Raw genomic sequence first — 72089 nt, 5'->3', positions numbered from 1 at the left:
TATCCTGTTGCTATTACCTAACCTCTCTGTATGTCAATTTTCTCATCTGCAAAATGTACAAAAAAGTGACTACCTCATATGTTGATATAATTACATGAATTAATAGTGAGTGAGTACCTTAAACATGACCTGGAACATTGTAGGGATTTTATTATTATTATTCACATTGTTCTAAGATTTGTAAAGTTATGAGTCATGGGACTTTGTCTTGGAGGTGTCAGGGTAAAAAAATAAAGCAATAGAACATAATTTCAAATTACTCAGTCTTATTACTATTATTTCACAAATCTTGCGAAGGGGATAAAAGTCTATGCAATACTTCTTAAGATAGTTTCCTTTCCCCTTCACCTTTGTTGTCCATGTGCTGTTCACACTCTAGCTGTTTCATCTCTTCTCTCTTAAAGATCTTCTCTAATGACATTGGTTAACAAGTCTTTGTGCAAATCTCAACTTCTCAATAAAGTTAATTCCTTACAACTGTGTATAAATGTATAATAAGTCCCCCATAACCAACCATGCCTATACTCTTCATCAATCTTATCATTTTATCATGGAAACTTTCAACTTCTAACAAACTACACAATTTACTTATTTATCATGTCTATTATCTGTCTTCTTCTGCTAGAATAAAAGCTCCATAATGGTATAGATCTTTGTTTTATTCACTGAAGTGTCCAAAACACCTAGATAATGTCATGCCTATAGTGCATACTCAGTAGGAATAAGTATTTCCTCTATTATAACATGTGCAGGTTAAGAATTTTCTTTCACCTCCAGGAATACAGAGACAATCTCTTACTCTAAATAAATATTTCTCATGCTCCTCCTACCCCTTAGGACCTATTCTCTACTATATACTCTTTGCTTACAAAAGCAAATACTATCTGCTTACAAAAGCCTCAGTGCTGTTTGATAGAAACCTAGTGTGGAAACGGTGACGATGACTGGATGGGAAGTCAGTTTTCAAGGAGCTTGGAGAAAAGAATTTGTGAAAATGCCATAGCAATAATTACTTGTTTCCTTTTCATAGTCTCCATAGTTGTTTTTGATATACTGGTAATTCTTTTCAGCTAGAAATAAGTTATTCAAAGAGATCTCAATAAAGTACTTGCCATCTAAGAATGTTATATTAGGATGCCAAGCAAATGGAACAAATTGTATAACAAAGCAACTGAATTGTCTTCCAATATATTTTATGATGCCCCCACTGTCATACTAATTAACTTTTAAGCACTTAAACTGAAATTTATATTGACTTTCTCAGTTTATTCTCAACCAAATTTTTAAGCTTCATGTCTCCCTGATCCCTTAAAAATATTCTAAACACACAGCAAGTTGAAGAACAAGAAATTGGCCTTTAATATTATTAATACTGATATATTTGACACAGTTGCATATATTTGACTCTGATAGTGTAAAACTCTTGAGGAAGTCTTGAGGAAGCAACGCTGCACTTCTGCAGTTATACATGTGTCTGATGTAAACAAGGAGAATTTGTGTAAAAAACCTTAACACAAACCCTTTTTTACTTGTGGGAAGCCAAGGGCTAAAGATATTCATGTCAATCTAATATACAAATGGTTATTTGATGAACTACTTAAAAATGCTGAGGATTACATAGAAAAGTCATTCACTGTAGGAAAAAATTGTTTAGGATAAAATTTTAGTCTTTCCATTCCCTGATGTTTTAATATTTGTCATTGTAGACTGTGAATTACACATAAACTGTGAAGTCCCAACAGCCAAAAAGTGAGTAGTACCATTTCCTACTCACTAAAATTCCTTTGGGACCAATTCCTAAAAATGTGTGACAGTAAATGTATAAAATGACTTATATTCTTTATCTTTTTAAGATATTTGTATTCTCAACTCTGACAAAATGAAAAAAGTACAACTTCAATTTAGAGTATAAAGAAAATCAAAAATTGCTGGAAGGCCCACAAATGATTAAGCTTTTACTCTAAAGAATTTACTAGAAAAATGGAAACATTATATACTGGGAAAGACTTTCCCGCAGAGCTGGGTTAATGGGTTCAGATAAGCCCGTGGCCTAAGTAGGTTCTTCACTACATAGCTTTTTCCTTCAAGGACTCCTCCAGGTGTGTCTGCTGTGACAGCAGTTTTAGGAGTTTAACAACACAGTGCCTTTTGATCTCATTTCAACTGCTGTGATTAAACAGACACACATCACTTGCTGTGCCACGGTGAAAGAAGCTTGTGGTTCACCTTTGCTGAATTAGTACCCACTGAGCACTGCAAATATTTAAAATGTCAATCCATTTGATAATGTCAGGGAGGCCTGCAAATACCACAAAATGGCACGAAGGAAGCATTCAACACAGACAAAAAACGAAACGAAACAAAACAAAACAAAACAAAACACTTAACATCTCTCTCCTTCAAGATAAAATGAGAGTTAAATGGAAATAGTAAACCTCTGATGAAGTTACTAAGGTGGGCAATGTAATAGCTCCAAGTGAGACATGGGCTTGTAACTTACTGTTTTGTATGTTCTTGATCTTAAACCCAGTACTATTTTTGGAGAATTAATTTATATTGACATAAGATTAGGGAGTTCTTACCACAAAATTCAATTGATGTCATCCTTAGACAATCTGTGAATACCTGCCCCAAGAGCTCAGCTCTAAATGGAAACTTCAAGTCTCAAGTGACATCTTTACTTCATCATCAAATATTTAATTCTAAAACCACAGAGGACATCATTCTGGTGTAGAGTTTGGAAATATCAGCAAAACCACAGACTACCCAGTAACCTCGTGATCTTTTCATAAACTCCTGCTACTAAAGTCAAGCTCAAAATGCAACTATCCTTTTGATGTAATTTAGTTTGGTTAGATTATAACTGTTGATACACAATAAATAGGATCTCAAACATTTTTGGTTTCTTCTACTTATATTTGTATTCATTAGAGTAAAAGGCTAAATTGCCCTTCAAAAATACCCAACTTATTTCTCAGTGAGGGAACATTGAGAAGTAAGTATCCAAAGTCATTGGAAGCTCTGATCCATGGGATATTTAGGGTCCAGGAGGGCAGGTCTGACATATTCACAGAGGAATTCCAAGACCTTTTGGTTTGCTGTCATTCTTGCCTGTGGAAAAAAGGAAAGAGCCCTAGATTTCCTCTTAAAATGTAGGAGAGGTGAGGTGGCTCATGTCTGTAAACCCAGCACTATGGGAGACCAAGTTGGGAGGATTGCTTGAGCCCAGGAGTTTGAGAACAGTCTGTGCAACATACTGAGAACTCATTTCTTCAAAAAAATTTTTAAAAAATGAGGTGGGAGGATTGCATCCAGCAGGTTGAGGCTGCAATGAGCCATGATTGCTCTACTGCACTCCTACCTGGGTGACAGAACAAGACAAAAAAAAAAAAAGGAAGAAGAAGAAGAAAGAGAAAGAAACAGAGAGAGAAAGAAAGAAAGAAAGAAGAGAATAGTGTAGCGAAAGTTGCAAATATCTCTCTTGCATTCTACTGATGTGAGCTTAGTCACATGGCCACAATTGGCCACCAGTTTGAGAGTTATAGTCTAGTGTCTAAGAAGAATGCAAGAAAATTAATTTCTCCCCATGGAATGTTTGTTCATCTATGTGTTGTAGTGTGAGTCCATTCTTGCCATTACGCGTGGGAAAGGATGACATTTTGAGTTGAATATGGTAAAAGAGATAAAGAATATATAAGCACAGGAGTCAAGAATATTCAAATATTGATAAACATAAAATTCACATATAAAAAGTTAAAGAAATATTGGTACATTTGTGTCAGCATCCTAAGTCACAAATTTTTCCTATTGAATACAGTTTTGTTGTATTTTCCTTTGCTTTAAGAAAATAAGTGGAGGAGCCAAGATGGTCTAATAGGAACAGCTCTGGTCTACAGCTCCCAGCATAAGCGACGCAGAAGACGGGTGATTTCTACATTTCCATCTGAGGTACCGGGTTCATCTCACTAGGGAGTGCCAGACAGTGGGCGCAGGTCAGTGGGTGCGTGCACCGTGTGCGAGCCGAAGCAGGGCAAGGCATTGCCTCACTTGGGAAGCGCAACAGGTCAGGGAGTTCCCTTTCTGAGTCAAAGAAAGGGGCCAGGGACAGCACCTGGAAAATTGGGTCACTCCCACCCGAATACTGCGCTTTTCCGACAGGCTTAAAAAACGGTGCACCACGAGATTATATCCCACACGTGGCTCGGAGGGTCCTACGCCCACCGAGTCTCACTGATTGCTAGCACAGCAGTCTGAGATCAAACTGCAAGGCAGCAGCGAGGCTGCGGGAGAGGCGCCCGCCATTGCCCAAGCTTGATTAGGTAAACAAAGCAGCCGGGAAGCTCGAACTGGGTGGAGCCCACCACAGCTCAAGGAGGCCTGCCTGCCTCTGTAGGCTCCACCTCTGGGGGCAGGGCACAGACAAACAAAAAGACAGCAGTAACCTCTGCAGACTTAAATGTCCCAGTCTGACAGCTTTGAAGAGAGCAGTGATACTCCCAGCACGCAGCTGGAGATCTGAGAACAGGCAGACTGCCTCCTCAGGTGGGTCCCTGACCCCTGACCCCTGGGCAGCCTAACTGGGAGGCACCCACCAGCAGGAGCACACTGACACCTCACACGGCAGGGTATTCCAACAGACCTGCAGCTGAGAGTCCTCTCTGTTAGAAGGAAAACTAACAAACAGAAGGGACATCCACACCAAACACCCATCTGTACATCACCATCATCAAAGACCAAAAGTAGATAAAACCACAAAGATGGGGAAAAAACAGAACAGAAAAACTGGAAACTCTAAAAAGCAGAGCGCCTCTCCTCCTCCAAAGGAACGCAGTTCCTCACCAGCAACGGAACAAAGCTGGATGGAGAATGACTTTGACGAGCTGAGAGAAGAAGGCTTCAGACGATCAAATTACTCTGAGCTACGAGAGGACATTCAAACCAAAGGCAAAGAAGTTGAAAACTTTGAAAAAAATTTAGAAGAATGTATAACTAAAATGACCAATATAGAGAAGTGCTTAAAGGAGCTGATGGAGCTGAAAACCAAGGCTTGAGAACTACGTGAAGAATGCCGAAGCCTCAGGAGCCGATGCGATCAACTGGAAGAAACGGTATCAGCAATGGAAGATGAAATGAATGAAATGAAGCGAGAAGGGAAGTTTAGAGAAAAAAGAATAAAAAGAAATGAGCAAAGCCTCCAAGAAATATGGGACTATGTGAAAAGACCAAATCTACGTCTGATTGGTGTACCTGAAAGTGATGGGGAGAATGGAATCAAGTTGGAAAATACTCTGCAGGATATTATCCAGGAGAACGTCCCCAGTCTAGCAAGGCAGGCCAATGTTCAGATTCAGGAAATACAGTGAACGCCACAAAGATACTCCTCCAGAAGAGCAACTCCAAGACACATAATTGTCAGATTCACCAAAGTTGAAATGAAGGAAAAAATGTTAAGGACAGCCAGAGAGAAAGGTCGGGTTACCCGCAAAGGAAAGCCCATCAGACTAACAGCGGATCTCTCGGCAGAAACCCTACAAGACAGAAGAGAGTGGGGGCCAATATTCAACATTCTTAAAGAAAAGAATTTTCAACCCAGAATTTCATATCCAGCCAAACTAAGCTTCATAAGTGAAGGAGAAATAAAATCCTTTACAGATAAGCAAATGCTGAGAGATTTTGTCACCACCAGGCCTGCCTTACAAGAGCTCCTGAAGGAAGCACTAAACATGGAAACGAAAAACTGGTACCAGCCACTGCAAAAACATGCCAAAATGTAAAGACCATCGAGACTAGGAAGAAACTGCATCAACTAATGAGCAAAATAACCAGCTAACATCATAATGACAGGATCAAATTAACACACAACAATATTAACTTTAAATGTAAATGGACTAAATGCGCCAATTAAAAGACACAGACTGGCAAACTGGATAAAGAGTCAAGACCCATCAGTGTGCTGTATTCAGGAAACCCATCTCACGTGCAGAGACACACATAGGCTCAAAATAAAAGGATGGAGGAAGATCTACCAAGCCAATGAAAACAAAAAAAGGCAGGGGTTGCAATCCTAGTCTCTGATAAAACAGACTTTAAACCAACAAAGATCAAAAGAGACAAAGAAGGCCATTACATAATGGTAAAGGGATCAATTCAACAAGAAGAGCTAACTATCCTAAATATATGCACCCAATACAGGAGCACCAAGATTCATAAAGCAAGTCCTGAGTGACCTACAAAGAGACTTAGACTCCCACACATTAATAATGGGAGACTTTAACACTCCACTGTCAACATTAGACAGATCAACGAGACAGAAAGTCAACAAGGATACCCAGGAATTGAACTCAGCTCTGCACCAAGCAGACCTAACAGACATCTACAGAACTCTCCACCCCAAATCAACAGAATATACATTTTTTTCAGCACCACACCACACCTATTCCAAAATTGTCCACATACTGGGAAGTAAAGCTCTCCTCAGCAGATGTAAAAGAACAGAAATTATAACAAACTATCTCTCAGACCACAGTGCAATCAAACTAGAACTCAGGATTAAGAATCTCACTCAAAACCACTCAACTACATGGAAACTGAACAACCTGCTCCTGAATGACTACTGGGTACATAACGAAATGAAGGCAGAAATAAAGATGTTCTTTGAAACCAACGAGAGCAAAGACACAACATACCAGAATCTCTGGGACACATTCAAAGCAGTGTGTAGAGGGAAATTTATAGCAGTAAATGCCCACAAGAGAAAGCAGGAAAGATCCAAAATTGACACCCTAACATCACAATTAAAAGAACTAGAAAAGCAAGAGCAAACACATTCAAAAGCTAGCAGAAGGCAAGAAATAACTAAAATCCGAGCAGAACTGAAGGAAATAGAGACACAAAAAACCCTTCAAAAAATTAATGAATCCAGGATCTGGTTTTTTGAAAGGATCAACAAAATCAATAGACTGCTAGCAAGACGAATAAAGAAAAAAAGAGAGAAGAATCAAATAGATGCAATAAAAAATGATAAAGGGGATATCACCACCGATCCCACAGAAATACAAACTACCATCAGAGAATACTACAAACACCTCTACGCAAATAAACTAGAAAATCTAGAAGAAATGGATCAATTCCTTGACACATACACTCTCCCAAGACTAAACCAGGAAGAAGTTGAATCTCTGAATAGACCAATAACAGGATCTGAAATTGTGGCAATAATCAATAGCTTACCAACCAAAAAGAGTCCAGGACCAGATGGATTCACAGCTGAATTCTACCAGAGATACAAGGAGGAACTGGTACCATTCCTTCTGAAACTATTCCAATCAATAGAAAAAGAGGGAATCCTCCCTAACTCATTTTATGAGGCCAGCATCATTCTGATACCTAAGCCGGGCAGAGACACAACCAAAAAAGAGAATTTTAGACCAATATCCTTGATGAACATTGATCCAAAAATCCTCAATAAAATACTGGCAAACCAAATCCAGCAGCACATCAAAAAGCTTATCCACCATGACCAAGTGGGCTTCATCCCTGGGATGCAAGGCTGGTTCAATATATGCAAATCAATAAATGTAATCCAGCATATAAACAGAGCCAAAGACAAAAACCACATGATTATCTCAATAGATGAAGAAAAAGCCTTTGACAAAATTCAACAACCCTTCATGCTAAAAATTCTCAATAAATTAGGTATTGATGGGACGTATTTCAAAATAATAAGAGCTATCTATGACAAACCCACAGCCAATATCATACTGAATGGGCAAAAACTGGAAGCATTCCCTTTGAAAACTGGCACAAGACAGGGATGCCCTCTCTCACCACTCCTATTCAACATAGTGTTGGAAGTTCTGGCCAGGGCAATTAGGCAGGAGAAGGAAATAAAGGGTATTCAATTAGGAAAAGAGGAAGTCAAATTGTCCCTGTTTGCAGATGACATGAATGTATATCTAGAAAACCCCATTGTCTCAGCCCAAAATCTCCTTAATCTCATAAGCAACTTCAGCAAAGTCTCAGGATACAAAATCAATGTGCAACAATTACAAGCATTCTTATACACCAATAACAGACAAACAGCCAAATCATGAGTGAACTCCCATTCACAATTGCTTCAAAGAGAATAAAATACCTAGGAATCCAACTTACAAGGGATGTGAAGGACCTCTTCAAGGAGAACTACAAACCACTGCTCAAGGAAATAAAAGAGGATACAAACAAATGGAAGAACATTCCATGCTCATGTGTAGGAAGAATCAATATCGTGAAAATGGCCATACTGCCCAAGGTAATTTACAGATTCAATGCCATCCCCAACAAGCTACCAATGACTTTCTTCACAGAATTGGAAAAAACTATTTTAAAGTTCATATGGAACCAAAAAAGAGCCCGCATTGCCAAGTCAATCCTAAGCCAAAAGAACAAAGCTTGAGGCATCACACTACCTGACTTCAAATTATACTACAAGGCTACAGTAACCAAAACAGCATGGTACTGGTACCAAAACAGAGATATAGATCAATGGAACAGAACAGAGCCCTCAGAAATAACGCCACATATCTACAACTATCTGATCTTTGACAAACCTGAGAAAAACAAGCAATGGGAAAAGGATTCCCTATTTAATAAATGGTGCTGGGAAAACTGGCTAGCCGTATGTAGAAAGCTGAAACTGGATCCCTTCTTTACACCTTATACAAAAATCAATTCAAGATGGATTAAAGACTTAAACTTTCGACCTAAAACCATAAAAATCCTAGAAGAAAACCTAGGCATTACCATTCAGGACACAGGCATGGGCAAGGACTTCATGTCTAAAACACCAAAAGCAATGGCAACAAAAGACAAAATTCACAAATGGGATCCTATTAAACTAAAGAGCTTCTACACAGCAAAAGAAACTACCATCAGAGTGAACAGGCAACCTATAAAATGGGAGAAAATTTTCACAACCTACTCATCTGACAAAGGGCTAATATCCAGAATCTACAATGAACTCAAACAAATTTACAAGAAAAAAACAAACAACCCCATCAAAAAGTAGGCGAAGGACATGAACCGACACTTCTCAAAAGAAGACATTTATGCAGCCAAAAAACACATGAAAAAACGCTCATCATCACTGGCCATCAGAGAAATGCAAATCAAAACCACAATGAGATACCATCTCACACCAGTTAGAATGGCAATCATTAAAAAGTCAGGAAACAACAGGTGCTGGAGAGGATGTGGAGAAATAGGAACACTTTTGCACTGTTGGTGGGACTGTAAACTAGTTCAACCATTGTGGAAGTCAGTGTGGCGATTCCTCAGGGATCTAGAACTGGAAATACCATTTGACCCAGCCATCCCATTACTGGGTATATACCCAAAGGACTATAAATCATGCTGCTATAAAGACACCTGCACACATATGTTTATTGCAGCATTATTCACAATAGCAAAGACTTGGAACCAACCCAAATGTCCAACAATGATAGAATGGATTAAGAAAATGTGGCACATATACACCATGGAATACTATGCAGCCATAAAAAATGATGAGTTCATGTCCTTTGTAGGGACATGGATGAAATTGGAAATCATCATTGTCAGTAAACTATCGCAAGAACAAAAAACCAAACACCGCATATTCTCACTCATAGGTGGGAATTGAACAATGAGATCACATGGACACAGGAAGGGGAAGATCACACTCTGGGGACTGTTGTGGGGTGGGGGGAGGAGGGATGGATAGCATCGGGAGATATACCTAATGCTAGATGACGAGTTAGTGGGTTCAGCACACCCGCATGGCACATGTATACATATGTAACTAACCTGCACAATGTGCACATGTACCCTAAAACTTAAAGTATAATAAAAACAAAACAAAACAAAACAAAATCTTATGCTTTTTAAAGAAAAAAAATAAAAGAAAATAAGTAACTTTTATTTTTGTCATTAGATGCCTCCAAGTTTCAAATGTAAGGAAGTTTATAAGATGGAATCAAACTTAATAATTTAAAATAGAGTTAATACTTCTACTGAGCACAAGTTTAAACATTATAGGAAACGATGCTTGAAAGTAAACGTTTATGAACAGCACTGTATTTCCATTATTTGTTTTATTTTATTAATTTATTTTCTGAGTTTTAGGTCCCACCCTTAACAGCACTTCAGTCTATTTATTTAAATTGATGCATAATAGATATGATGAGAATGCGCTCATCTTGGAAAATGAATAGTTTGGAACTGGAATTTTATGCCTGATTGAAAATTTTCAAGCCTAATTTCACTCTGGAACTAATCTTTCTATGAAACACGTTCTATCCTCAACTAGTGTTTGCATGCCTTCAATAATTGTAGATGATTATCGCCTTTCCTTTAAACCACCTCTGACCCATGCTCTTAAAATATAATTTCATTTTGAAAAGAATAATTTAATTTGATAAATATACCACAGATTAAAATGTAGAGATGAAGATTAATGATGTTCAAACCAAGCTATATCAGCGTCTATACAGAATGCTATTTAAGATGCAATGATGAGCTAGCTCATCATTATTATTCTTCCCACATGAATCAATCCCTGTATCTCATTAATCATTTTCACCATCTTTCTTGAAAGTTTCCCCACTTTGTCTTCATCACACACCATTTTTTAAATACATTACACCTAAATGATACTTGTTTCAGATATAGCCTGAGCAATATGAAGTAGTGATACTCTACTCTATCACTTTTAGAGTTGGTAATTGTTCTTAATTTTAACTTGAATTAATTTTATGTTAGTAATTATAATGAAGATAGCATCTCAGTTTCAGAATTTTTATTTTCCATGGTATAATACACACAATTCATTTATTTATGTCATTATGCAGTGAATATTTCTTGAGTGCCAAGTGCTAGGCACTATACTAAGTACTGGAGTTTTCATGATGAGCACAAGGAAATACAAGAGCAGGTCTCATAAAGTTTATAGTTTAGTAGGAAAAACATTAATGGAAGAATCAAATATTTAAATTAGAAACTTCAGATGTGCCACTTTGAAGGGGAGTTGCTAAGTACTTTCCAAACTTACGATAAAGAAAACTGATCTAGTTAGTGAGAAAAGAAAGGCCCTCTCCAAAGATGATTAGCTAAGCTACGATCCAAGGAACTGATGGAAGTAACATAAAAGCAGAGGTTGGGAAAGCTGTAAGAGGTAACAGTCTGTGTCAGAAAGGAACATAAGCTCATTCTGGAAACTAGACATAAGCCAGACTTACCAAAATATGGAAAGGAAAGAAACAAGTTGTGAATTAAAATTAGAGAGGTAGGAAGATGCTTACAAAAAGTCATATCAGATATGTGGCTTTTTATATTACACTTTTAGAATTCTTTTAAGCATGTGGATAACATGACCAGCTTTAAGTTTTGAGAAAACACTGTCAACCCTATAGAGATCCACAATCCTAAATGTGGAAATCCCAAAAAACAAAATTTCTGAAGTCTAAAATCCCCAAAATCACAATTCTAAAAGATAAAAATCCTGAAAATATAATTACAAAAATAATAATTTTCACAGACGTATGTTTGCAAGCATAAACACCTAGCTATACTAACAAAAACCACATCAATATAACAGTTATGAGCAGAGAAATTCTCTTCAAAAAGAAATATGTCCAAAGGAAAAGTATATAAACACATATCACTATGGTTGATCATTGTGTGCATAGGTTTATGACTATGGTCATCTGAAATACTGTGATAAACAACTTAAGCCTTTTGACAAAATTGATCAAAAACCACAACAGCTCACCATCATATATGCAGTTACCCGAAGAGACAAACCTCTAAGAAATTTTGTCTTTCACAAATGCAGTTGTACAAAAATGGCATCTTTCCATTTACTAAGGAAGTTTCAACATTTTTTACAACATACACAATGCTTACACACAAAGTCAAGTTGTGATAATCCACTTTCGTAGAGTCACAAAAAAACACACGAAAAGAATTACAACTCTAAAAGTACTGGAAATGATGGAAAGATAAAATATGTAGCATAGTGAATTGTGTAAAATAATGCTGACTTTTTAAAATAGTGGGTGAAAACTATAAAAAGAAAAGAGAAAGAAAAAACCCACAAAATTTCCCCAAAAACAGAAAAGAAAATTTGATACACACACAAAAAAAAGGGTATTGCAGGGAATCCCCAGAATTAGTCCATATGGGCTGGCCAATTTTCACAATCATTAACTATATTTTGAAGTCTTTCATAACATTGATAGCTGCTTTTTTTTTTCTTTTAAGCCATGGCTTTCCTTGGAGAATACATTCACATACATTTTCTGTGCAGTGTTGCTCTTTTTAAAATTATTCTGTATTTCTATATACACTGACATGAACATTTCCTAATAAACTTTCCAATCTTCTGTGCCATGCTTGTATGTTGCTTTGGGAAATCTGTTCTTCATGCACTGAAACACCAAGCACATATTTGGTGTAAACAATACTGGTGATCAAGCAGTAACACTGGTGCATAGATGTCTTCTTATCCTATTGTGCAAATAATTATTTGCAAGCTAGTCAGTAATTTGCTGACTTTTTTCAGGCAAATGTGACTTTAATTCATTAAAAGCTATTGGAATTTCATCAAAAGGGAAGAATACTAATTAATTCAGACAAATGCCATATTTTTAAACTGAAGTTTTTGTCATTGTTGCATTGTGTGGCAAATCCAGGCATCTAGATTTTTTGCCAAATGCAAATAAAGGCAACAACAAGGTAATAGTCTAACCTGTCATGTTGCAACAAACATGATGTAACTATCCTGCTTACAACTGAAAACGTACTAATCCCTTTCTCAGAATTCAACTTCCAGAATTTTGAAATATAGGATTTTAACTGTTTGGGATTGTGATTTTTGGGATATTTTACATTAGGAATTTTAAATATTAGGGATTTTGCTCCTTTGGGATTTCGACATTCCAGATTATGATCAGCACTGGGAGATCCAAGGGTGGCCTGAGATGATCTAGAAAGTTAAATTAGGAGACTATTTCTCTGCTTTATACAATAAATTTTTATAATTTAGGCTACAGTTATGGTAGTGGAGAGATAGAGGAGCAGGTTCACTCTAGAGCTTCTTACTTGTTATGAGGTAAAATCAGTAAGACTTTATATAATGCATATGGGTAGAAAGGGACAGAGCAGTATTAAAGTTAGCCCTATGATTTCTGGCTTGTATAACAAAATAGATGTTGCTACTGTTGTCTGCAATGGAATGGTGCTGAGAACCAAGATGTGGGAGAAACGTAAGATTCAGTTTTGAAAAGTTTGATTTGCATTTCTTTTAAGATAGATATACAGTAGAACTCCAAATTAGGTAGTTGGATAAATAGGTCTGATGCTCAGAGGAGAGGTATAAGCTGAAGATAAAAAGTTGTGAGCCCCCTGAAAAAAGGTGAAAATTTAAGCCATACACAGAAGTACACTTATCTAGGTATAACAGATAAAATAAAAAGTGAGAAGATAAAATAAAAATATTAAAGAACTTTTAATATTTAATGGCTTAGTAGAGGAGAATGAGCCTACAGAAGAGAGAGAGAAAATGCATAGAAAGAAATATACAATAAATGTTATGTTACATCAAATCAGCAAAGGTAATAAAGCATTTAGAGTTGGAGGCAAAGGGCAAAAATGTCACGTTTCCAAAGGTTCATGTAAGATAAATAGTAAAAGATTTCCACTAGACTTAGTGACATTGTATTCACAGGTCAGATTATAATAGAGTGAGAGATGTAAATCAAACTGGAAGGGTTGATGATTTAGTGATAGGTGACAACATCTCTCTTATAAAAATTTGACTATGAAAAAAATGAGATCAACAAGCAGTTGGAAGGTCTAGTGTATTCATTGTTTTTATTAATGCTTTTGTTTATATCTTTAAAAATGTTTGAATGAGGAATATTTCATTATGTTTAAAGATTATCGGAAAGAAAAAGTGGGTTGAATACGATGAGATAAGGGATAATCAATAGTGAAGAGAGAAGATATGAGGGGTTAGGTTGCAAAACACATGTGGGAAAGAGGCACCTTTATGTTATTATCAGGGAAGGAAAAGATGGTGATAAGATTAAGAGAATGGGTTTGCTTTTCAGTAGAGATATTTGGCCTTCTGGTGGTTTCTGCATTCTCTGTGAAACAGAGGCTGCTTTGTCAGAAGTTTGAGGGAGTGGAAAGTTTTTAAAAAATCATTGCAAAAAGCAATATATAATCTAGTGCATGTTACAGAAGAAATTGGAGTGATTGTTAATAACATTTCTTGCTAAGGGTATATCCCTTGATAAATTCTAATTTAATAGAAAATCAATAGAAAGAAAAATATGTCTCTTTTCAGTATCATTTATACTAAATTCATTCACTTGTATATGACTGTTACTAAGGGTTACAGAAAAAATAGAAAAGGACTCTAAGTTTCTTATCAAATCTGAGATTGAAAACAATTTGACATTTAAAATAAAAAACTTTGCCTTTTGTTAAATGTGTTCCTTTTTATTTGACTAGCATACTATTTCAACTACTTTCAAATGTGTTTGGTACAATAAAATTCTTCTTCAAAAGTGCTTTAACTTAATTCTAAAAATCTGGCTTTTAGAAAGATACTGTAGTTTGTAAATAGTAGGGACTATATTGCATCAGAATGTTTCTAGATCATTTACTTGAATGCTGTATCTTCAAAATATTTTGAAGAAATTTTCACATTTGAAAAGAAAAAGGTTTTAAAATATTTGACATAAATATTTTTAAAGAAAATTACACTTTTTCTATTACAAATAATTCAAATCATTGAAAAATTTAAGTTAGTTAGAATAAAATTCAAAATCTGTTAAATTTTATTGAACATTGTTCATGTTGGTATTATCAGCATAAGCTAAAAATATCACAAACACAATAAATCAGTAGATTAGACAGCTTCTCTGTTATACCCATGTTTTAATAAAAACTCCCACTGTTTTCCCAAAATATTGGTTAGCACTTTCTCAACATTTATTTCACTCTGTTTAATTTTGTTACCATTCAACTTCCCATGAAGCAATTAAGTATCAAAGATTGATAACATCGGTTATCATAATAGTTTTCAGATTACATACTGACAACAAATCATTGAAATTATGTCCCAATCTCATTCAAAGTGAAATGCTTTACAAAACCCAACAAAATTTGGAGTAGATAAATCAATACAAAGATTTCTGCAAAAGTAAAAGATTTTCATATTTTCAATGATAAATTGTAAAATTACAGGTTTCATGGTGATTCTCAAACTTCTTTGTAAGCCTGACACAATTGAGGGACTCATACAATCTGATCAACAATGACTTATATCTACAGCAATATTTCTTGAAGTGGGGAAGATAAACCGAAAGAAGAAAGTAGAGTCTGGTGATGAACAAGAATGGAAAGGGAATATATAATAAGCAGAAAAAAAATAAGTAAGTTAAAAAAATACTACACATAAGAATAAACTGGCTGGGTACGGTGGCTCATGCCTATAATCCCAGCACTTTGGGAGGCCGAGGCAGGTGGCTCACCTGAGGTCAGGAGTTCGAGACCTGCCTGGTCAACATGGTGAAAACCCATTTCTACTAAAAATACAAAAATTAGTTGGGCATGGTGGTTGGCACCTCTAATCTCAGCTCAGGAAGCTGAGGCAGGAGAATCGTTTGAACCTGGGAGGTGGAGGTGGCAGTGAGCTGAGATTGCACCACTGCACTCCAGCCTGGGCGACAGAGGGAGAATCTGTACCCAAAAAAATAAAAATAAAAATAAATTATCCAGATGGCATAACCCTTCTCCCACCATTGAAAAATCACTAGTTTTCTATATTTGGCTCTGGGGTAGAAATCTGGCCCATTTACTGACATGTTTCTCCATCAGTGGACACAGGAGAGAAAGATAAAGAAACAGACACAGATCTTATTCTCTCCAGTTTGATTCTAGTTGTTTGCGGATCAACATTGTAAATCTATGTTTTTAAAATGTATTAACAGCACAAATATTCATCAGTGGATGAATGCGTAAACGAAGTATGCTGTATACACACAATGGAATATTTTTTACTCATAACAAAGGTTGACAAATACATGCTACAATGTGTATAAACCTTAAAAAGGTTATTCTAAGTAAAAGAAGCCAGACACAAAATTCACATATTGTATGATTACATTTATATAAAATATGTGGAATAGATAAATCCATACAGATAGAACACAGATTGGGGGTTGCCGGGGGTAGGGAAGGAGTGCATGGGAGAGAATCCTTAATGGATAAGCAGTTTTACTTTGAAGCGACAGAAATATTTTGGAACTAGATAGTGGTGGTGGTTGCACAGCTACATATTGTGATTATTAAGTGTCACTGAGTTCATTTTAAAATAGTTCATTTTATAGTATATTAATTTCACCTCAATGCATTATTTTTTAAAAATTTAACCATATTACAAATGAAAATGCTACTAAATTTAATAAGTACTGGTAGAATTTGAAGTCAATATTTATTACATAATAATACTAGCTCCCATTTATTATCTGTTATTTTACTTAGTTCTCCCTACAATCCTGTGAGGTATATGCTATATCTCATATTGAGAAACCAAAATAGATTAAGTTTGAGTTACTTGCTCAAAATAATGTAGCTTGTGAATGGCAAAGCTGAGCTTTACTTTTCTGACTTTAAAACCTATATTCTGAAAGATAAAACTGCCATTGACTCAGCAATCCCATTTCTGAGTATTTACCAAAAAAAAAAAAAAAAAAATTGTTCTACCCAAAAGTTACATGCACCCACATGGTCATAGCAGCACTACTTAGATAAGCAAAGACATGAAAATCACCTAGGTGCCCATTGAAAATGGATTGGATAAAGAAATGTGATACATATATACCATGGAATGCTACACATTCATTAAAAAGAACAAAATCATGTCCTTTGCAGCAGCATGGATGCAACTAGAGGCCATTATCCTAAGCAAATTAACGCAGAAAGAAAAAAAATATATATCGCATGTTCTCACTTATAAGTGAGAGCTACACTTTTGCTACATATGGACATAAAGAAGGGAAGAGTGGACACTGAGAACTCCAAAAGGAGGAAGGGAGAGAGGGGCACAAGAGCTAAAAAGCTTCCTATTGAGCACTATGTTCACTATCTTAATGACTGCGCCAACAGAAGCCCAAACCTTAGCATTAAGCAATAAATCCTTGTAAAAAATCTGCACATGTAACCGCTGGATCTAAAATTAAAATGTAAATTTAAAAAGTGAATTCAACAGAAAGATTTTGTAATAATGAAAAAAAATCTATGTTTTTAAAATTTTACTTCTCTACCCTTTATTGTACATACTCGAATTCTCAAGTACATACCTTTTCAATAGAACTCTACTATATCACAGCCAAAGATGTGAACTACATGGTCTTTACCTCCATTAAAAGAAACCTTGTAAGTAGTCAGAGAAGTCAGGGAAGTAAATCTGGAGACAGATGAGAAGACAAGAAGGAAATAAAAACAAATCTATCTAGAAGGAATATTTTTATTCTAAACTTTAATATGTAAACATATTGGAAATTTGTGAAAGGCTAAAAGCAATGAAACAATTTATTCTTTAAAATAACAAATTGAGAAAATAGCTAATAGGATAATCACATGGAAACAACCAAGCAATTAATTTTCCTCATGAATCATAGACATGAAGGCATAAACATAGGTATTAGTGTTTTATCCTGAAGGTGAGGGATTAGCTGGTATAGGAAGGAAACCCTGAGAACAAAGATGCAAAGTAGGCACATAAAAAAGATATAAGTGGAATATGGTGGAATACCCTTTTGTTGAGTAGCTGTAAAATACGATAAGGCAGAAATCTAATTACAATGCCTTTCCAGAACTATAACTGATGAGGGACATAAGAGCAAAAAATTAGCAATAGTGAAATTATCAATACATTTCTTTTTTTTCTCTCTCTCTCTGTCAAACATTTACACACACACTCACACACACAGATTTATATGACCACATGTATGCACACGTGTGTGTATGAAACACTGGACTAATGTAATCTGTTCATTCATATTTTTCCCTTCTCCCATTATTTTTGGTAACATTTATCATACTTTTTCTAAGAGAAAGTATAAGAGCCAATTAACCCTAGTTGCTTTCAAATTCATCTATTTAATAACTAAGACAAAAATGTACATTCTAAAGATTTATGAAAACAGCACCAAAATTCTAAAATAAACCAAAGAAACTCATTTTTACCTTATCTTTTCAATAGTTACACTTCTCTCTTACTATATTGATACTGTTGCTATATTTCTTTTTATTTGTAACCACCTATATGTTTGCCCAATGCTTTTGAATAAGCCATGGCTCTCAGAAAAACATATTTCTAGCATTTTATAGCTCTGTATTATTATAGTTTCTGTCTCCTGCCATATGACTTTCTGTCAATCATTATGGCTATCTTTGTTTCTATTACATTATTGCATTTATATGCACAGAACGTTAAAAATTTTTGAGATATTTTCTATACCACTTCTCAGATAATTGAATTTCTCTCATTGCATCATCTTCAAATAGGAGAAGAGCAGAAAATGGTTCAGAAAAAAAAGATTCCAGATTTGCAAAATGACAACATATGCCTCATTTGGATATTCTAATTCCTTATTTTTTCAATTTTCTGTGTATATCTATATGATAAGACCAAAGCATTTAATTTGTGCTGAGATTTAATCTTGCTCAGCATGTTTATTTTGCTTTCCCAGGCTCAAGGTTTCAGTCAGTGGTGAGCTTACCATGGACCCTGAATATGTTCTAAAAACACTTCACAGTTATTCTGATGTCATTTTATCAGTTGGTAGTTTCTCACATGAAAGAGATAAAGGGAGAGTGCTGATAATGAAGATATTTAATATCATGGAGCTTCATTTTGGGTTGTTCTAATTTTTCCTTGGAATATGTTACTAGGTGTTTTAAATTATGTTCTTACTTCTTGTCACTTAGCTCTGTTCTCTCCCCACATCCCGTGGAGAAACCACTGTACTGCTGATTAACACCCATGTTATTCAGGGATTCCTGAGTGTATAACTTGACTTATTGATTTCCCTGAACATTCCCTTCGAAGTTTTCAAGTGCCTCCAAACATTGTGTTATGGTTAGAAATTACTTTAAAATGGACTGTGATTATATTTCTCTCAAGTTAATTGATCTACTACCCCATAGACATACAGAATAAACTTAATGCAGACTGATTTATGTGACTTGACATAGTAAATATTAGAAAATATTAGGGAAACTATATGCTACCCTGACTCCAAAAGTATGCCTGGCATTGTATTTGAAAGTGAAATTTTAAAAAGTATACTTCAAGCAAAATTTTTAAAAAAGGAAAAATGTTTGAGGAAAAAGTCATAATAATATTTCTTTTTAACTTTTCAAACAGAAACTTACTTATTTTCTTTAGGGTGTTTTAAATTTGATTTGTACTGCTTTATTTGGTTTATATACAAGCTTGTCACAAAAAAGACCTTTACACTCTGCTTATTTTTTACTTCAAACCCATGGCATTGAATGACTTACTTTGCAAGCACCTCTAGAGATTTGATGCAATAGTATATGATTGTAGTATATGATATGGTAGTATATGATATAGTAGTAATTGATAACATTATCAATTCAAGTAATAGATCCTATTAGAAAGTAATTTATCAAAAAGCTCATGTATTTGTGTTGAAAATTTTGTAATCATATGTTTATGATTTTAATGTCAAAGAAATGTCAATAAAAAAAGCTATTATTCAGATACTGTACATTACTTGGTAATTATATCTGGCCATAATTTTTTTCTTTTTTTTAACTTTTAAGTTCAGGGATACATGTGCAGGTTCGTTAGACAGGTAAACTTGTGTCATAGGGCTTTGTTGTACAGATTATTTCATCATCCAGGTATTAAGCCTAGTACCCATTAGTTATTTTTCCTGATTCTTTCCCTCCTCCTACCCTACATTCTCTGAAAGGCCCCAGTGTATGTTGTTCCCCTCTCTGCGTCCATGTGTTCTCATCATTTAGCTCCCATTTATAAATAAAGACATGTGGAATTGGTTTTCTGTTCTTGTGTTAGTTTGCTAAGGATAATGGTCTACAGCTCCATCCATGTCTCTGCAAAGGACATGATGTCATTCTTTCCTATGGCTGCATAGTATTCCATGGTATACATGTACCACATTTTCTTTATCCAGGTTATCATTATGGGCATTTACAATGATTCCATGTCTTTGCTAGACAATTGAATTTTTTTTTTAATAAATGAAATAAAGGAGAAATCACCTGGATATCAGTAAAGAAAACAAAATGGGTAAATTCTGTAATTACATTGCTCTGCTGCACAGTCTCATTTGCTCATGCACTATCAGACACACTGAGTACTGAATTCCATCATCCTGAATTTTAATCTTGATGCTGCTACCAGAGTACTATGTGAGCTCAAATAAATCATTTAATTTTTATGTAAAATTGGGATAATTTTTAACTTGCAGGATTGTTGTGGGAATGAAATCAGATTGTGTTTCTAAAGTGCTTAGCAAGTTCCCAGAGCCATATAAAGAAAGCTATAATTAATAGTTATCATCTTTGACTAATTTTCTCTTCCCCGCATAAAAACATCTACTAATGCCCTACCTAGCTCCTCTCCCATAGGTTACTCTTACTAATTCGTAAAAACCCATATTCAACCCAATGAAAATTATCCTGTTTGAGACATACTGTATTAGTCTGTTTTCACACTGCTATAAAGATACTACCTGAGACTAGATAATTTACAAACAAAAGAGGTTTATTTGACTCACAGTTCTGCATGGCTGGAGAGGCCTCAGGAAACTTACGATAATGGCAGAAAGTGAAGAGGAAGCAAGACACGTTTTACATGGCAGAGAGAGAGAGATAGAGAGAAAGAGAGAGAGAGAGAGAGAGAAGGGGGAAGTGCCAAACACTTATTAAACAACCAGATCTTATGCTAACTCACTCACTATCATGAGAACAGCATGGAAGAAGCCACCCCCATGATGCAATCACCTCCCACTGAGTCCCTCCCTTGACATGCAGGGATTAAAATTTGAGATGAGGGCCAGGCGTGGTGGCTCATGTCTGTAATCCCAGCACTTTGGGAGGCTGAGGTAGGTGGACCACCTGAGGTCAGGAATTCAAAACCAGCCTGGCCAACATAGCAAAACCCCATCTCTACTAAAAATACAAAAATTAGCCAGGTGTGGTGGCATGAGCCTGTAATCCCAGCTACTCAGGAGGCTGAGAGAGGATAATCGCTTGAACCTGGAGGCAGAGGTTGCAGCAAGCCAAGATCGTGCCACTGCACTCCAGCCTGGGCGACAGAGCAGAACTCCTTCTCAAAAACATAAAAAATAAATAAATAAATAAAAATTAAAAATAAATAAAATAAAATTTGAGGTGAGATTTGGTTGGGAACACAGAGCCAAACAATATCACCTATCTACCTTAATACTGACCTATATCACCTATATTGAGTCACAGTAATTAATAATCACATCACACACACACATACCTCTACATAAATCTAATGTATTCCTTTAAATGATATGTATAAATAATAGTTTATTCAGAAAGTTCCATTTACCTGATAATTACTCACCAGCTATAATGTGACCATGGATTACATTGGAAAAGTTTTTTGTTTGTTTTTTTGTTTTTGTTTGTTTTTGTGTTTTTTTTTTTTTTTTTTTGAGACGGAGTCTTGCTCTGTCACCCAGGCTGAAGTGCAGTGGCGCAATCTTGATGCAACCTCTGCCTCCTCGGTTCAAGCTATTTTCCTACCTCAGCCTCCTGAGTAGTAGCTGGGACTACAGATGTGCACCACCATGCACGGCTAAATTTTGTATTTTTAGTAGAGACGGGGTTTCACCATGTTAGCCAGGCTGGTCTGAAACTCCTGACCTCAGGCAATCTGCCCACCTCAGCCTCCCAAAGTGCTGAGATTACAGGCATGAGCCACTGTGCCTGGCCTAAATTGGACAAGTTTTTAAAGGTCTAATATTTTGAATATTTTTTCCATATGCTGGAGGCATAGTGATTTCACTTGTGAAGTAGCTTGTGGAATCATTAGCACTTTTCTGCATTGGTGAAAGCATGCTTGATTTCTTCCATACAAAGAGAATTACAGTTGGAAAGTCACCTATTATGTACGAGTATGCCTTGACACTGCAGCCTTTTTTCCTTATTTTACCCATGAGCCTATTGATCTGAACATTTTGATTGCAATCTATGATTAAAATAGTGACATTATCAATAAGCATGAAACCAAACTTAAAAAAGCAAAGAAATTAATGGTAAAAGTCATCAAGGCAAATAAATGACTAAAGGATTATATCTTGTGCTAATATGAAAATTATAAAAAGTGACAAGTTTATTTTAATAGAAATAATATTTTCTTTTTGGAAATTGAATGAGAGGCTAACTATAGCACCAACAGTAGAAAAGAGTTGAGTACAGAAAAATGCTTGTATCCCCATGGCCTAATGTATGGTGGTTATACAGCTTGGCTTCCCCAATATAGTTCTTGTTTAAATATAAAGATGTGTCTTTATATTTAAAATAGGTTTTTGGAGGTACCATAATACCATAACACAGATAGATTAAAAAGAAAATGATGGTCATGGAAAAAGCTATAACATAATAACACAAGACCCAAATATAAGCTACCTATAAAAGCCTGACATCACCTACAAAGACATGCATAGACTGAAAGTGAAAGGATGAACAGAAACATTCCACACAAGTAGAAACCAAAAACATGCAGGAGGGCTACACTTATATTAAGCAAAACAGACTTCATGGCAAAAATCATAAAAAGAGACAAAGAATGTCCTTATATAATGATAAAAGATAAATTAATCAAGAGAATATAATTGTAAATATATATGTACCCAACATGGGAGCATCCATATATATAAAGCAAACATTATCAGAGTTATAGAGTGCATTAAACTCCAATACAATAATATCTGGGTACTTCAGGGCCACACTTTCAGCATTAGACATGTCATCTAGATGGAAAAAATCAACAAAGGAACATCACACTTAATCTGCACTATAGGCTGAATGGACTTAGACATTTACAGAACATTTCATACCACAGCTGTGAATACACATCCTTCTCATTAGCACACAAACATTCTGTAGCATAGACCAGACATCAGAACACAAAACAATGCTCAACAAACTCAAAAGAATTGAAATTACATCAAGTATTTTCTAAAATGGCAGTGGAAGAAAACTAGAAGACAATCACAACAGGAACTTTGGAAACTTTGTAAATACATGGAAATCAAACAACATGTTTTGTTTCAATGAAGAAATTAAGAAATAAATAAAAACATTTCTTGAAACAAATGAAAATAAAAACACAACATACCAAAACGTATGAGATATAGCAAAAGTAGTTCTAAGAGGGCAGGTTACAGCAATACATGACTTCATCAAAAAAATAGAGAGACTCAAATAAATAATCTCATCATGGACCTTAAGAAACTAGAAAAGTAGGAACAAACCAAACCCTAAACAAGCAGAAGAAAATAAATAATAAAAATGAAAGCAGACCTAATGAAAATATAGACAAAAAAAACCCACAAAGGATCAGTGAAATGAAAAGTTTATTTTTTTGAAAAGATAAAGAATATTGACAAACTTCCAGCTAAATTAACTAAGAAAAAAAAGAGAGGGCCCAAATAAATAAAATTAGAAATGAAGAAGAAGACATTACAAATCTGTTTTACATTCTGTGAAAACACAGAAATACAAACTATCATTAGAGATTGTTATGAACAACTATACTCTAACAAATTGGTAAACCTAGAAGACATAAATAAATTTCTAGATACATATTATTCATTAAGATTGAGCCATGAAGAAATAGAAAACCTGAAAAGACCGAAAATGAGTAATACAATTGAATCAATAACAAAGAAAAGCCCAAGACTTGTTCCACTGCTGAATTCTACCAACCTTCTAAAGAAAAACGAACACCAATTCTTCTTAAACTATTCCCAACAAATTAAAGAGAAGGAAATTTTTTTCAACTCATGCTAAGAGGCCAGTATTACCCTGATATTAAAACCAGACAAGGACACAAGAACAACAACAACAAAGAAAAAAAAAAACCTTATAGGCCAATATCCCTGAAGAACATAAATGCAAAAATCCTCAACAAAATATAAGCAAACAAAATCCAACAACAAATCAAAAAAAACAACACACCATGAACAGGTTGGATTTATCTCAGGGATGCAACGATTGTTCAGCATATACAAATAAATAAATGTTATACATTACATGAACAGAATAAATAACAAAAACTTTATGATCATCTCAATAGATACAGAAAAATATTTGATAAAGTTCAATAGCCCTTTCTAAAGAAAATTCAACAAATTAGGCATAGAAGGAACATATCTCAACATAGCAAAAGCTATATATTGCAAACTCACAGATAACATTGTAATGAATGGGGGAAAAGCTTTTCCTCTAAGAACTGGAATAAGACAAGAATGCCCACTATCACCATTCATTTTCAGCACAGTATTAAATGTCCTAGCCAGAGAAATTTTGAAAGAGAAAGAAATAAAAGGCATCCAAATTGGAAAAGAGGAAGTAAAATTGTCCTTCTTTGCAGACAGCATGAGCTTATATATAGATAAGACTACAGACTCCTCCACAAAAATACCTCTTAGAACTGCTAAACAAATTCAGTAAAGTTGCAGGATACAATATAAACATACAAAAATCAGTAGCATTTTTATGCACCAATAATAAACTAGTTGAAAAAGAAATAAAAAGAAAAAAGAGTAAAAGAAAAGCAATACCATTTACAATAGCTATGAAAAATACCAAGGAATAATTTTAACCAGAAAGTGAAAGAACTCTATAATAAAAACTACAAACACTAATGAAATAAGTTAAAGAGAACACAGACACATTTTCATGGACTACTGGAAGAATTAAAGTAGTTAAAATGACCATACTACCCAAAGCAATCTACAGATTCAAGGCAATTCCTATCAAAATACCAATGACATTCTTCACATGAATCAAAAATAAATCCTAAAATTTGTATGGAACCACAGAATAATTTGAATAGCCAAAGCAATCCTGAGCAAAAAGAACGAAGCTAGAGGAATCACACTATCTAACTTCGAATATACAAAAATCTATAGTAACCAAAACAGCATGACAGTGGTATAAAAACAGACACATAGTCCAAGGAATAGAATAGAAAACAGAAACAAATCCATGTATTACAACCAACTTATTTTTGACAATGGTATGAAGAACATGCTCTTCAATAAATGAAGCTAGTGTAAGAATTAAAGAAAGAGGAAAGAAACATGAAAAGTGGCTTGGCAGTCAAGGACATGTTTATTTTAGAGAAAACAAACCTAAAAGGGGCTTCTGGCTGAGTTAAGTCGGAGGCACACTCTCGTACAGAATAAGAGATTTTAAGGATTCAGGGTGGGAGAGTTTATCAGAGGCTTGGACTGCTTCTGTGCCTCTTTGTTGTGCTTAACTGGGAGGGAGAGTTGTGTGTCTGTTTCCATACAGCTTTCTGCAGCTGCAGGCATACTCCCCAAGTCTGCATTTAGCCTCCCTACCTTAGTGCACCTGAAGGGAAAGGAATGTGCTTATTAAGGCCCACCGTATTACTAGGGCCCATTGTATGAAATTATGTATGAAACTAGGGCCCACCGTATTACTAGGGCCCATGAGGGTGAAATTTGGCAGTTACCCAAGAGACTTTTCCCCTACCTCCCTCTGTGCCCGAGCTGTCTTATCTGTGTTTTACTATGTGTGCTTTCTGGCTGCTTGTAGTTAGAAGTGATTTCCTTGAAATGCATGAGGCTAGAAAGGGAACTGGGACTTCGAGTGGTGGTGTTTGTCTAAGATGATGGTGTGCCTGCTCTGTCACCTAGTATATTCATATGCAGAACAATAAAATGTAACTCCTGTCTCTCACCATATACAAAAATAAACTCAAAATAGATTAAGGACTTAAACATAAGTCTTGAAACGTTAAAACTACTAGAAGAAAACATAGAAGTAATGTTCAAGACATTGGTTTAGGAAAAAATTTTATGACTTAAGACTTTAAAAACACGGGCAAAAAAAAAAAAACAGACAACGAGGGTATATTAAACTGAAAAGCTTCTGCACAGCGCAAGAAATAATCAGCAGTCTACAGCCATACCACCCTGAACCTGCCTGATCTCATCTGATCTCAGAAGAAATGATCAACAGAGTTAAGAGACAAAAAGTAGAAAGAGAAAATATTTGCAATGTTTATCTGACAAAGGACCCATATCCAGAATATGAAAAGAATTCAACAGCATAAAAAGCAAATAATCCAATTAAAAAGTGGGTAAAGGAACTAAATAGACATTTCTCAAAAAGAAGACATACACATGGCCAAAAAACATTAAAAAAATGCTCAACATCACTAATCAGAGAAATAAAAATCGAAATGACAATGAGATATCACCTTATGTCAATTAGAGTGGCTATTGTCAAAAAAACAAAAAAAAAACAACAACAAATGCTGGCAAGGATGTAGAGAAAAGAAAATTCTTATACACTACTGGTGGGAATGTAATTTAGTACAGCCATTATTAAAAACAGTATTAAGGTTTTTTGAAAAAGTAAAAATAGAACTATCATATCATCCAGTAATCCTGCTACTGGGTATTTATCCAAAGGAAAGGAAATCAGTATATCAAAGAGATAACTGCACCCTCATGTTTACTGCAACTCTATTCATAATAGCTAAGATATGGAATCAACCTAATGTCCATAAACAGATGAATACATGAAGAAAATGTGTTATAGACACAATATAATACAATTCAGCCATAAAAAAGAAGAGGGTTATGTACATCATTAATTAACTTAAAAATAGTCATTATGATTAGATTGTAGTGGATGAGGAAGTCATGGTTAGAGGTGTGTGCAAGGTGATAAAGAAAGACCACATCACACAAAGCCTTCTAGGTTAAAATCAAGCATAATAAATTGTGTTAATATATTGAGCACTAATGAATCAGCCTTATTTTCTTGATATAAACCTTTCTTTGCAATGGTGAATTATTCAGTTAGTGCTCTCCTGGATTCTATTTACTAATGTTTATTTATATATTTTGATCCACATTAATGTGATATTGAGCTATAGGACAAAAAAATCTATTTTTCTGCTTCCCTTATCAGTTATTGATGTTAAAGTGTTCGGCTTCTTAAAATGAATTAGTGATAATTCTATTGTTTTTGTGGTTGCACAAGTTAAAAATGTTTTTTCAAAAGATAGCCCTCAACTAAAAATCTATTAGGATTTGCCAATAGACCTGTGCCTTTTTAAATATGTAGAATGATATTTACTTTTATAACCTTTTTCTTCTTAATTTGCCTGCTCAGTTATTTTATATTTTTTTCTAGCGTGATTAATTTTGTTTTGGAAATGATTCAATAAGTATAGACTTAAATTTTTTGAAAAAAATGTAGCATTGTACCTGATAATCTTTTATATCAGTTTTAATCTCTCCAATGACTATGAATACATTTACTTGTTAATTCTTAATAAACTGTCTCTCTCTTTTATTTTTTAGATTAAAAAATTATGGAAAGACTGAAAGAAGTAATTCTAGGAATAAATTACAGGAAGACTAAGAGTAGTCCTTTGAAAATGCAGGCATTGCCTTTTAAATACTTTTTACTGTATTTTGTTTTTAATTAATTCATTTTAGGTTTGGGTTTAATTTATTCTTAATAAATTTTACTCTAAATTAATTTTCTAATTTATTAGTATGAGAAGTTATTTTTTTCTTTCTTTTTAAATATAAACACATTTAAATTATATAATTTGCTTTGAGTACAGTTTTAATTGCATCCCCAAATTTTTCTATGGAGTATTCTTTATTTCACTGCATTCATGATGATCTGTCATTTTGTTTTTAAAAGCCTCAGTTATACAGGGTATTTTGCCAGTACCTTTCTTAATGTCAAAAGAGCTTTTGTTTGATGTCATTTTATGCTTAAAGCATTTCATACTTGTAAATATTAAAATATTTACTTTTTGAACTTTATAAAGGAGTTCCTGCCTGTGCTGATTTCTGCTTGTGGGTGCTAGGGCCTCTACTAAATTGGACTTTTTGTATTTGTGAGGCATTTAATAAAAACCCTATGATCATTTTTTAAATAAATAATAAAATTATAGTTTAGTATATGTTAGTTCAGGTGAGAATTTAGTATCTAATAAAACAATGTGCTCCTGAATGTAAATATGCAAACAAAAGGATGAAACTAGTATGACAATTAGGAATAGAATAAATAATCTAATAAATGTAGTAAAATGGAAACCATTTCTTAAATGTCTATCTGATTACCATAATGTCCTAATTTTCTTCTAGAAGTTTACAATTTTAGGTTTTTAAGAACAATAGCTAATGTCTAATGTCTATTGAAGTAGAAATGTATTTAGAGTAGGAACTGCAAGGAAATGATTAAATAGTTATCAATATTAAGTTCTACTTTAACTGTCATTTTTGGAAAATTGGCCAAAAAATCAGACATTTAATATCCATAATGAATAAAATTACTTAATTCTTTTATTGCAATTCTTACTTAGGAGACCTAAAATTATTACCAAAGAACCCCAAACATAAAACCTTGCCTCAGTTGCTAAATAGTAACACAAATTTTAGGAAAATCAAGCAATAATAAAGTGAGCTGGCCAGATAATTAATATATAAATAAGCAGAATAAATCTGCACAATAACTATATTATCAGTATAGATAATAAGTGCTTATTCACATATGCCAGATGATAGACATGGTAAATCATTTAATTCTAAAATAACCTTGCACGGTAATGATAAATACTTGCATTTAGCAAGGAGAAAAATGAAGTGCAGAGAAGTATTTTGCTGAGGTTAATTTTTTTTCACCAAGCCAGGCTGTTCCCAGTGATGCCTCTTAAAATAAAAACAGCAATGCCAACATAAAACTCCACAGAGAGGACAATTTATAACTTTTGTAATTGATGATAACTCAAGGAAGTAAAAGAGGTTTACTTTAATGATTGCAAGTTATTTCATGAAACCCAATGGCAAGAGTAATAATATCAGCTAACATTTTTCAAGTATTTATTATGTGCCAGGGTCTGCTATAAATACATTAGCTTGTTTAATCTTCTTACCAACCTTATAGTATTATTATGAGGGTTTAATGTACTATAACTCTTATAATAACATACACCATTATTATGGCATTATATACTATTATTATCTCCTTTTTATAGAGGGGGAATTCAAGGTACAAAAAGGTAAGTTTTTTGCCTATGTTCATAGGGCAGGATGAGAAGGCCTACAGTCTGGTACCAGAATCTTACTGTGTTTTAAAGAGTGGAATTAAACAGTGGAACTGAAAAATCTACCAGAATGCTCTTTCTCAGCTCTTCTCTTTTGAGTGTTACTGAATGCTTCTAAGTTTAGGTGATATTGGCCTATTGTAAGCAGCCCCTCACAACCACTTCCGAATCTTGCAGGTCTAATGATTTTCAATTGATGATCTATTTGAGTCAGCCGTCCAAGCTTGGTCTAAGACAGATGAGATCCCATATTACAAATTTGGTTACTGGGATCTTTCTACTGTAGATAAAGGGAAGAGAAAAATTCCTCCCAAAGAAAGTCACTCTGAATAGACAAAACAAAAACTAGCACTGTGGCAAAAGTAAGAATCAAGGTAAACAAAAAAGTACCATTAGCCATAACACAGTATGATCATTATTTGATCTGATACAAGTTTCTCTTTCGAACAGCCTATTCCTTCAAATTATGAACTGTGTCTTATTCAACTTTGTTTTTCCATGTTGTGGGCATTGTCTGATGTAACAGGCTGACTTCCAATGTTTTAGACATGAACTGAATGACATACTAATTTACATTTTCCCCAAGATGTGTACAGTTCATTAAATATTCTCCCAAGGAGGTGTATTTATTAGAAAAAAAATACTGCAGATTCTACCTAAGTTTTAAAAATGCATTTATATAAGTGAATTAGCTGTATATTGTCTTAATCACATTAATAAGAAGTGGGAATAAAGAAATAATAGGAAGTAATATATTCACAAAAAAGTAAACATTAAGGGAGCCAGAAACTCTGAATTGATATGGTGCAAACCTCATCCTATGCACCCATGACCCCTGGAGCACAATGAAGAATTTCATAATTTCCCTTGGGTCAGCAGGAGCCCACAGTGCTATAAAGGGACCAATAGCAAGCCAATCTTTAATAGGACTCAGAAGGAAACAGAAATTGTTTGGCTTAATTTAGATAAATAGCAGAGTTTCGCCCAAGAACTTTCATGTTGTAATTAAAAACATTTATTATGTTAAACTAAACACAGAAACATTATGGAATAGAAGCAAAAAAATACATAATTCTTAGGAAAAAAACAGGAATTTTTGAGGACATTATGTCTAGAGAGGGCTGCATCCTTCATTTTTTCCAGGTGTGTTAGTTCACTTCTTCCTGCCAAAATGTGGTTCATCACCTTATTTTGTATCATATGCAGTTTCTTGGAATTAATAAAGGCTGTTTCTAAATTATTATATAATTAATATAAGAACAAAATCACATTTTTACATTCAATTTCAGAGGGTTCAGCCTCATCCATATATTCTCCAGAGGTCATGGTGCTCCAAAATAAGAGGGCTTGCTGGATTAGAGTATATCAATTTCTAGAAAACTCTGAGAAGTCCTGTTCAAAGGCATTGGCCAAGGGTAAGAAGGAAAATGTGGTTAAGCCATTATCAATAATTAGCATTTTGTTGCAGTTATCATAACTCTTCTCTATTTGATAGCTGGATAAATCATATACACAGAGTGGGAAGTTTGACTGGATACACAGATCTTAGAATTATCTGAGATTGGCAAAATACTAGAGAAATCAGAGGGAATTTAAGGATATAGTCAAGGACAAAGGCTTTGCCATGGTTAGCAATCTTTACCAATTTTTGTTCATCTTAATTCTGAATAGAATTATTTTAGATGTATAGCAGTAGTGCATTCTCTAAACAATAGAGAAAATTCCACTGAGATAATATTAAAAGTGATTAAAAAATAAAATTTAAAGCTTCTGTATGAGCATTTAAAATATGTATTAAATTTGTGTTTGTGTAGCATGTGTGTGTCTGTGTGCATGGGAGAGAGAGGATGATATGGTTTGGTTGTGTCCCCACTGAAAACTCATCTTGAATTCCCACATGTGGGTTGGACCCAGTAGGAGGGAATTGAATCATGGTGTTGGGTCTTTCCCATACTGCTCTTGCGATAGTCACAAGTAAGATGCGACTTGCTCCCTGCCATCCATGTAAGATGCAACTTGCTCCTCCTCACCATCTGCCATGCTTGCGAGGCCTCCCCTGCCACGTAGAACTGTAAGTCCAATAAACCTCTTTCTTTTGTAAATTGCCCAGTCTCAGGTGTCTTTATCAGCATTGTGAAAACAGACTAACACAGTAAATTGGTACCAGGAGTGGGGCACTGCTGAAAAGATACCTGAAAATGTGGAAGCAGCTTTGGAAATGGATAATAGTCAGAGGTTGGAACAGTTTGGAGGGCTCAGAAGAAGGCAGAAAAATGTGAGAAAGTTTGGAACTCCCTAGAGACTTGTTGAACGGCTTTGACCAAAATGCTTATAAGGATATTGACAATGAAATCCAGGCTGAGGTGGTCTCAGACCGAGATGAGGAACTTGTTTGGAACTGGGAGAAAAGGTGACTTTTGTAATGTTTTAGCAAAGAGACTGGTAGCATTTTGCCCCTGCCCTAGAGAATTGTGGAAATTTGAACTTGAGAGAGATGATTTAGGGTATCTGGAGGAAGGAATTTCTAAGCAGCAAAGCATTCAAGGGATGACTTGGGTGCCATTAAAGGCATTCAGTTTTACAAGGGAAGCAGAACATAAAAGTTTGGAAAATTTGCAGGCTGACAATGCCATAGAAAAGAGGATCCCATTTTCTGAGGAGAAATTCAAGCTGGCTGCAGCAATTTCCATAAGTAATGAGCAGCCAAATGTTAATCCCCAAGACAATTGGGAAAAATGTCTCTACGGCATGTCAGAGGTCTTCATGGCAGCCCTTTCCATCACAGGCTCAGAAGCCTAGGAGGAAACTATGGTTTTGTGGGCCAGGCCCAGGTTCCTCATGCTGTGTGCAGTTTAGGGTCCTGGTGTCCTGTATCCCAGCTGCTTCAGCCATGGCTGAGAGGGGCCAATGTAGAGCTCAGGCCGTGGCTTCAGAGGGTCGAAGTCCCAAGCCTTGGCAGCTTCCATGTGATGTTGAGCCTGTGAGTGCGCAGAAGTCAAGAATTTAGGTATGGGAACCTCCACCTAGATTTCAGAAGATGTATGGAAACCCCTGGATGCCCAGGTAGAAGTTTTCTGTAGGGGCGGGGACTTCATGGAGAACCTCTGCTAGGGCTGTGTGCAAGGAAAATGTAGGGTTGGAACCCCCACACGGAGTCCCTACTGGGGCACCACCTAGTGGAGCTGTGAGGAGAGGGCCACCATCCTCCAGATCCCAGAATGGTATATCCACTGACAGCTTGTAATTTGTGCCTGGAAAAGCTGTAGGCACTCAGTGTTGGCCTATGAAAGCAGCTGGGAGAGAGGCTATACCCTGTAAAGCCACAGCATCAGAGCTGCCCAAGGCCATGGGAACCCACCCATCAGCATGACCTGGACGTGAGACATGGAGTCAAAGGAGATCATTTTGCAGCTTTAAGATTTGATTTCTCCACTGGATTTTGGACTTTCATGGGGCCTGTAGCCCCTTTGTTTTGGCCAATTTATCCCATTTGGAATGGCTGTATTTACGCAATGCCTGTACCCACATTGCAGCTAGGAAGTAACTAACTTGCTTTTTATTTAACAGGTTCATAGGCATGAGGGACTTGCCTTGTCTCAGATGAAACTTTGGACTGTGGACTTTTGAGTTAATGCTGAAATGAGTTAAGACTTTGGGGGACTGTTGGGAGGGCATGATTGGTTCTGAAATGTGAGGACATGAGATTTTGGAGAGACCAGGCATGGAATGATATGGTTTGGCTGTGTCCCCACCCAAATCTCATCTTGAATTCCCACATGTGAGAAAGACCTGGGGAGAGGTAATTGAATCATGGGGGTGGGTCTTTCCTGTGCTGTTCTCATGATAGTGAATAAGTCTCATGAGATCTGATGGTTTTAAAAATGGGAATTTTCCCGAACAAACTCTCTCTCTTTGCCGGCCACCATCTATGTAATATGTGACTTGCTCCTCCTCATCTTCTGCCATAATTCTGGCCACCCCAGCTATGTGGAACTGTAAGTGCAATAAACCTCTTTCTTTTGTAAATTGTCCAGTCTCAGGTATGTCTTTATCAGCAGTGTTAAAACAGACTAATGCAGAGGGTGAGTGAAAGACAGACATGAGGAGACACAAAGGACAAACCAGTAGATAAAAGTCTAAATACAGATCTAAATATTCATGTGATATCACATTATAATAATTCTCATTAAATATATACATAAAATGCATTTATTGAAAAGACTTAGAATCTTAGGTATTAAGAATTTTTTTTACAAACATTAAAATTTAGAAGAATTAATGATGGCTTTTGACAAAATTATCAATTTTTTCTGGATACATAATTTTGATTTAAAGGTGTCAATGAAATAATTATTTGCAGGTTAAACTGTTTCACCATTATCAATATCCAATGCCTCAAATGACCTCTTTTTCTTTGTGTCAGAATCTATAGAACTAATTTGTGGAAAACAGCTTACCAGTTTGTTCATGTTGAAGGCACGCAATTCTCTTGTAAATATATGATTCCTAAGTTGTAAGTTTTAATTTAAAAAGTTCATTAACTTTTCTGAAAATAATAGTACCACTCAGTTCATTACATAAGTATTATTAGGATAAAGGATGATTAATGAGCTCAAATAACTCAATTGAAACCATATAAGTTTTTTAAAAATTATAGTTTTTTTAGTATAATTTTGGTTAAGTACATTTCACTATAGGTTAATTAATCCTGAAATATTTATAGTTATCAGTTTTTTAAGCATTTAAATTATATACTTTTTGTTCCTCACATTTTTTATGGAAGCGCCTAATAATATTCTGATCATTCTGTTATAAGGCAAGTTATTTCATTGTTCTTGAAGTAATGATCTACTGATAAATATTTTCAAATAATTGTATTAATAAAAGGGATTTTTAATGTATTACACTACAATTTCCGAGAACTCCACCATGACAAGACTGTATCAATGCACATGCAATATATAAATTCTTAACATAGAGTCTGTTTCTTTCATAAAGCTGTATATCACTTTAGTAAAATGTTTTTATATACAACTTATTAAGACAGTATTTGATTGAAATGAATTAGCTTAATTGTAATTATATATAATCAATCTAGTAGTAAAATCCATGTTATTTTGTGAGATATATATACAAAGAGGGAATATTAACTAAGAAAGATTATTGCCTACATGCATGTCTTCCTGTTTCCAATCCATCCAATTTCTTACAGCAGAAATATTTTTTGAATCATTTTTAATTTATCTTACTTCGCTTTCAACTAGTCATGGTGACTTGCAATTGTCTACTGCATCAGATTCAAATCGTTTATTTTGCTTTCATACGTCTTCATATCTGATCTTTCTGCTCAATCTCAGTTATCAACTGCATTCAATAATCACCTTTGCCTTCAGTTCAGGCCAAGTCCATTATTCATGCAGCCACACATCATGATTGAATGAATTATCCAATCATTCATTTATATGTTCAACATTTTTTTCTTAAGAAAATATTTATTCAGTCAGCATTACTATGCCACATACCAAAAAAGAGAAAAAAAAATAACCTCAAAGAGGTTAAAATCTGCAAAGGAAGATCATGTTCATTCACATATTTAAATAAAAGGCATCATCCTCCTCAATATCACCATTAAAATAGTATCATTTATTGAGCACTAGCTATGTGGCAGACACTATTCTACATGCTTTCTATGTATCATCTCTTCTAATTTTCAACATCATCCTGTAACATAGCACTTATTATAATCCACATTGTACTAATAAAGAAACTGAGGCCTGGAAATATTAAGTAGTTTCTCCAAGTCAGAACTTGGAGGTGGTAGAGCTGAAATCAGCAACCAGGCAGATGGATTCTTGGCACAAAAGAGATCTAATCTGATTTTCCCAATTGTTCTATGAAGTAGACTAAGTACATGCTATTTATTCATTTCATGGACCATGGGAAAAAATGGTGAAAAATAAAATGACTTGTTCAGCATTGGATGGCAAGCCAGAATTTAAATTCAGATCTTCCACTTTTTAGTCCCATATTTTTTTTTCAGCTACGCCACATTCTAAAATTTAGTGTTAAACTATTTCAGAGAAGTACTTTGCTTTTGGTTGAGGCTTGCTGGATAGAACTTGTGCAGAAAATATTACTTAACACTATGTTTTGAATAGATGGTATTTTATATTTGATGAGAAATAAAGGACAAAAGGAAATATGTGGAAACTTCCTGGAGATGATTTAGGTGACAGCAAGTCTTTCTGTTTGAGAGAAGCACAGAGTTTGTGTTAAGATGACTATTCCTTATCAATGAGCTGAAATCAGATTATGGAGTGTCTTAAAATGATGACTTCATTAGCTCACAAGGAGAAAGGCACTAAAATCCTGTTTAGAATAGAGTGAGAGATTTAGGATGACTCATCTTACAATGATTTGTGAAGTACAGTTCACTAATGTTGTAAAATCACCAGTATGTGTGCCGTTGCATCTGAGTTACCTAGAGAGCTTGTTTGAAACCCACTTGCTCTTGAGTGTAGGTAGGTCTAGGTAGATCTGGCAAAGTCCTTAGAACCTGCAGTATTTATATGAACAATGATGTTTGGGTTTACACTGGAGGATAAATATATAGGAAAAGTGGACCCAATAAGGATATTGCAGTACTGAATATAAGAAAAAAAAAAAGAAAACTTGAACTTGTGTATTTTCAGAAAGAAAGGGAGAGAAAAGGCAAATATGCCCTACAAAATATTCCATATATATTTGCAAGTAACAAAATCTGAATGAAGAAGAGATCTGAGGTATTTCTAAGGCATTAAGACTGTGAGGCTTTGAGACCATAATTTAAAGAATAAATAAGAGCATGAATCAAGACAGGAAGCAAGCAAGAAAGAAGGATTTGAAGATCATTAGGGAATTTACTTTGAAGCTGGAGTAGAGATGATTGTGATTGTTTGACGGCTTGTAGTCTCCTGTGAAACCAGAGTCAAACCTCCCCTTTAACTCCTAACTGAGAGGTGGATCTAAGTAGCCTTGTTTATTCCAGATTAAACCATATCCTTGGTCACAGCTTTTAAGATCAGGGATGGCATCAGATTCAACCTACCCTAGAGTCTTGCAGAAGTGCATCTAGCTACTCTGCTTACAATGTTAGGGATTAGCCTCAGCTTTGAGGCTTCAATTTAGATTAATAGGAGATTTTTCCATATTCTGGTTATCTAGCTACTCCTGTAATTTCTTGTATAACTACCTATCACTAAATTCAGATGTCAGTTGTCACCTCATTCTCCTCTTCAAGCTCCTTCTAAAGAAAAAAAAGTTACACATATATTTATGTTTTTGAGCAACATTGTATTTATTAAATATTTCATAGAGGAAATGCAGGAGAGGGTACAGACTTCATGCCATACAGCAATCAGTTTAGTAAAATCTTCAGTACACACAGAGCAGCAGGGTGTAATTGGGCAGGAGTGCACTGCACAAAGGCTCCCTGCTGAGGTGGTAAATGAGATCAAAACATTGTTCCACTCACCAAGTCATGAGCCCTGGTGAGAGACTACATCAGTCTAGACAAGGAAAAGAGCTTCTTTGTACCCTCCTCTCTGGGAGAGCTGCCTTCCTGAAAATCATCCTCTTGAAGGAGTGACTTTATGTAATTCATGGAAGAGTGCCATATATGCTAAGAGGCACATGGGATTAGATATTACGGTTTAGCTCAAAGTCCATCTTTGGCCATACCACCACTTAGAGGTCCTTTTCCCTCCTCCATCTCTGTCCTATCACATCCTCTCTGTATTCAGCATTTAATCTTGCTCCATTGTTCTTCCAGCACCAGTAATTGTAGAGGGATCTAGCCAGCACCAGAAAATGCAGCCAAAAGTAGGGAAAGAGCAGGAAAACCAATAACTTTCTCTACCCTGGGATCTCCTGCCAGTGCTTTCTCTCAACTGTCACCAGTAAGAAACCAGAAAGCAAGATAACCCTGGTGAAGCAACTCATAGATATCAGCCTTCTGCTTGATACAGAAAGGTAAAGGAGGGTAGAGAATGGATTGGAGTGGACAGAGCAGCAAAATAATTTTCATTCCAGCCTCTGCAGTCTAAATACGTTAACAATCTCCTTTAAGGTTAGTCATTTTCAGGTGCAAAATAGTGGCTTTCATACTTTTTTTTTTTCATAACTCTGAATTTCAAAAATATTAATTTGAAGCACATGCTTGATTTGTCTGTTCATCTTTTCCACATTTATGTAAATATCAGTTTTAAATCATGTGTTAAAAGAAAAAATCCTTAAACTTTTAAATTTAGCAGAGTGCATTTGAGTAAAATACATAAAACAATGAATGAATCCAGCAGTTCCCAGAACCAAAACAAATTCATAGGACTCTAGCCAACAACATATAAATAGGACTCTAGCCAACAACATATAAGGAAAGTGAAGTATAGAGACAACTTACTTGGTTACAATGTAATTGGTTAATTGGTTACAGAACCTTCTGCTGTTAACCGATCCTTGGCTACTGTGATCAGACTCTATAGTGTATTGGTTTGGTCCACTGAGGCTAGGGCAGGAACCCAGCACAAATCAATGGCCTCTTACAATTTTATTTAACAATGAAAACATTGATTCCAAAATCTTTAAGAGTTTGAAAATTCAAAGACATATACTATATTTGACTTAAGAAACTAGAGAAGTAAACTTTATACTTGAAATACTTCTCAATGTATATAAAGCCCTTTCTTTCTATAAACATTTTTATTTTATTAACATAACATCCTACAGGATCCCCCAAAACATATTTTGTTGTTATCTAAAAGAGAAGTGTGTCAAATGTGACAGCAGATCATTTCCAGATTCAATTTGGTTACTCACTTTTGGCAGAAGAATCATGCATTAGATGGGATAAATTCCCTGGGATACCTGAGGCTACTAACTGTATTTAGCCTAGTCAGCTGTTTTGAGTAAATTGAAAAGCCTTGATCTCACATACGAAGACAAACGGTAGAGTGAATGTGAAAAAGCTTCAAGATCCAATTTCGGGCAGATAAGAGTTCTGCTTTTACTTGACAATTGAAAATGCTTTTCAACTTCACCAGATGGGAATTTAAGTACTTTCTCTGTTGTCATTCTTAGACAAGAAATGAATTGTCAGAAAAGGGGAAAAGTAGAGTTTATTTTAAAGTGAAGACATACAGTGGAAGAGTTAGTAATAAGCAATTCTCAATCACAATTCTATCCAAGAAGTTACCAGAACATGTTACAATAATAAACAAGGCACGAAGTAGAGTGATGTTGAGAAAACAAGGTTCAAAAAAGTGTATTTAAAAAAGATAAACAAAATTCTGAGAAAAAAACTTCAAAAAGGGTGTCCTGTAATTTGTTTTGAATGTAGGTTCTCCTGTTACAAGAAAATGCCCCATGGTAGTCAAAATGAAATATTCAGTGAAGCTTAAGGTAGATCAATGACCCAGTTATGTGATGCATATGTCATTTTTGTATAAAGAAAAATTGTTGGCCAGGAATGGCGGTGCATACCTGTAATCCTAGCACTGGGTGGATGGCTTGAGTCCAAGAGTTTGAGACCAGCCTGGGCAACATGGAAAAACCCCATCTCTACTAAAAAATACAAAAACTAGGTAGGCATGGTTGTTCACCCCTGTAGTACCAGCTACTCCTGAGGCTGAGGTGGGATATTACTTAAGCCCAGGAGGTTGAGGCTGCAACAAACTATGGATGTGCCACTGAACTCCTGCCTGGGTGACAGAGTGAGACCCTATCTCAAAAAAAAAAAATAATAATAATAATAAAGAAAAAAAGAGAAAAATTGTTAACTAGAATAATATTAGAAGTCCCATCATTAAGTTGAATGGAGAAGAAATGAAATTAACTGAAGTTAGAGATCACTTTGAACCTCACATAGACATGGAGATAAACGGAATGGTGTCAACACATGCAACTAACTGTATGGTTCCAGATATAACTTTTATAGCTCTTTCTCTTTTAACTGTTACTTTTGCTGACTGTGATACATATTCTGCCTGAAAAAAAAATTAGGATAACTTCACACTGGGATCCTAAACAGATGGGAAAGAGAATATAAGTCATTTTGACAAAGCTATACCAAGATTAGACTGAAAGTGGATTACACTGACAGAGAGAAAGCTCTAATACAGAGGCTGGGCAAGCACAGAAAGTAGAATGGATGAGAGGGTAGTCCTAAGATCTTAACCACAGGTAAGAGGAGGTGGTAAGCAACTCTCTGAACCATATTTCAAGGGGCAGAATAAGACTTGGGGCAAATGATTCCTTTTTACCCTGGTAACTTAATCTTTCATTTGGCAGTCCCTCCAGGCCCCCCTTCTGTATTGTCTGAGACAAGGGGATTACAAGGATTTGTGGCCTCTTTACACTGAGGCAAAGGGTACACATCCTTTACTCCTGAGTATGTCTTTCAAAGCAGCACTGTGCATTCAAGACGAAAAGGCCATGTTCTGTTCCCTAGATTTCCAGTGCATGATTCCTCCCAAATGCTTCTCTACATAGAGCATCTGATTGTTGAAGTTCCAACCACATGTTTCTGCTTTATTCAAAGAAATCACCGTCAACATACCAGAGTCCTCTAAAACCTCTAAGTCAAGGCAATACTTAAGAAAATACATTTTATGTCCTGCTTAATATAGTCAGGAGAATATAATCCCCAAATATTTCCAAGAGTAGAAGAAATGCTATGGTTATCCCGAAAGATTTCTCCTTATTTTACTTAATAAAATGAGAACCAAAATAAGTAATCTGATCTTCATCTTCACCTCTAAACTTGATAAACACCTTAGCATCTTTGTCACATCATAGAAGTATTTTAATGTGCTAGAAAATAATCATTTGAGACTACATTTCATGCCTTTTGAATATTGGTTATGGGGCACGATTTGGCTCAACTCTTAGCATTTTGAAAACCAATTGGGTAGATAGAAATTGGAAAGAAAAATTACTTAATAGTCAATATTAGGAAAATTCATACAAATAATATGGTGCTTGCCAATTAGAAAAATATAACAGTGTTTAAATAAAACATTACACACCGAAGAAAATGGACTATAGCTACATACATTAATGTGAGAGATGCAAATCTCAGGAGGTTTATAAAAGAGTATGGCCCAAAAATAATCAAGCCTATCTAGAAGAAGAACAAAGTAGTGTGATTTGCTTTACTAGACATAAAAAATAACACTGTTAAATAATATAAGGTATTAGCAGTGTAAAGATATTGGAACCTAGAAATAGACCACTTTTAAGACAAATTTTTCATTATTTAGTTAGTATTGAAGATTGGTAGAAAAACAATAGGCTTTTTAATGGTGCTGAGACAATTTTTACGTGGAAAAATGAATATGGAAACCTACCGGATACTAGATACAGAAATTCATTCCATATTTATTGAGTTCACAATTTGTTTAAGTTATAAAACATTTAGAAGAGAATACACAGAAATATCTTAGGATATGGAAGGATTTCTTAAGCAAGAAACAAAATTTATAAAACATAAGGGACAAGAGCATCTTTGGATTGTTTACAACACCGATGATAAATGCTTGAGGGGTTGGATACCCCATATTACATGATGTGATTATTACGCTTTGCATGCCTGTATCCAAACATTTCATGTACCCCATAAATACATACACATGCTATATACCCACAAAAATTAAAATAAAAACAATTTAAAGTATGTATTTTAAAACCCAAAATAACATCTCATAAAGAATGAACATGGTAAATCACAATCAGGAAGAAATTGCATTACTATGAATATTCAACTTGTGAGAAGAATAACTCCCAATCAAAAAGAAAAAAAAAACAAGTAAAATGAGAGCAAAAGAGCTTAAAAGGCACTTCATAGGATATTTAATACAAATTCAATAAACAAATATATAAATGCAAATTACAACTATAATTAAATGATATTTTATACTTTCCCGCCCTCTAAACCACACAATTTCACTAGGCATCTTAATTTTCATTTCACATTCTGGTGGATATGAAATGACTAATTGCCATTGGTCACTTGTTTTTCTACATAGAAAATTTGCCTAATTATTTGTACCTTGTTAACACCATAAGTAATGGATTTATGTTAAGTGCTACATCTTGTTTGTGAATGTCACTCTCCCCTATGCTGGAACAAAAATCAAAAGGCCCACAGGTCTTCATGAAGAAACCTAAACTTTACTTGAACGTCCTAAGCTGAGGACCATAGCTCACTTGTTCTACAATGGGATGTAGAAGAGAGAAAAGTAGGACATTTCAAATGGAGTATATCTGTGTGTTAACACACTTTTCTTTTTCTGACATCTATTCAATCGGAACAAACAGCAATGTAAACTGCTTCTTTGGGCAGCAAGCTGTGTTCTAACTGTATTAAAGTCTGTGGTCTCTAGAAGAACCAAATAGTGTCCAGATGCACTGATTTTGCTCACTGCAGGAGTTCATGAGTCCAGCAGAGCTGCTTTAGAACTGCATGCTGGGGCTTTTCAGTAGAACAGGACATGCCTATTGGAAAACAGATGAAGGAGACAAAAACTCAGAAACAATAGGAACAGGAACCTATGGATCACACAAGGACTAACAGTGGAGTGATTTAATTACTGAAAAGGAGGTATGGAGAAAAAAGACAATCATGTGAAGGAAGTACATAAATTAAGACAGAGAAGGAGATGAAAAAAATGAGCATAAGCAGGGTCTCACATACTCATACAATGGAGAAATATAAATTTAAAGAAAAACGTGTTGTTCATTGAACCTCAGTAAGCTGTGTCTTTTTTCAACCACACTAGGATACCTATTTTTTTAGAATTTAAATATTAAAATAAAGATTGTTTATTTTTTTCCTGTTTCCCGTTGAATTGCATTTTGAATTTTTTTCCAAAAGCAGTATAAGCTGTGTATAATTCTCCAATATGGCTACTGAAATTCTATATTGATATTTCTAGTAGGCATCTTATCTAAATTTTGTCGGTCCCATGTTCTCTCTTCTCCAAAAAACTAATTTTAGTGTCATATTTAATTTTTTCTCTAACGTCATATCCCAAATAAAGATATCTTTTAACAAGATACACTTTAGATGATGAAGCAATGAACTGAATGCTTTGATCTTTTGGGATAGATATGTATTTATCAATAGAGAAGTTTTTGGTAAGAGTTTTATTTTCTCAAAAATGACGTGAGTTTTTGTTTATTTGTGTGTACGGGAGGCTTTTGGGGGGGTTTGTTGCTTTTAAAATGATCCCTTTTTCCTTCCTTTTTTGTGTTTGAAGGTTGTGATATGTCTTATTTTAGTCAGTTTTCTTGATTATAAGCAACAGTAATCAACCAGATAACTGAAGCAAAGACCAATGGGTTGAAATGATATTTCAAGGCTCACAATCTTGACAAGAAGGCTAGAAAACCAAACTTACATAATGGGTAGAAACAAAAGAAGTTAATCAACAAAGAACTCATCCAACATCAAGTCAAGAATATTGTGTATGCATACCACAGCGTTGATGATAACCAACATCAGGCACTCAGTGCTGCCCTCCTTGGATTCCCACTGACACTATCGCCTCTACGGATAATGTATCAAATGGCCTTGGATATTTGGACTGTTCTCTCAAGATTCAAAGCCCAAATAGGGCATAGAAGCTTGAATTATGTACCTGTGTCCTATCTCCCAAGAGCCATTGGGAAAAATACTCATTGTTGAGTTTCTAATAATGGGAAATTCTGCCTCTAATCATATCTCACACAATGATGGATGCCTTTAAATTCAGAATGATGTTTTGATGTGAAGCTTAAAAAGTAACAATTGTGCACATATATAACTATTAAAATCACTTTTAACATATCTCATTGAGTTTTCTATAGTCTATCCTACTTTTTATACAGCTAAGGCCTCTTCTCCAATGTACAAACAATAAGTTTTTAAATTTACTGCATATATCAGAAACCACTTCAATCTTTGTAGTCAATAATTTCATCTATCTTCTTCAAAACCTTTAAAAATATCAGGTCTTTCTGTTTCAATATTGTTTATGCCATATTACAAGATGAAAATTCATCATGTTTTGACTCGTTTCGTGTGAGATTCAGCATATAAAAGTTATAAAGTGACTATCTACATTAAAAACAAATTATCAAGAGAGGACAAGATGATGGCCAACTAGATGCATCCAGTAAGCACCACTTCCACTGAGAAAGACCAAATTTTCATGGAAACCAACATAATTTGGACAGACCTTTAGAGAGAAATTAGCAAGAGCATATGGAGATGCAATGCAGATGCTGAGGCTAAGGAGGGAGGAGGCTGGGAATCCTGTGCAGGATAAACAAACACTGGGGCTAGTTCTTGGCCCAAAGCAGCTCCTGTGGAACAAGTGAGTGAAGGGGCTGCGGGACTGCCCACCCTTGCTGCAGACCTCTGGGATCCTGGCTACAGGAGGCCCCATGTGCCCCATGAATGTTTGAGCTGACAGGGGAATCTGTCCAGAGACTAGACAGAGATCAAAGTTCAGCTGGCACAGAACCAGAGGCCATTGTGCCTAGTGCAGTTCTGGCAGAGTGTGGCCACCCATTCCCCAAGACCTCCCTCCAAGAAGCTCTAGCTCCAGCTGCCCATCAGCTAGAAGAAAGTGGGGCTGGCTTTCCCATGGGACTGGAGCACACCTGTTCTATAGGCCCTCTTTCCCACCAGCAAGGGCCCCTACCTGGCCACCCTGAGGAGTGTGTGCATAGTACAGCCTCTGCTGCCGAGCCTGGGTGCTTTGCTCCACATAAATATGCTTCTGGCACACTGGGAGCACCTTGGTTCCCCCAGCACACCTGAACCTAATTCAGAGGGTCCAGAGGATAGAGCTGCAAGCCAATCCCAGAGCCCCGGGGCTGCAGTGCACAGGTCAGGAATACTAAGCCAAGATCTGTGTCCAGCACTTGGTTGGGAGAGGAGCCCACACTCTCAGAGAACTGAGTGGGTGAGTCATGTGGGTTCGTGAACTGGTGTGGGAGTAGAACATGCTACTCTCCACAGGGCTGGCCCAGAAAATGTGTAGCTTATCTCTCTGCTCTGGTCTCTGCCCAAGGGAGCTCCATGGCATGAAACACCTAACAAAAGAAATGCAGGTGCAGTGCCAGTTTGTGAAGGGGTCTCCCCCAAGGTCCAGGAGCAGACCTAGTGAGGTTGGGGGGGGGCACCCTTCTTCTTTCCACATCACAGAACATGGCTGCAAATGTGAGGAAATATACAGGAGCCAGAGAGCTAAGAGCCTATCTACTGCCCATTACTTATAACCACCATCTACTGGATTGCAGACCAAACTACAACAATAAAAATGCTTTACTCATATACCCTGCTGTGAAACCAAAGGTAAGAATTCAGCCACAAATAAATACCCTTTAATGAGCTTCGGCCCTCTGAAAACATCCCAAAATGGAGCCAGCTGACTACAGTCAACTAATACCACAGTTAAAGGAACATCAACCCTCCCAAATGAGAAAGAGTCAGTGCAAGAACTCTGGAAATTCAAAAACCCAACATATCCCCTTGCTTCCAAAACAGTCCACCAGTTCCCCAGCAATGCTTCTTAACCAGGCTGAAATGGCTGAAATGACAGATAGAATTCAGAATCTGGATGGCAAGGAAGCTCAGTGAGATTCAGGAGAAAGGCGAAACCCAATCAAAGGAATCCAAGGAATCCAATAAAATGATATGAGAGCTGAAAGATGAAATAGCTGTTTTAAGAAAGAATGAAACTGAACTTCTAGAGATATAAAATTCACTAAAGAAACTTCATAATACAATCAGAAGTATTAAGAGGAGAGTAGATCAAGCTCAGAAAAGAATCTCAGAGCTCAAAGACCAGTTCTTTGAGTCAACTCAGATTTTAAAAAAAGAAAAAGAAAAAAGAAATGCAAATCAAAACCACAATGAGATAGCATCTCATGCCAGTCAGAATGGCAATTATTAAAAAGTCAACAAACAACAGATGCTGGTGAGGTTGTAGATATAAAGGAATGCTTTTACACTGTTGGTGGGAGTACAAATTAGTTCCACCATTGCGGTGATTCCTCAAAGACATAGAGGCAGAAATACCACTTGAGCCAGCAATCTCATTACTGGGTATATACCCAAAGGAATATAAATCATTCTATTATAAAGATACATGCATGCACATGTTAATTGCAGCACTAATCACAATAGCAAAGACAGGGAATCAACACAAATGCCCAACAATGATAGACTGGATAAAGAAAATGTGGTACATTTACACCATGGAAAACTATGCAGCCATAAATAGGAAAGAGATCATGTCCATTGCAGGGACACGGAAGGAGCTGGAAGCTGTTATCCTTAGCAAACTAACACAGAGACAGAAAACCAAACACTGCATGTTCTCACTTATAAGTGGGAGCTAAATGATGAGAACACATGGACACATAGTGGGGAACAACACACACGGGGGTCTTTTGGGGGTGGGGGAGGGAGAGCCTCAGGAAGAATAGCTAATGGATGCTGGGTGTAATACCTGGGTGATGTGTTAATCTGTGCAGCAAACCACCATGGCTCACATTTACCTATGTAACAAACCTGCACCTTCTTCACACATACCCTGGAACTTAAAATTGAAGAAAAAGAAAGAATTTTAAAAACTGAACATAACCTCCAAGAAATATGAGATTATGCAGACACCAAATCTAAGACTCATTGGTATTCCTGAGAGAGAACAAGAGAGAATAAGCAACTTGGAAAATATATCTGAGATGTAGTCCATAAAAATTTTCTTTATCTTGCTAGAGAGGTTGACATGCAAATTCAAGAAATACAGAGAACCTCAGATACATACCATACAAGACAACCTTCCCAAGACAAATAGACATCACATTCACTATGGTCAATGTAAAAGAAAAAATTGTAAAGGCAGCCAGAGAAGAGTCAAGTCATGTACAGAGGGAATCCCGTTAGGCTAGTGGCAGATCTGTCAGCAAAAAACTTACAAGCCAGGAGAGATTAGAGGCCTATTTTCAGCATTCCTAAAGAAGAGGAATTCCAACCAAGAATTTCATGTCCTTTCAAACTAAGCTTCATAGGTAAAGAAGAATTAAATCCTTCTCAAACAAGTAAACACCAAGGGAATTTGTTTCAACTAGACCAGCGTTACAAGAGGTCCTTAAGAGAATGCTAAACATGGGATTTCAATAATGACAACTGCTACCACAAAAACACACTTAAGCACATAGTCCACGGCACTATAAAGCAACTACACAGTCAAGTCTACATAACAACCAGCTAACAACACCATGACAGTATCAAAATCTCACATGTAAATACTAACCCTAAATATAAATGTGCTCACATGTAAATACTAACCCTAAATATAAATGTGCTAAATTCCCCATTTTAAATATGCAGAATGCCAAGCAGGATAAAGAGACAAAAACAACTATCTGCTATCTTCAAGAGACCTATCTCACATATAATGACACCCATAGGCTCAAAGAAAAGGGATGGAGAAAGATCTACCACACAAAGAGAAAACAAAAAAAAGAGCCGGAGTTGCTATTCTTACATCACATAAAACAGATTTTGAACTGATAAAAATTAAGATGCATATAGAAGTGTATTACATAATGACAACAGGTACGATTTAAAAGAAGAATTAACTATTGTAAATACATATACATCCAACATTGGAGCACCCATTTATATAACAAGCTCTTCTTGGCCTACAAAAAGAATGAGACAACCACACAATAATAGTGGGAGACTTCAACAACTTACTGACAGTGTCAGATAGATCATCAAGGCAGAAAACTAACAAAGAAATTCTCGACTTAAACTTGACATTTGACAAATTGGAACTAACAGGCATCTAAAGAACACTCCACCCAATAACCACAAAATATAAATTATTATCTTCTGCACATGGAACATATCTAAGATTGACCAAATTCTCCGTCATAAATCAAGTCTCAATAAATTCAAAAAAATTAAAATCATACCAAGGACATATTCATACCACAGTGCAATAAAAATAAAAATCAGTATAAAGAAGACCTCTCAAAACTACACAAATACATGGAAATTAAAGAACTTGCTCATGAATAACACGTGGGTGAACAGTGAAATTAAAGGCAGAATCAAAAAATTATTTGAAATTAGTAAAAATTGGGACACAATTTAACAAATATCTTGGATGCAGACAAAGCTGTGTTAGGAGGAAAGTTTACAGTGCTACATGCCTTCATCAAGAAATTAGAAAGGTCTCAAATTAACAATCTTAAATTTGTACCTGATGGAACTGAGAAAAAAGAATAAACCAACCCCAAAGCTAGCAGAAGAAAAGAAATAACTAATGCCAGATAACAACTGAGTGAAATTGAGATGCAAAAATCCATACAAAAGATCAGTGAAACTAAAAGTTGGTTCTTGGGAAAAATAAACAAGATCAGTAGACTGCTAGCTAGATTAACAAAGGAAAAAAGAGAGATAATTCAAATAAGTACAATCAGAAATGATAAAGATGAAATTACAACTGATTGCACAGAAATACAAAAGATCCTCAGAGAATAATATGAACCACTCTAGGTATAGAAATTAGAAAATCTAGAGGAAACGAATAAATTCCTGAAAACTCACATTCTCCCAAGATTTATTCAGAAGACATTGAAATCCTGAATAGACCAATATCCAGCTCTGAAATTGAATAAGTAAAACAAAACCTACCAACCAAAAAAAAAAAAAAAGCCAAAGACCAGATAGATTCACAACTGAATTCTGCCAGATGTACAAAGATAACCTGGTACTAATTCTACAGAAACTATCCCAAATTATAAAAGAGGAGGAACTACTGATTAACACATTCTATGAAGCCAGCATCTGCCTAATACCAAAATCTGGCAGAGGCATAATGAAAAAATGAAAACTTTAGGCCAATATCCCTGATGGGCATGGATGCAAAATTACTCAACAAAATATAACAAACCAAATTCAGTAATACATCAAAAAGTTAATACACCATGATGAAGTAGGCTTTATTCCTGAGATGCAAGGTTGTTTAAGCATGTGCAAATCAATAAATGGGATTCACTACATAAACAGAATTAAAAGTAAAAATCTTATGACCATCTCAATAGATGCAGGAAAAACTTTTGATAAAATCCAACATCCTTTCATAATAACACCCTAAAACAGAATAGGCATCAAAGGAACATATCTCGAATTAGTAAAAGCCATCTATGACAAACCCAGACCAATATCATACTAAATGAGTAAAAGCTAGAACTATCTTTTCTTGAGAATTGGAAGAAGACAAGAATGCCTACTTTCACCTCTCCTATTCAATACAGTGTTGGAAGTCCTTGCCAGAGAATCCAAGCAAGAGAAAAAAATAAAAGGCATCCAAATAGGAAAAGAAGAATTCAGTGGGTTCCAAGATGGCCAAATAGGAGCAGCTCCAGTCTACAGCTCCCAGCGTGAGTGACGCAGAAGACAGGTGATTTCTGCATTTCCAACTGAGGTACTGGGTTCAACTCACTGGGGCTTGTTGGACAGTGGGTGCAGCCCATGGAGTGTGAGCTGAAGCAGGGCAGGGCATCGCCTCACCCAGGAAGTGCAAGTGGTCTGGGAATTCCCTTTCCTATCCAAGGGAAGCCATGAAGGATGGTACGTGGAAAGTCGGGACACTCCTACCCTAATACTGTGCTTTTCCAATGGTCTTAGCAAACAGCGCACCAGGAGATTATATCCCACGCATGGCTCAGTGGGTCCCATGCCCATGGAGCCTCACTCACTGCTAGTGCAGCAGTCTGTAATCAAACTGTAAGGCAGCAGTGAGGCTGAGGGAGGGGCGTCTGCCATTGTTCAGGCTTGAGTAGGTAAACAAAGTGGCCAGGAAGCTTGAACTGGGGGGAGCCCACTGCAGCTTAAGGAGGCCTGCCTGCCTCTGTAGACTCCACTTCTGGGGACAGGGCATAGCTGAACAAAAGGCAGCAGAAACTTCTGCAGACTTAAATGTCCCTGTCTGACAGCTTTGAAGAGAGTAGTGGTTCTCCCAGCACAGAGTTTGAGATCTGAGAATGGACAGACAGCCTCCTCAATGGATCCTTGACCCCTGAATAGCCTAACTGGGAGACACCTACCAGTAGGGGCTGACTGACACCACATACAGCCAGGTGCCCCTCTGAGATGAAGATTCCAGAGGAAGGATCAGGCAGCAACATTTGCCATTCTGCAATATTTGCTTTTCTGCAGCCTCCGCTGGTGATGACCAGGCAAACAGGGTCTGGAGTGGACCTCCAGCAAACTCCAACTGACCTGCAGCTGAGGGTCCTGACTGTTAGAAGGAAAACTGGCAAACAGAAAGAACCTTCACACCAAAACCCAATCTGTACATCACCATCATCAAAGACCAAAGGTAGATAAAACCACAAAGATGGGGAGAAATGAGAGCAGAAAAGCTGAAAATTCTAAAAATCAGAGAGCCTCTTCTCCTCCAAAGGAACACAGCTCCTCGCCAGCAACGGAACAAAGCTGGATGGAGAATGACTTTGATGAATTGACAGAAGTAGCCTTCAGACGATCGGTGATAAAAAAACTTCTCCGAGCTAAAGGAAGAAGTTCGAATCCATCACAAAGAAACCAAAAACCTTGAAAAAAGATTAGACAAATGGCTAACTAGAATAAACAGTGTAGAGAAGAGCTTAAATGACCAGATGGAGCTGAAAACCATGACAGGAGAACTATTTGACACATGCACAAGCTTCAGTAGCCGATTCGATCAACTGGAAGAAAGGGTATCAGTGATTGAAGATCAAATGAATGAAATGAAGCAAGAAGAGAAGTTTAGAGAAAAAAGAGTAAAAAGAAACAAACAAATTCTCCAAGAAATATGGGACTATGTGAAAAGACCAAATCTATGTCTGATTGGTGTACCTGGAAGTGACAGGGAGAATGGAACCAAGTTGGAAAACACTCTGCAGGATATTATCCAGGAGAACTTCCCCAACCTAGCAAGGCAGGCCAACATTCAAATTCAGGAAATACAGAGAACGCCACAAAGATACTCCTCCAGAAGAGCAACTCCAAGACACATAATTATCAGATTCACCAAAGTTGACATGAAGGAAAAATTGTTAAGGGCAGCCAGAGAGAAAGGTGAGGTTACCCACAAAGGGAAGCCCATCAGACTGTCAGCGGATCTCTTGGCAGACACTCTACAAGCCAGAAAAGAGTGGGAGCCAATATTCAACATTCTTAAAGAAAGAATTCTCAACCCAGAATTTCATATCCAGCCAAACTAAGCTTCATAATGAAGGAGAAATAAAATACTTTACAAACAAGCAAATGCTGAGAGATTTTGTCAACACCAGGCCTGCCTTACAAGAACTCCTGAAGGAAGCACTAAACATGGAAAGGAACAACCAGTACCAGCCAATGCAAAAACATGTCAAATTGGAAAGACCATCAATGCTAGGAAGAAACTGCAGCTAACAAGCAAAATAACCAGCTAACATCATAATGACAGCATCAAATTCACACATAACAATATTAACCTTAAATGTAAATGGGCTAAATGCTCCAATTAAAAGACACAGACTGGCAAATTGGATAAAGAATCAAGACCCATCAGTGTGCTGTACTCAGGAGACATATCTCACATGCAGAGAGACATATAGGCTCAAAACAAAGGAATGGAGGAAGATCTACCAAGCAAATGGAAAACAAAACAAAACAAAAAAGCAGGGTTTGCAATCCTAGTCTCTGATGATAAAACAGACTTTAAACCAACAAAGATCAAAAGGGAAAAAGAAGGCCATTACATAATGGTAAAGCGATCAATTCAACAAGAAGAGCTAACTATGCTACATATATATGCACCCAATACAGGAGCACCCAGATTAATAAAGCAACTCCTTAGAGACCTACAAAGAGACTTAGACTCCCACACAATAATAATAGGAGACTTTAACACCCCATTGTCAACATTAGACAGATCAATGAGACAGAAAGTTAACAAGGATATCCAAAAATTGAACTCAGCTCTGCACCAAGCGGACCTAATAGGCATCTACAGAACTCTCCACCTCAAATCAACAGAATATGCATTCTTCTCAGCACCGCATCACACTTATTCCAAAACTAACCACATAGTTGGAAGTAAAGCACTCCTCAGCAAATGTAAAAGAACAGATATTATAACAAACTATCTCTCAGACCACAGTGCAATCAAACTAGAACTCAGGATTAAGGAACTCACTCAAAACCACTCAACTACATGGAAACTGAACAACCTGCTCCTGAATGACTACTGAGTACATAACAAAATGAAGGCAGAAATGAAGATGTTTTTTGAAACCAATGAGAACAATGACACAACATACCAGAATCTCTGGGAAACATTTAAAGCAGTGTGTAGAGGGAAATTTATAGCACTAAATGCCCACAAGAGAAAGCAGGAAAGATCTAACATTGACACCCTAACATCACAATTAAAAGAACTAGAGAAGCAAGAGCAAACACATTCAAAAGCTAGCAGAAAGCAAGAAATAACTAAGATCAGAGAAGAACTGAAGGAGATAGAGACACAAAAAACCCTTCAAAAAATCAACGAATCCAGGAGACATTTTTTTGAAAAGATCAACAAAATTGATAGACCACTAGCAAGACTAATAAACAAGAAAAGACAGAAGAATCAAATAGACACAACAAAAGATGATAAAGGGGATATTACCACCGATTCCACAGAAATACAAACTACCATCAGATAATACTATAAACACTTCTACCCAAATAAACTAGAAAATCTAGAAGAAATGAATAAATTCCTGCACAAATACACCCTCCCAAGACTAAACCAGGAAGAATTTGAATCCCTGAATAGACCAATAGCAGGCTCTGAAATTGAGGCAGTAATTAATAGCCTACCAACCAAAAAATTCCAGGACCAGATGGAATCACAGCCGAATTCTACCAGAGGTATAAAGAGGAGTGGGGGACGTTCCTTCTGAAACTATTCCAATTAATAGAAAAAGAGGGAATTCTCCCTAACTCATTTTATGAGGCTGGCATCATCCTGATACCAAAGTCTGGCAGAGACACAACAAAAAAGAGAATTTTAGACCAATATCCCTGATGAACATCGATGCAAAAATCCTCAATAAAATACTGGCAAACCAAATCCAGCAGCACATCAAAAAGCTTATCCACCATGATCAAGTTGGCTTCATGTCTGGGATGCAAGGCTGGTTCGACATACACAAATCAATAAACTCAATGCATCATATAAACAGAATCAGAGACAAAAATCACATGATTATCTCAATAGATGCAGAAAAGGCCTTCAACAAAATCCAACAGCCCTTCATGCTAAAAACTCTCAATAAATTAGGTATTGATGGGATGTATCTCAAAATAATAAGAGCTATTTATGACAAACTCACAGCCAATATCATACTGAATGGACAAAAACTGGAATAATTCCCTTTGAAAACTGGCACAAGACAGCGATGCCCTCTCTCACCACTCCTATTCAACATAGTGTTGGAAGTTCTGGCCAGGGCAATCAGGCAGGAGAAAGAAATAAAGGGTATTCAGTTAGGTAAAGAGGAAGTCAAATTGTCCCTGTTTGCAGATGACATGATTGTATATTTAGAAACCCCCATCGTCTCAGCCCAAAATCTTCTTAAGCTGATAAACAACTTCAGCAAAGTCTCAGGATACAAAATCAATGTGCAAAAATCACAAGCATTCTTATACACCAATAACAGATAAACAGAGAGCCAAATCATGAATGAACTCCCATCCACAATTGCTTCAAAGAGAATAAAATACCTAGGAATCCAACTCACAAGGGGTGTGAAGGACTTCTTCAAGGAGAACTACAAACCACTGCTCACCAAAATAAAAGAGGACACAAACAAATGGAAGAACATTCCATGCTCATGGGTAGGAGGAATCAATATCGTGAAAATGTCCATACTGCCCAAGGTAATTTATAGATTCAATGCCATCCCCATCTAGCTACCAATGACTTCCTTCACAGAATTGGAAAAAGCTACTTTAAAGTTCATATGGAATCAAAAAAGAGCCCACATTGCCAAGAAAATCCTAAGCCAAAAGAGCAAAGCTGGAGGCATCACACAATCTGACTTCAAACTATACTACAAGTCTACAGTAACCAAAACAGCATAGCACTGGTACCAAAACAGAGATATAAACCAATGGAACAGAACAGAGCCCTCAGAAATAATACCACACATCTACAACCATCTGATCTTTGACAGACCTGATGAAAACAAGGAATGGGGAAAGGATTCCCTATTTACTAAATGGTGCTGGGAAAACTGGCTAGCCATATGTGGAAAGCTGAAACTGGATCCCTTCCTTACACCTTATATAAAAATGAATTCAAGACGGATTAAAGACTCCAATGTTAGACCTAAAACCATAAAAACCCTAGAAGAAAACCTAGGCAATACCATTCAGGACATAGGCATGGGCAAGGACTTCATGTTTAAAACAACAAAAGCAATGGCAACAAAAGCCAAGATAGACAAATGAGATCTAATTATACTAAAGAGCTTCTGCACAGCAAAAGAAACTACCATCAAAGTGAACAGGCAACCTACAGAATGGGAGACAATTTGTACAATCTACTCATCTGACAAAGGGCTAATATCCAGAATCTACAAAGAACTTAAACAAATTTACAAGAAAAAATCAAACAAACCCATCAAAATGTGGGCAAAGGATATGAACAGACACTTCTCAAAAGAAGATATTTATGCAGCCAACAGACACATGAAAAAATGCTCATCATCACTGGCCATCAGAGAAATGCAAATCAAAACCACAATGGGATACCATCTCACATCAGTTAGAATGGTGATCATTAAAAACTCAGGAAATAAGAGGTGCTGGAGAGGATGTGGATAAATAGGAACACTTTTAGACTGTTGGTGGGACTGTAAACTGAGTTCAATAGAACTAGAAATACCATTTGACCCAGCCATCCCATTATTGGGTATATAACCAAAGGATTATAAATCACGCTGCTTTAAAGACATATGCACACATATATTTATTGCAGCACTATTCACAATAGCAAAGACTTGGAACCAACCCAAATATCCATCAGTGATAGACTGGAGTAAGAAAATGTGGCACATATACACCATGTAATACTATGCAGCCATAAAAAAGGATGAGTTAATGTCCTTTGTAGGGACATGAATGAAGCTGGAAATCATCATTCTGAGCAAACTACTGCAAGGACAGAAAACGAAACACCACATGTTCTCACTCATTGGTGGGAATTGAACAATGAGAACACTTGGACACAGGGTGGGGAAACATCACACACTGGGGCCTGTCATGGGGTGCGGGGATTGGGGAGTGATAGCGTTAGGAGACATACCTAATGTAAATGATGAGTTAATGTGTGCAGCACACCAACATGGCATATGTATACATATGTAACAAACCTGCACATTGTGCACATGTACCCTAGAACTTAAAGTATAATAAAAAATAAAAAATAATAAAAAAGAAGAATTCAAACTATGTCTCTTCATTGATGATATGTTTCTATACCTTGAAAACTCTACAGACTCCACCAAAAGGCACCTGGAACCAATAAACAACTTCAGTAAAATTTCAGGATACAAAATTAATTTATGAAAAACAGTAGCATTTCTATACACCAATAATATTCAAGCTGGGAGCTAAATCAAGAGTGTAATCCAATTTACGATAGCTGCAACAACAATGAAAATAACTAGCAATACATCTGCATCTACCAAGGAGGTGAAAATGTCATATAAGGAGAACCACAAAATAGTGCTGAAATAAATCATAATTGACACACAAAAAAATGAAATAACATTCAGCAATCATGAATTGGAAGAATCAATATCACAAAAATGGACAAACTATCCAGAGCATTCTACAGATTTAACACATTCCTATCAAGCTCCCAAGTTATTTTTCACGGAAGTAGAAAACACTATTGTAAAACTCCTGTGGAATCAAAAAACAGCCCAAATAGCCAAAGCAATCCTAAGCAAAAAGAACAAAACAGGATGCATCATAGTATTCTACTTCAAACTATACTATAAAGCTACAGTGACCAAAACAGTATGGTACTGATACAAAACCACATAGAACAATGGAACAGAATATAGAAGCCAGAAATCCACATACCTACAGCCTTCTGACTTTTAACAAAGTCTACAAAAGCAAGCAATTGAGAAAGGAGTCCCTATTCAATAAATCATGCTGGGATAGCTGGCTAGCCACATGTGGAAGAATAAAACTATACCTTTACCTTTTACTGTATACAAAAATTAACTCAAGGTGGATTCCAGATTTCAATGCAATACCTCAAACTAAAGAATCCTAAAACAAAACTTAGGAAATACTTTTCTCGACACTGGCCTTGGCTAAGACTTTTTGGCAAGTTAAACTAAAGAGCTTCTGCACAGCTCTTTAGAAAGAAACTATCAACAGAGTAAATAGACAACCTACAGAATGGAAGAAAATATTCATAAACTATACATCTGACAAAGATTTATTCAGAATTTATAAAGAATGTAAATTAAAAAGCAAGAAACAAGCCCATTAAAATTAACAAAAGACATGAACAGCACTTCTCAAAAGCTGACGTACATGCAACTAACAAACATGAAAAAGTGCTCCACATCACTAATCATCAGAGAAATGCAAATCAAAATCACAAGGAGATACCATCTCACACCAGTCAGAATGGCTATTATTAAAAAGTCAACAAAATTTGCTGGTGAGGCTGCAGAGAAAAGGGAATGTTTATACACAGTTGGTGGAAATGTAAATTAGTTCAGGCACTGTGGAAAGCAGTTTGGGTACTTCTCAAGAGACTTAGAACTCCCACCAGAACCAGCTATCCCATTACTGGGTATATACCCAAAGGAAAATAAATCTTTCTATCAAAAAGACACATGCACCATATGTTCATAGCTGTGCTAGTCACAATAGCAAAGAAAGGGAATCAACCTAGGTGCCCGTTAGTGGTGGATTAGATAAAGGAAATGTGGTTCATATATATAATAGCATACTATATAGCCATAAACGGAATGAAATTATAACCTTTGAAGCAACATAGATGAAGCTGGAGGCCATAATCCTAAGCAAATTAATGCAGGAACAGAAAACTAAATACCGTGTGTTCTCACTTACAAGTGTGAGCTAAACACTGAGCAAATATTGACATAAATATGAGAACAATCGACACTGTGCACTACTTGTGGGGAGGGAAGGATAGGGGCATGGGTTGAAAAACTGTCTGTGTGCAATATACCCATGTAACAAACCTGCATATATACCTCCTGTATCAAAAATAAAAGTCAAATTTAAAATAAATAAATAAATAAAATTTAAAAATAAAAAATTTTACAGTTCTGTCTTCTTAAGATAATAGAAAACAATATACTTTTTTTCAGAGCTGTGGATTGTTATAAAGAAAATATCTTTAAGAGAACAGGTGGAATTTTGCATACTGTCTTCTATTTAGGAAACATATGTGCGGAAAATAAATAGGCCCTGTGTATCTAGGGATGAAAAATATAAGTGCGATTCCTGTGCTCATGAAGTTTGGGTTGTTGTGCAGCCTCCGTTGTAATTCCTTCTCTAGACTGTCAATTTATATAAGTAAGGAATAATGGATTTTATTCTTCTCTATTGCTATATCTATGATAAGAACACAATACTCACCCTAAATATGATTTTAGAATTTCAATTAAATTTGACTACGTCATTATTATTTGATTGAGTTTTTATTTCCTTTTTATACCTAAAGTGTCTTTGAAAGTTAATAATAAACTTTTGCTTTGAAAATGGCACTAAAGCATGATCTTCTTGAACTAGAATTTTTGATGTTATTGTTAATTGGTTGACTTAAAGGAATACACACTCATGGTGACAACATAAAACATTGCAAAACTATATAGAATTAAGACTATTTTTCCCATTACAAATCTCAGCAAGTTATTTTGTGGATATTGACAAACTAACACACGAGTTTGTATGGAAGGCAAAAGATCCAGAGCTTCTGACACAATATTCAAATTGCAAGAGAAGGGGAAGATGCTCACCTATTAACTTTGGAAGTGAGTGGTGTCTATAACTCTAAAAGCAAAAAGAATTGTACATAAAATCTGACCTCTAGTTGATAAAATTGTTTGCCATGTGGATATGGGTTAGCAATATTGATACTGATATACATGTATATTGAAACTGATGGTAGGTTGTAGGAATAAGATTTCTTATTGTTGTCCTAGGAAGTTACAGTTAAGCAGGGGGAAGAAACTAGAATGATTCATATTGTAATGGATAAAATTTGAAGAGATCCATAAGATTTCACACTTAGCTTAATATGGGTACAGATGTGTACATATAGAAATATTTATAGATATGAGAGACCCTAGAAGCAAAACTATCCCAGTAGTAAGGAGCACTTATTCACATATTGGTTTCTAACTGTATTCTCCAGCAAAAGGATTTAGTGATCTTTGGAAAAATAACTAATTCTAGGACTGGGGTAGAAAATACACAAGATAAGCTTGCGGCATTTTGTAGAGACAGAAAGTAAGGAAGTGCTAAATAAACAAACCATTTTGCAGTGAAATGGACTGAATGATTGTGTCCCCATAAAATTTATATTTTGAAATCTTAATCCCCACTGTGATGATATTAGGTGGGGCCTTTGGGAAGTAGTTTGGTTATGACAATGAAACCCTCATGAATGAGGATTAGGACCCTTATAAAATGTATCTCAGAGAGCTCTGTCACCCTCTTTCTGCCATGTAAGGATACAGTGAGAAGGCAGAAGTCTGCAACCTGAAAGAAGTTCCTCTTTTGAAGCTGATTATGTGAGCATCCTAATCTTGGACTTCCAGACTCTAGAACTGTGAGAAATGAATTACAGTTGATTACAAGCCACCCAGTCTATAGCACATTGTTACAGGAGCCTGAACTAAGATATTGGGCATTTTAAAAGACCACGGAAGCCAACTAATAGAGTTTCCAATGCCCAAAGCTGAAACAATTTGAGCAGGAAAGAAATAAGATAGTATTAAATTTTAACCCAAAGTGTAATTAAATATCAATAAGTCTATATAGACATAAATAGCTGACTGAACCAATAACTGAATAAATAACTAACAAATCTCTCATGCATAAGAATTCCAAATCATTTATGCATATACTTTACCCTAAAGAAGGTGGTGCATAATTCTCCATTCCTTAAGTATATGTCAAATATAGTAACTTACTTCCAAACAAATCAGTGTGAAAAGAGGGTGAGGTAGTGGGAGGGAGAGTAAAGGTACAGTAGTGAAACATGACAAACGCTACCTCAGCAAAGTGATAAGGGTTAATGTCAATGGTGGCAGTCACATTGATAGCATATATCCTTGAAATGATGTGATGGCATTGGAAATATACATGTGTGGTCTTCCTCCCTAATACCCAATGTCCCAGCCTACTCATGAGAAAATGATCAGACAAGCTGAAATACAGTGGCATCCTATAATATACTCAACCAGTACTCCTGAAAACTCTGGAAGTTAAGGAGAGTCTGAAAAAGTGTCACAGCCTGCTTTGAATGTGTCCCAGAGATTCTGGTATGTTGTGTCTTTGTTCTCGTTGGTTTCAAAGAACATCTTTATTTAGGCCTTCATTTCATTATTTACCCAGTAGTCATTCAGGAGCAGGTTGTTCAGTCTCCATGTAGTTGAGCGGTTTTGAGTGAGTTTCTTAATCCTGAGTTCTAGTTTGATTGCACTGTGGTCTGAGAGACAGTTTGTTATAATTTCTGTTCTTTTACATTTGCTGAGGAGTGCTTTACTTCCAACTATGCGGTCAATTTTGGAGTAGGTGTGGTGTGGTGCTGAAAAGAATGTATATTCTGTTGATTTGGGGTGGAGAGTTCTGTAGATGTCTATTAGGTCTGCTTGGTGCAGAGCTGACTTCAATTCCTGAGTATCCTTGTTAAATTTCTGTCTCGTTGATCTGTCTAATGTTGACAGTGGGGTGTTAAAGTCTCCCATTATTATTGTGTGGGAGTCTAAGTCTCTTTGTAGGTCACTCAGGACTTGCTTTATGAATCTGGGTGCTCCTGTATTGGGTGCATATATATTTAGGATAGTTAGCTCTTCTTGTTGAATTGATCCCTTTACCATTATGTAATGGCCTTCTTTGTCTCTTTTGATCTTTGTTGGTTTAAAGTCTGTTTTATCAGAGACTAGGATTGCAACCCCTGCCTTTTTTTGTTTTCCATTGGCTTGGTAGATCTTCCTCCATCCTTTTATTTTGAGCCTATGTGTGTCTCTGCACGTGAGATGGGTTTCCTGAATACAGCACACTGATTGGTCTTAACTCTTTATCCAATTTGCCAGTCTGTGTCTTTTAATTGGAGAATTTAGTCCATTTACATTTAAAGTTAATATTGTTATGTGTGAATTTGATCCTGTCATTATGATGTTAGCTGGTTATTTTGCTCGTTACTTGATGCAGTTTCTTCCTAGCCTTGATGATCTTTACAATTTGGCATGTTTTTGCACTGACTAGTACCGGTTGTTCCTTTCCATGTTTAGTGCTTCCTTCAGGAGCTCTTTTAGGGCAGGCCTGGTGTTGACAAAATCTCTCAGTATTTGCTTAGCTGTAAAGTATTTTATTTCTCCTTCACTTATGAAGCTTAGTTTGGCTGGATATGAGATTCTGGGTTGAAAATTCTTTTCTTTAAGAATGTTGAATATTGGTCCCCACTCTCTTCTGGCTTGTAGAGTTTCTGCCAAGACATCAGCTGTTAGTGTGATGGGCTTCCCTTTGAGGGTAACCCGACCTTTCTCTCTGGCTGCCCTTAACATTTTTTCCTTCATTTCAACTTTGGTGACTCTGACAATTATGTGTCTTGGAGTTGCTCTTCTCGAGCAGTATCTTTGTGGCGTTCTCTGTATTTCTGTGTGTAGAGGGAAATTTATAGCACTAAACGCCCACAAGAGAAAGCAGGAAAGATCCAAAACTGACACCCTAACATCACAATTAAAAGAACTAGAGAAGCAAGAGCAAACACATTCAAAAGCTAGCAGAAGGCAAGAAATAACTAAGATCAGAGCAGAACTGAAGGAAATAGAGACACAAAAAACCCTTCAAAAATCAATGAATCCAGTAGCTGGTTTTTTGAAAAGATCAACAAAATTGATAGACCACTAGCAAGACTAATAAAGAAGAAAAGAGAGAAGAATCAAATAGACACAATAAAAAATGATAAAGGGGATATCACCACTGATCCCAGAGAAATACAAACTACCATCAGAGAATACTATAAACACCTCTACACAAATAAACTGGAAAATCTAGAAGAAATGGATAAATTCCTCGACACATACATCCTCCCAAGACTAAACCAGGAAGAAGTTGAATCTGTGAATAGACCAATAACAGGCTCTGAAATTGAGGTAATAATCAATAGCTTACCAATCAAAAAAAGTCCAGGACCAGATGGAATCACAGCCGAATTCTACCAGAGGTACAAAGAGGAGCTGGTACCATTCCTTCTGAAAGTATTCCAATCAATAGAAAAAGAAGGAATCTTCCCTAACTCTTTTTATGAGGCCAGCATCGTCCTGATACCAAAGCCGGGCAGAGACACAACCAAAAAAGAGAATTTTAGACCAATAACCTTGATGAACATCAATGCAAAAATCCTCAATAAAATACTGGCAAACCGAATCCAGCAGCACATCAAAAAGCTTATCCACCATGATCAAGTGGGCTTCATCCCTGGGATGCAAGGCTGGTTCAACATACACAAATCAATAAATGTAATCCAACATATAAACAGAACCAAAGACAAAAACCACATGATTATCTCAGTAGATGCAGAAAAGGCCTTTGACAAAATTCAACAACCCTTCATGCTAAAAATTCTCAATAAATTAGGTATTGATGGGACGTATTTCAAAATAATAAGAGCTATCTATGACAAACCCACAGCCAATATCATACTGAATGGGCAAAAACTGGAAGCATTCCCTTTGAAAACTGGCACAAGACATGGATGCCCTCTCTCACCATTCCAATTCAACATAGTGTTGGAAGTTCTGGCCAGGGCAATCAGGCAGGATAAGGAAATAAAGGGTATTCAATTAGGAAAAGAGGAGGTCAAATTGTCCCTGTTTGCAGATGACATGATTGTATATCTAGAAAACCCCATTGTCTCAGCCAAAAATCTCCTCAAGCTGATAAGCAACTTCAGCAAAGTCTCAGGATACAAAATCAAGTACAAAAATCACAAGCATTCTTATACACCAATAACAGACTAACAGAGAGCCAAATCGTGAGTGAACTCCCATTCACAACTACTTCAAAGAGAATAAAATACCTAGGAATCGAACTTACAAGGGATGTGAAGGACCTCGTCAAGGAGAACTACAAACCACTGCTCAGTGAAATAAAAGAGGATACAAACAAATGGAAGAACATTCCATGCTCATGGGTAGGAGGAATCAATATCGTGAAAATGGCCATACTGCCCAAGGTAATTTATAGATTCAATGCCATCCCCATCTAGCTACCAATGACTTTCTTCACAGAATTGGAAAAAACTACTTTAAAGTTCATATGGAACCAAAAAAGAGCCTGCATCGCCAAGTCAATGTTAAGCCAAAAGAACAAAGCTGGAAGCATCATGCTACCTGACGTCAAACTATACTACAAGGCTACAGTAACCAAAACAGCATGGTACTGGTACCAAAACAGAGATGAAGACAAATGGAACAGAACAGAGCCCTCAGAAATAATGCCACATATCTACAACTATCTGATCTTTGACAAACCTGAGAAAAACAACCAATGGTGAAAGGATTCCCTATTTAATAAACGGTGCTGGGAAAACTGGCTAGCCATATGTAGAAAGCTGAAACTGGATCCCTTCCTTACACCTTATACAAAAATTAATTCAAGATGGATTAAAGACTTAAATGTTAGATCTGAAACCATAAAAACCCTAGAAGAAAACCTAGGCAATACCATTCAGGACATAGGCATTGGCAAGGACTTCATGTCTAAAACACCAAAAGCAATGGCAACAAAAGACAAAATTGACAAATGGGATCTAATTAAACTAAAGAGCTTCTGCACTGCAAAAGAAACTGCCATCAGAGTGAACAGGCAACCTACAGAATGGGAGAAAATTTTTGCAACCTACTCATCTGACAAAGGGCTAATATCCAGAATCTACAATGAACTCAAACAAATTTACAAGAAAAACAACCCCATCAAAAAGTGGGTGAAGGATATGAACAGACACTTCTCAAAAGAAGACATTTATGCAGCCAGAAAACACATGAAAAAATGCTCATCATCACTGGCCATCAGAGAAATGCAGATCAAAACCACAGTGAGATACCATCTCACACCAGTTTGAATGGCGATCATTAAAAAGTCAGGAAACAACAGGTGCTGGAGAGGATGTGGAGAAATAGGAACACTTTTACACTGTTGGTTGGACTGTAAACTAGTTCAACCATTGTGGAAGTTAGTGTGGCGATTCCCCAGGGATCTAGAACTAGAAATACCATTTGACCCAGCCATCCCATTACTGGGTATATACCCAAAGGATTATAAATCATGCTGCTATAAAGACACATGCACACGTATGTTTACTGCGGCACTATTCACAATAGCAAAGACTTGGAACCAACCTAAATGTCCAACAACGATAGACTGGATTAAGAAAATGTGGCACATATACATCATGGAATACTATGCAGCCATAAAAAATGATAAGTTCCTATCCTTTGTAGGGACATGGATGAAACTGGAAACCATAATTCTCAGCAAACTATCACAAGGACAAAAAACCAAACACCGCATGTTCTCACTCATAGGTGGGAATTGAACAGTGAGAACACATGGACACAGGAAGGGGAAGATCACACACAGGGGACTGTTGTGGTATGGGGGAGGGGGGAGAGATAGCATTAGGAGATATACCTAATGCTAAATGACAAGTTAATGGGTGCAGCACACCAACATGGCACATGTATACATATGTAACAAACCTGCACGTTGTGCACATGTACCCTAAAACTTAAAGTGTAATAATAAGAAAATTTTTAAAAAAAGTGTCACAGCCAAGAGGAGCCCATAAATATACACACCTACTATGTATCCACCAAAATTTTTAAAAGACAGAACATTAGAGAAAACTGATGAAATCTGAATATAGACTTTAGTTAACCATAATGTATCAATAGTGGTACCATACTAATGCAAGATGCAAATAGTAGAGAAAATTGATTGTGGGGTATACAGGACTTATCTGTACTATCTTTGCAATTTTTCTGTGAATTTAAAATTTTTCAAGTAAAAAATGTATGAATCAGAGTAAAAGGTTTTCTTCTGTCTTACGCAAATTCTAATTCTTAACTCTTCTTCACAGAGGTAAGTACCAGACCCAGTTTGTCAATTTTCATAATCTATATATTTATGGCAATATGTATAATATGTATATGTGGTAATTTATAGAGTATTAGATGTATAAATATGTAGAGGGGTGTATATGTGCAGTAGATAGATACATGGTTAATTATATTTATGTTTGTAATACTACACATTTTATATATTTAAGAGCTTATATATTTGTAAACATACTCTTCACTTACATAAATTTTAGCATTTAATATATAGACATTCTATTCTGAAGATGTATTAATATTTCTTAGAACTTATTATATGTTGGTGCATATATGCTCACTTCATTCATGTTCCAACAACTAGCAGTAAAACATTGAATTAATTAACTGATTTAATGAATTTCTTGTTAATGGTAATGTATGTTGTTTTTGCATATAAACATGACGTATTTATTCTGCAAATGGCATTGCTGCATCAAAGTATATGTGCATATGAATTGTTTGATAGATACTGCCAAAATACTCTCCAACAAGGTTGTACCATTTTGCCTTTCATCAACTATGTATGCAAGTTCCTGTCATCTCTCATAATCAGTAACATCATCCAGTACCACAATTTTTTATACAAAAGTATATGATGTTGTTGTTTTAATATATATTTGTATGATCAAGATTGCATATCAATTTACTATTTAAAAGCCCTTTGTACCTCAAATCAGTGGTGATAACTGTGAATGTATTCATCAACAGTGTTTGTTAGACAAATTGCTAGCCATTTAAAGAGGATAACATTGGCTTCATATCTTCTACCAAACCACAGGATAAACCACAAGATTGTCAACACTTGAAATGTTTGAGAAAATGAAACCTGCAAATAGTTGAAGACAATGGGGAATTTTTTTATGGCTTTGGAACTGGAACATTCTTTTGATCTATGCCTCAGGAGCTACTTTTAAAATGTCCAGATACCATGAAAAAAAAATTGAGTCTTTAACTTTATCAAAATTCAAATTATCTGCACGTTCAGGAAAGAATCAGAAGCAAAAACAAACAAAACAAACAAAAAATATATTCATATGTACACAAAGACATAAGAAAACAAAATGACACTGGAACATATGAAAAGACATTCAGTCTCATTCATATTAAGTGGAATTACACAAAGATATATGTGTGTTATCTATCCAGACTGTCAAAAAGCTAAATGTTAACACTATTTGCAGGGCTTTGAGAAAGGAAGCACTCTTACACATTGCTGGCAGGAGTGTAAAATACTTCAACCTCTAATGAAGGGAAATTTGACAATATCTTTCAAAATTGCAATTACATTTACTCTTTGACTCAGGAATTCCACTTTGGAAAATATATCTTACAGACATACCAATAAACATAGAAAATGACCTATATATGTCATTTTTCATAGCCTTCTTGTTTATAAGAGCAAAATGTTGAACACAAGCCAAAGGCCCATCTATATGGGAGTTGTTAAAATAAACTATAATATATCCATATAGCGGAACATGTACAGCTTTTAAAGAATGAGAATGCCCTCTATGTACAAAAAGGAAAAACTCCACATTATGTTTTTACATCAAAAAACGTGTGGTTAGAAGAGTAGATAATATATGCTATGTTCTGTGTAAGGTAAGGGTAAATAAAACTATATATTTTCATTTTCTTATGTCTGTATGAATAAATGCTAAATAGATACATTTAAAAAATAATAGAAATTGTTTCCCTCAGGGGATGGGGGTTTGGTGTGGACATGGCACAAGGATAGGAATGACATTTCAATGTTTATCATCTATTATTTTTATTTTGATCCATGTGAATATATTTACCTATTGAAAAAAACTAAAAAAATAACAAATTAAAGGCAGAAAACTGCTTTTTATATTCTTTGTTTATTTTTATATTGAGTTGTGTGTTTCTTTCTTACTGAGTATAAGCTTTCTTTTCAAAATACAGAGATTAATCCCTTTTAATATATTTTGTAAATATATTTTTCACATCTGATATTTCTCTTTTTGTTTTGTTTGTGGTATTTTTCCTATTGGAGAAATGCCTCTTTAGTCAATGATCAAATTCATTTTTATTTTATAACTTTTGTGTTTTGTAGGTTATTTGAAATGAGTATTTGCCTATTATTAAAGAAAAATTTACCAATTAGTTTTGTCTAGTATTCTATGATTTCCTTTTATTCAATAATAGTCTTTGATCTATATGTTATTTCTGTGTTTCAAAAAAAGTAGATAGCAATTTTTCTAACCTTGAACAATTCTAGCCAATTATTATATTTATTGAGTGATGCACTTTTCCTCCACTACTTTAAAGAACACTTTAATTACATACTTAAATAAACTACCTTCTATCATCTTTCTTTATACATTTATTTTGATCATTTAACCTATTTTCTGCTGTTATAAATAGAACATTTACCCTTATTATATTCTCTTATTATTTTCCTGGTTTTGTTTATAGAAAATATATAAGCTTTTATTCCTTAGTCATTTAATCAACCACTTACTAAGTTTTCTTATAGCCTCATAGTTTATGGTTAATGTTTTGGGATTCACAAGTATAAAATCATATCAGTTCAAAAACTTAATTAATTCACTGCATAAATTTAGAGTAATAACGTGTGCTTTAATTAGTTTGAACTTGTCTAAATGAAATCGCTTCTTGGTAAACCACACACAATAGAGACATATTAACGTTGCCTATGGTGTCTCTGGGTGCTCATTTTAATAATTTGTTTTGCTCCCGATAGCATAGCACTGGTGAAAATAAAAAAAAGAGAAACAAAAGTATAAATGCCATATTTTTTCCTAGTTCCTCTGAAGTCAATTTTGTGTAGGTAAGAATAAGAATTGGAGTTATTTTTTACAATCAGTTGCAAAGATCATTTTCAACTTTGTGATGGAGGAGGTTCAAGATTTAGAAGAGAATGCATTACCTGGAAAAGAAGAGTATAAATAATGATAGAAGTCAGATTACTTAGTAATGTATAGCTTTATTTTCATCTCAGACTATTACATCCATAATTCTCAGCTAGTATTTTTGCTCTAGAATAATCAATACTCAATACAATGTAATAATGTTGGCTAACACTGCAAACAGTTTTCATAAATGTTCTGCAAAATTCTACAGGACAAATTATCCCTTTTACCATTTGCATTCGTTTACTTCATCTTACTTTTGTTAGTTATTCCTTGTTTCTTAGCAAAATTATTAGAGATTTGAGCTCAGTTGCTTTATAATTTATGTAATTATCACTGTGTTCTGTCTTAATTTTTCTCTTCAGAATATGTTAAATCCTTTTCACTATCTTTTCAATTTTCAAAAACTGAAAACATGGCAAGAATCAGGTTCAGTTTTTTTATATGTCAACACTTAAAGAGATACATACTCAACATTTAAAAAATTATGTAATATCTTGACATATCTGTTACAATAAGAACTATTTCAATATAATATTTCTAAGATCTGTATTGAGAAAGCTTTAATTCACATCCCCATGTATTCGGTGTGTCCATGGGCTGGCTGCCTTCTTTTGGTGACCTACTCTATTCTAGGAGCGAAAGCGTATTTTCGTGTGCATACATAATAGATAGAAACTATCAGTTTTTTCCTTCGTGTGTGGGTAAATTTAATTCAGAAGACAATACATTATCATAAATTTAAGTGAAGATAATTAGGGAGTGCAGTGATTCTGGGCAATTTTAAAAGTAACTCAGAAGTATGTAAATTAAGTTGTCAATAATCAATTAATTATCTGAAACAGTACATCATCAGGATTAGTTTATAAATGTAGAAGTATGTGTTTCAATATATAAGTATTAATGGTGCTTATGATGTGAAACATTGGGTATTTAGAAAATGTTGCCAGGTAATGGTCAGAAAATCATGGTTTTAAAGATTTTTATCATTTCAAAGGACATTTCTAAACTTGTGCATCTTTATTAGACTGAATTACAAAGTACTTCAGTCATTCTAAGGAGATGCAAGGACAAAAGAAATTTTAAATAGTAAAATTTGAATGTAAACTTTCCATTGCAATTAAAACTAAACTTGCAGAGATTATAGTAGACTATGCAACTTCCTTCATTAGTTAGAACAACACCGTAAGACACTCTAATTTCATTAACATTAATAGTAAAATATCACTACATTTGAGTTTTAGTTTTGAGGATAGATTTTGTATTTTGACATTTTTAAGAATGAGTAATGGAGATCCTTTTAAAAATTATATCACTTACAACATAACACAATTTATGCTTTTATCACTTATAATTAAATTTGAAGGTTTTTTTCAGTTTCTATCTTTTGAAACATATTTGAAATACTATTTTACATGTCTGTGGTTTTTTCTCTGAATGCTAATTGGGACATACTCCCTCATACTAACTTCTAAGAATTTAGTATTTCCTCCTTTAACATATTTTTTCTTTAGAAAAAATGTATAAAATATATGCAACATTGATCTATTTTTTTCTAAAAAATTGCATAAATCATTTGAAACTGTAGAATTTCAAAATAAGATTGTAAAATGCTTGAGTGATGTCTGTACTATTTGCATTGCAGTTGGGTGCCACATTGGAGAAAGCCTGTGCATATAATCTTAACTCTCTTCCCAGTGAAATCAAAGCATGGTCCCTTGTGACTTTTACCTATTACTTTCAGTATTAATTTCTGGGAAAATAAAAATGTTTGGCATTTTTTCTACACCATTCCTTAAACTATTAGAAAAACTATTCTGTTTCTTACAGGATTCATGTCCATATCCAATAAGTAATCCCATCCTCTTTATTTGCATGAATTTTAAATGGCATTCTTGATACTTTAATCTTAGAATTTTTAAAAGACTTGGTATTAAATAAATAACTGTTTTGATGATTTATGAAGAGCTAGGATTTTGGGCTAGGTAACTTTTTAAGATTATCTTACTTAGTACAAAAACTGTGTAATATAATAAATAACTCCCAAATCTCAGTGACTTGATACACTAAAAGTTTTTGTTTGCTACGTCACAGTTCATTGAGATCAGCAAAGATGGGAAGTAGATAATTTCATGTGGGGAAGTTTTATGGGTAAGGTGAAGAGATTGTGCAACTTTCATTCAGGTTTCATTGGCCAGAGCTCAGCCACATGGCCCAAATCTAACTATGAAGGATTGGAAAACGTGGTTGTGTTGTGTACACAGGAAGAAAATGAGATTCAATTGCTAAATACCTAACGTTATTGCTGCCTCAGTCCACTTTTATCAACAAACATTTGTCCCTCTTAGTTTTCCAAATGAAGACAATCCTCCCTGAGTCAATGGTCCAGTTAATACATCCAGCTTGAAGATAAGGTCCTCTGTTTTACGTACAACCCCCTGTCTGGTCTGAGTGTGGCTCTTGGGTTCAAACAGCCTACGAACTAAAATGGCAAAGCTGAGAAAACAATTATTCCTTTTAGCAAAGGGGAAGAATAAGAGTCCCATGACAGTCACTGGCCAATAGCAATTCTGAAACTCCTCTGGATAAACAACATAAAATCCTTCTGTTCTGAGGATTAAACAGTTCCTTGAAGAGGCCATGATTCTGCTCTCTGTGTGGTTTTCTTCATCCATTTTTCTCTAGCAATATTCTATGGCAATTTTCTTTCATCTATTGATGGGGAAGGTGTTGTTTTGTAGCCTTCTCCGTGACCTAGGGTCGTTTTAATGTTCAACTAACAGTATCAGGCATTTTGAAATCAGGCTTTAATTTTCTCGAAACCAATACAAATCCCTCCCAGAATTAGTAAGCTTCTGATCCATTTGCTTCCAGCAGGCCCTGTATCAGTACTTGCCACTCAAATATTATTTTCCTAGACATGGTTCTGCAATCTTTGCTCTGTATTTTTTCTTCTTTCAACTAGTTGCTGCAACTTGGTGGCTAATAAGCTTGCGTGAAAATGACACATCTTTTATCCATTCATTGTCACAGAGTCATTATTTTCAAGGGAGAAGGCATATTGGGACTTTGTCACTGAGAGTCTATTAGAATCGCATCTTTTACTATTTATGTCTAGATGTTGTCTTTCCTAAATCTTCAAGAATCCAAGTTTCCGAACACTAGTTTTTTCCTTTCTATTTTCTATTTGGCCAATTTTTTTTTGTATTCATTTTTTTCTTATAATTATTTGCTAAGTACAGTCAATGAAAACCAATGTAGATGATTACTAACCATTTTCCTCTAGAGCTATAAGCTCAGTAAGCATAATGGTTTCTTTGAATTTTCACAGGTGATAGTTTGAGCAAAGGTGTTGCCATTATACTGCATTAACACACTTAATTTAGGTATTTTTTAAAAGGTTAATGTCATATTAATTTACATTTTAATAAAAATGAAATTTCAATTATAAAAATATTTACCATTTAATTTATGGTTACCAATTGGTCTAAGTGGAAGTGTAACCTTGAAACATTAGTAATGTATTTATGATAAATTCCTAACTTCAATATCAATTAACCTGTCTTTAAAGGTTACAAAAGCAGAGATTAGTGTTAAGTAATAAACTCAAGAATAAGGCAATGCAGATATTTGAATACTGGTGATTTAGTACATGAATAGTAAAATATTTAACTCTGACTCAAAGTGAAAAGACATTAATATTCACTGATTATACTTTATAGCTAACATGCATAGTAAGATTTGTAAAAAAAAAATTTGTATAGGCCTTCAACCTTGTTCAGAATTTTGTATGGGCCAGGCACAGTGGTTCACGCCTGTAATCTAGCACTTTGGGAGGTCAAAGCAGGCGGATCGCTTGAAGTCAGGAGTTTGAGACCAGCCTGGCCAACATGGTGAAACCCCATCTCTACTAATAGTGCAAAAAATATTAGCTGGGTGTGGTGGTGCACACCTGTACCACCCATCCACTTGAGAGGCTGAGGCAGGAGAATCGCTTGAACCCAGGAAGCGGAGGTTGCAGTGAGCCAAGATGGTGCCACTGCACTACAGCCTGGGCAACAGAGTAAAACTGTGTCTCAAAAAAATATATAAAATAAAATAAAGAATTTTGTATAAACACATTAAGAGCATTTAACTCAGCAATGTCAGTTCAAAAGTAAAATTATTAAAAAATTACCACCTTTGGTCATGTCTTCTAGAATGCTGCAATAGAAAAGAGATTTCTTTCCAGAAATATGAATCACGAAAGTCCAACAACTGATTTCCTTCCAGTCCAATACATTAGACAACTTTCAAAATAAACACACTTGCCACAAAAAAGGAGAATAAATTAAATGCTGTGATTTCAACCACTTTCCTCCAATGTTACATTTATGAAAATATTTACAATAACTTGCATTTTGATCACATAATATATGCCAGGTGCTGTAATATGTAATTTATACATTTTATCTCTACTAATTGCTATAATTTCATGGAGGAAGAAATTTTCAAAAGATGAAACTAGAACTTAAAGAGGTGAAATAAATCTCCCAGTCAAAAAATGCATAACTCAGGATCCAACAGTTCATGTCTGGGTCATTGCAAAGCTCATACCCTTAACAACTATGCTAAACTGCCTAAAATTAATTAATGAAAAGCCTTTAATATTTAAACATTACTCTTACAGTCAAAGCTTTTTTCATACTTATTTTAAGGAACTCTTCTTTTCGTTAATAAGTAGTACATTCTTACTTACATTATACTTTCTCATCTCCTTTAGCCTGAGACTGCATGAGATAACTAAGGCATGATATTCCTGAGACTGTAATGATGTCTATCTAATATGCTCTTGTCCTTTAGCAAAGATGTTAAGGGATAACTATGTTAAGAGCTATACCTTATATTTAAACAGGTTTATGCTTCTCAAATTGTCTGTAAGCTTCCTTATTTTATATTTATTTTAGGCAAGCGAGGAAATAAGTATTATTCTATATTTTTGTAGAGAATTAAACACAGCATATATAAAAATCCTTCTGTTAAGGATAACCTAAAAAAAAAAAAAGACAATTGTGAATAAAACATAGAGAGCCAGAATGTGTGGGCGGAGTGAAGATGAAGAGGTGGGTAGGGATCTGTGAGGGAAATGTGTGATGTTTCTGGAGCCACAGCACTTTTTATATTCCTTTTGGTGCTGGGAAAATTTCCTGTCTTAAGCATCCCACATACTCCTAACTCAAGCAGAAGCAAGAATTCCACTT

The sequence above is a fragment of the Pan paniscus genome, chromosome 5, assembly GCF_029289425.2.
Source record: "Pan paniscus chromosome 5, NHGRI_mPanPan1-v2.0_pri, whole genome shotgun sequence".
In the NCBI taxonomy this organism is placed as follows: Eukaryota; Metazoa; Chordata; class Mammalia; order Primates; family Hominidae; genus Pan; species Pan paniscus.
The sequence above is the reverse complement of the archived record's forward strand: the minus strand, read 5'-3'. Positions refer to the sequence as shown.